At 37.5% G+C, this 72089-nt stretch overlaps 2 long non-coding RNA genes across 2 annotated transcripts; one reads left to right on the top strand and one right to left on the bottom strand.

The window, feature by feature from the left end:
• Positions 1-24096: 24096 nt before the first annotated feature.
• LOC140162331 (uncharacterized) lies at positions 24097-30472 on the top strand. The gene is made up of 3 exons (XR_011860238.1): positions 24097-24256; positions 28406-28609; positions 30104-30472. It is a non-coding gene; the product is annotated as an uncharacterized lncRNA (long non-coding RNA).
• Positions 30473-35390: 4918 nt separating this feature from the next.
• LOC140163087 (uncharacterized) lies at positions 35391-41397 on the bottom strand. Its single transcript, XR_011860402.1, has 3 exons — positions 41271-41397; positions 38409-38519; positions 35391-37802 (listed from the first exon to the last, which is right to left on the bottom strand). It is a non-coding gene; the product is annotated as an uncharacterized lncRNA (long non-coding RNA).
• Between the last annotated feature and the right edge of the window lie 30692 nt (positions 41398-72089).

Raw genomic sequence — 72089 nt, 5'->3', positions numbered from 1 at the left:
AAACTACATTGCACAAAACTAAGTCCATTATCTATCGTTAATTGAATGTTTATTGACTCTTGTAATAAACCTGTTTACTATATTTTCTGTTACGAAATAATAATTGGTGTTCATAATGATGATAAAAGCAGGGCTTATGAGACAAATATCCCTGACAAAAGCTAGCAAGACCAAGACTAGCTGTGTAATTTGTTTACTTTAGTGATAAGGCATCTTGCACCTGTATAGAACAAATTTAAAGACCCATTCAGTGATCCCATCGCAAGTGTAAAAAAAATTAAAATTGTTTATAAATTGCTTAAAAGTGAAGGATAAGTCATTCAAATTGTCATTTGGTATTTTTGAAATCACAAATTTGGCAAAAAACGAAGAAAACAGCAGTACTGACATGACTGACGAAGTTGAAGCCACTTTCAAATACATGTACTCGTATAGCTAATTTAGATACTGTCAGTATCTAAATTACATATTCGTGTAAAATGTCTTATTTTGTCTTAAATACACAATACACGGCTTTCGGCTGAATCACTCGCAGGCTATGTTAGCACATCTATGACAATGACAAAGTACCAAAATCTGAATTTTGATAATTTTTATGATCGCCCGGATGAGCAAATCACTGAATGGGCCTTTAAGATATTGCCAACATGCAAGTAGACTTCTCCGTAGTCCACTTGCCCATTTTGCATACTCTGGCTATTACATTAAGGGCTGGGGTATGAACGTTTGGACAGTATTTATTGTGGGACATTAGAGCACATCAGACATATCGAATTGCATTCTGAATACGAAGAATGTCATTCTGATATCAAATAATTTTGATTTTTGAAATTCGCAATTTAATACACATTTTATGGCAAATCATTAAAATTGATATTTTTGATATTTAACAGTACTTGAAGTAAACTTTATAAATCTGATGATTTATACTTAAAGTGTATGTAGGTGGGATAAAAAGCCGACGATCAATTGAAAATTTTGACCTTTCGTATTGAAGATATGGATTTTTTTTCCCAAAACACCAAAAAAAATTAGGTCTTTTGGGGGAAAAAATCCATATCTTCAATACGAAAGGTCAAAATTTTCAATTGATCGTCGGCTTTTCATCCCACCTACATACACTTTAAGAATATGTCATTAGATTTATATAATTTACTTCGAGGACTGTTATATATCACAAATTTGAAAAATATCAAATTTTTATAATTTGTCATAAAATTTGTATTATATTGTGATTTTCAAAAAATGAAAATTATTTGATATCAGAAAGACATGCTTCGTATTCAGAATGCAATTCGATAGGTCTGAGGTGCTCTCATGTCCCACAAAAAATACTGTCGAAACACAATAAACGCTCATTTTAGATCCCTTAAGCATAAAACGCTGATTTGTATTAATTTGTGTGCAATTGATAGATTTTCACATCTGATATTTTCAGTCACCATACTCCCTCTGTTTGTTAGCTTCCCAAGTGGATTTTTACTCGGGCTTTCGCGATCAATAAACTGGTAGATTCCAAAATCAGAATTGTTTATTGTTTAGTATTGAAGTGAGCCATTATAATTATGTAAGATATGTTGAATTCGATAACTTTTATTGTCACTAATCATCTAATTATATAAACTCTTTATGACAATTTTCCTACTGAAACATGTTTAAACATCAGTATAATTTTGAGTTCAACGGAATGCGTTCATCATGATTTTATAAATAATAACATATTTTTATCAAAATTCGACTATGGCATAGTCTAACATGCAAGTGGACATTTTGATACAATTTTCTTCGTAGTTATAGCCAAATTTGATATTGCCATCATGCAAGTGGACATTTTGATACAATTTTCTTCGTAGTTATAGCCACAATTGTTTCCTGTAGCCTATGTAGGTGGCTTAAAAACTTAATGCAAAATGAGGTTTAAAAAAAATTGTTTTCCAGAGTCAAGACGCAGATATCATTATTAAGCCTCATATATCACTGATTTATTGTCGTATTAAAGTGCAGAGTAGGTTAGATATGAATATTAAATGTTAGACCAAAGTAGCTCAAAGCACTATCTGAGACTATATAATAATAGACAGGTATAAGTCTCAGGTACTATTCACCTGATCCGTGACTTGTCTTTTTTAAAGACAACTTCTTGTTCATATTTTGATGTCAACATGGTCAAAGTACTGGCAGAATCGTCAATCAAAAAAGCAGGGTTTGGACCATCTTAATCAAAATGCATTCGATTTTAACCCGATATCATGAGAGTCTTTGAGCCTACGGGGGGGGACAACCATCACTCAGAAGAGCCACTACTTAGAGGGCCCACTATTCAGAAAACCCGTCAAATCCTGAATAGTGGACCCGCTAACCAGAAGACCCGCTAATCAGAAAACCCGTTAATCAGAAGGTCCGCTATACTTCTGAGTATAGCGGGTATTTTCTGAGTAGCGGGCCTTCTGATTAACGGGCCCTTTGCATGGTTAGGGTTAGGGTTTAGGGTTAGGGTTTAAGGTATAGGGTTGGATACAGCCCGCTAGTCAAAAATTCTGAGTAGCGGGACTCACATAAAATTCAATAAAAAGCCCACTATTCAGAAAGTTCGTTATTCAGAAGGACCGCTACTCAGAAAATTGGCTTGTTGGCTGCTGTGGAAATTGGGAAAACATATATAGGGCCTAGCTGCTATTTATTTTCAAACTCAAACTTGCATTATATATGTGATTTGAATGAAAACAATTATGGCTGCAGCACTTCAGATCAGATTCACTACACTATAACAGCCACAACTCAAATCACACCTCAGCATAATGTACAAAAGTGATGTTCAAGTTGCTCTTCAAGTTAAAAACAATTTTATGTTTACTACAACAGCAAAAGCTACGATTCAACTTATCACCCCAATATTACTCCACAATCAACATAACAGCTACAACTCGCAACCTACCCTCGCCCCATACCTCGCCCTAATACACAACTCGCCCATACACAACTCGCCCATACACAACTCGCCCATACACAACTCGCCCATACACAACTCGCCCATACACAACTCGCCCATACACAACTCGCCCATACACAACTCGCCCATACACAACTCGCCCATACACAACTCGCCCATACACAACTCGCCCATACACAACTCGCCCATACACAACTCGCCCATACACAACTCGCCCATACACAACTCGCCCATACACAACTAGCCCATACACAACTAGCCCATACACAACTCGCCATTCCCATCAAAATGCAGTGTCTATCTTATCATGCTTATTCAATGTGGGGACTAGGGAGTAGTTTTCGTTCTCTCACTGTGGACCACACCCGGGGACCACAATGGCCTCATACCAATGGCATAGTTCAATAACCTCAATTAAACAACCATAGTGCATAATTTAACCTCAAGTCGCAGAGTATGAGTTTGTGTACACGATTTTTCAAAGGTCATTCAATGAATGTGCAAATGTATTGGGATAGATGAGTATGTTGTGGATCCTAGTGGCTACTATAACTATACGGAAGTAACTAAGGGTCATGATGCTGTTACTGTACGAGTACATCATATACATGTATCACGATATCATGATTGCACAATACAAAATGGGTGGATTCACTGAACTTCAAGAAACCTTGGGACAAATTTAGCTAATTATGGTGATGGGTGGAATTTTAGGTATATTTTGACATATTCAGGGGATCGTTTGACCTTGGATGGAATGTATGCCGCTGAAGAAAGTTCCATTCGTTATTAGATTGACAGAATAACAATATGCTATCTTCAGTAGATGACTTGAGTGAATACAAGTGGACTGATTTGTCCTCATGGTTAAGGGCTCCATCACTTACACTTGCACAGTATTTTTTGTGGCACCTAGATTACATCAAACACACCAAATTGCATTCTGAATACGAGGAATGTCCTTCTCAAATAATTTAGATTTTTGAAATAGATATAATACATCTATTACAAATTGATATTTTTGACAGTCAACAGTCCTCAAAGTAAACTTAAATAAGTTTAATGATACTATACTTTAAGTGTATGTAGCTGTGATGAACATATGAACAGGTTTGACTACAAAACGAATCTCTTATAAATGCATCTACGCACAGTTTTCACCTCGATACACCCGAGCACACAAATGCCGGAGTCTAGCCTCTACGCAGTCTGTCTTTGTCCTACACGGTTGCGTGAATAGCATCATAAGAGCTGTGTGATCGGTGGAAAATAGGCATCTGTGATTGTTTTTTGTCAAAACCTCAAGTGTTCCCTTCATCCAATCAGATTTTTTTTAAATATCGAATTATGAAAGCTAACACTTCCCCCTTAAAAACACCTTTTTCATTACGTCAACAGATAACGCAATTCAATGTTTATAGCAGGGCGAATGGAATGGTAAATCTGTTGAAAACAACCTATCCAAGAACAATTTTTGACGAAAATGAAGTTTAAAAGTCAAAACCTCAAGTGTTCCTTACAATATTTTTCAAATTTTATGTCATTAAATGAAAGAGCACACTTAATAATTGTCCATATACTAGCTTCATTTCAATGAGCAATGGCCAATTCTCTTTATATTGCAAATCTTGTGCAAAGAGTTACTATTTCGCCTGATTTGTCATACGGTTGTAAATTCAATGAACATGATGAACTATGACTTTGCTAAAGAGCGCTTTATGCAAATATGAAGCCGGTCATCATATGAACATTTTGACCTTTCGAATTTAAGATCATACATGAAGTTTCCCAAAAGACCTAGGTCTTTTATGAGCAATTGGAGTATAAAAGATCGAAAACGCAATCAATGGTGGACTTTAAAGATGTTTGAACCCGGGACCCCGATGAATTGGAAGTGCTTGTATCGCCGTCTATGCAGAAGGGCGGAGGAAAGGGTTGCTGACTTCATTAAATGAAATATGATATTATGTACTTTAACTAGCATTGGGCTATACTTCCCTATATTTTGTTTTTGACAATGAGGTCATAATAATTTAGGTATACCATCTTTATTAATATGACTTGTGTAACTTTATGCTGTTATCATTTTACAATGTACTCTAAACATTTCTGTAAATATGAATGTCGTAAGCACTTAGTCTCTTCCATGAAACGCTTATTTGGAACTTAGTTTATTTTAATGTCGACATTAACCATAGCAACCTTTTTGTCACGTTAGTAATATCGCCGAAATTGTTTGATTAATAATATAAAAAAATGGGCTGTGATTTCAAACACACTTCACTTTGACAGAGGTCGTGAAGTGCGCTTTGTTTATATAGCTCTTAACATCAAGTGCCCTTAATGGGAAAACCCCGTGTATAATGCATCGCTTATTCATTCGTCAAGCGAATTATGATTTTCCTCCTCAAATTTCTACCGTCCTCTTCCGGGATTAGATCCCATCGTCATCATCATCATCGTCGCCATCGTCCTCATCGTCGTCGTCATCATCATTATCGGCGTCGCTGCAGCCGTCATTATATTTATCGTCATCAGTTAAACAGAAAACAATCATAGATATCGATTCACTGTAAAATAAGCACCTAAACGACGAAAATTTGAATAGGCCTATAGTAATATGATTTCAAACCTAATGGATTAGAATGGTTCATCTTTTTCAACATATTTCAACAAATCACATTCAAATCGTTACAGTATGAATAATTATTTTAAAAAAACCCTTCGAAATATAAACATAGCGTGAATCACAAATATCCGTAAATAATATTTACGCTCACAAAGATCTCATATGTTGGGGTATTGTGGTAACACCTCGTTTACCCCAGGTCACCAGGGTCATATAACAACCGTTTCCCCCGAATTGGTTTAATTGTATCAAAATGTTTTGACTAAATAATTTAAACACTCAAAAACTTGTTGATAAGTGTTTAATATATTCCCAGTGTGTGGAATAAATCAGATACCACGGCTTTGGTTTAGGCACTGGGGACAATTTAAACTGAAATCCCTTGGTGTGTGTGCAGGCAAACTGGGGACCATTTTGCATATTTTATGCTCACTAATATGTGTCAAAATTAAAATGAATACCGTAATGTGCTCGGAAATTGTTCGCCTAATGGTAAGATTCTGCACACTGCTGCTGGTTCCAACTTTGTCACCGACTTAAACAATATTTTAAAGGCTATTTAACTAAACCACTGCACTAATAGTATGCATGTTTGTGGCTATAGAATGCAATGTCATGAATATTTTTAAAAAGAGTTATGAACTTTAAAACTCCTATTTTTGTATGTAATTTTGGTTGAATATATGTTGACTGGTGCTTCGCGTAGGCAGGGTTATGTTTTAACAAGGCATGTTGGGTATCCAATTTGGCTTCTGTGAACACAATAACATCTTTTTTTACGGTAAGAGCAAAAAAATGATGACATCAATCCATCAAACTAGCGGGGCTGCGTCGTTACTGCGAACCAAATCAAGCTTTCTCGTTGTTTTCTTTCCATTTTGAAGTACCCATACACTAATATAGGACTGTCTATTTGTCCTGAAATAGTACGCCATATGGCGGGCCAATAGTGTACTAAGATCCACTCATGCATTGTAGATCGGTAGTGAGCCGGCGATCTGGAGTCGACTACGGCATGGGTTATTAGCGGGTTAGTCAATTTCAATTCAGCTTGGGTCGGAGCAGAAGGCTGTCTTGATATTAAAATTTATAAAAAAAACGCGCCTAGAAAAATTGGTATATTATGCAGAGTGAGCTACATTGAGCTTACTGCATTTGTTATGGTCAGACCACGCGCGTTGTAATGCCCAATGTATAAAGAACAAAAGAAGTCAAATGTTGAGATAAAACTATGACTTTAAACATCCTTAACATGTTATTCACGGGTATTTTCACGATATGAAAAATGAAGTTGAGTCCTTTTGTAATAATGAAGTGGTTGTCAAATTATGGTTTAATTGAAGCATAATTTGGCTTTGTTGATTTTCAATGTTCAATCTGATGTAGCGATGATTGGTGAAGATTTCAAGCACTCACTCGATTATAGTAGGCCTACTTTTGGACATACCGTAAATTTATTCGTAGCTGTAACAATTGATGCTGAAAAAGTTGAGTGTTTTTAAAACTTCACCGCGTATATATTGTTGATAAAAAAGAGAACGAAACATAGTACATTATATTTGTTTAATAATGTATTTTGAGTGGTTGTTTTGCAACATTGTCTACATAGAATGTAACATTTAAATGATTTGTTCCACGCTTATACTATTATATAGCGAAAATAAATAGTGCTATCTTCAGTAGATAGCAATGAGTATGAGGCTCAATAATTATGTTCTAGTACGATGTAAGTAGGCTTTCTCCACTTTAACAATGGTTATCTAAAGGCGTTGCTCTAGGACGTTGTTAGCTTATTCATGTGGTAAATAGCTAGACCCCGAAGTGTATGCCTTTAACTCGAAATTAAATCGAATAGGCACACTAAGTTCTTTTATTGATATTAAAGAAAAGGGAAAAAATGGTTTTCTTACGTTATGCAAATTAAATAATCATATTTAAATATCATAAATAACGCATCTTTAAAATCAAGGGGGCTTACTAAGAAAACGTTTTGAATTCTTACAATATACTACCGTTTGAATACCACCGTCACCGTGTAGACAGGCCATTACCACACAGCTATATATTACTATCTACGGTAGATAGCAGTCACTACTAAAACCACACCGCTGTGCCATGCGGGACGAAACATTCACACAGCTGAAGGCTGAGCAACGGTCTCTAGTGAAGCTTGCCACCAACGTTCACTAGAAGGTCACTGCTGCCTGCATGACTATCATGATGAGTGTGAAACGTGTCCCAGTAGACTCGGAACTGACCCATATTCAGTGATATAACGTTTGACCATTGATGTTACGTTGACCAATAATAAGCAATGTGATGGATAAAATATTGTACACGTCTTTCCGATAGGCTATCAACTAATTCTTAAATGGAGCAATGTTTTAGCTACATAAGTGAGGGTATAAATCTTGAAAACGGCCACATTGTGCAGTTAATGATCTTAACAAAATGTTAAATGTTATCTACTGAAGATAGCAACAGGTGTGGGTTCGTTTGTTTGTTTATTTTCTGATGTTTTACCGTATTTCAAACAATGCTACCAAAGTGAGGATATAAATCTTGAAAAATGCTACATTTAACAGTTCATGGTCTTAAATTTCTAAGCTATCTACTGAAGATATATTAATATGAGAGAGGCCTGAGTGACAACATATATCTTGTTTATCCTCAGCTCAATTGTCAGATCTATCCGTTGCAAATGACGCGTATTCGTTATGCAACACTAAACAACTATATCTGTCATAAATATTTGGATTTAGTTTATATGGATACTTAAACAATTCAAACTTGTAATTAATGTTAACTTTAACTTATAATAATTATCCAATGTTACAAACTAAATTTAATTATACGAGAATTATGATAAAGAAGGGGCGATGAAATTGTTTTGTTCCTGGTGATTTTTAATAATATCAGTAAAAAGAAATTTATTTCATTTTGTGTATATTATTAATAATTCGTTTTGCCTTGTTGTTGTTTTTTCTCTGTTATTTGTTTTGTATATAACACTGACCGGCCGCGTAATCTTACGCTATTTGGATCCGTGTCTTGTTTACTGAACATTATTAGTTGAATGTGTAATTTTTGTTAGCGTTTATTTTCAATTTTATCATTTAATTCTTGCTGATCAAAACGGTACATCGTGGGTCGCGGTGAACTTGACTCTTTTCTATATCACCCCATGCAATGTGTGTCAATCAAAATCAAAGTCAATATGTGCATTCACCCAGATATAAAATCCAAAGAATAAAAAGTGGCGGTTAATGCAGTTTTAATTCAGATTCAATGCGCAAATTATCTGACCACCGCTATGCTTAGTATAAAGCGATTGGTAATAATACTAATTACAACTTGTGATTATCGGAAATGAAAACCATAATGATGATCAACTTGTATTAATGACCGTGCGATGGAGCATTTATTGTGGGTCTTGTATTAATGACCGTGCGATGGAGCATTTATTGTGGGTCTTGTATTAATGACCGTGCGATGGAGCATTTATTGTGGGTCTTGTATTAATGACCGTGCGATGGAGCATTTATTGTGGGTCTTGTATTAATGACCGTGCGATGGAGCATTTATTGTGGGTCTTGTATTAATGACCGTGCGATGGAGCATTTATTGTGGGTCTTGTATTAATGACCGTGCGATGGAGCATTTATTGTGGGTCTTGTATTAATGACCGTGCGATAGAGCATTTATTGTGGGTCTTGGTGTTTAGTATTTGGACAATATGATGCTTTTATACAGTCTGTAGACCATCGGCGTTCTGTTTAGGAGACAGTGTTGAATTCGACAGCACTGTCGATAACGTATTAATGGATGTAGGAATTATACACAATGTCTTCTGAAAATGGAGATAAATTCATTTTAAAAGGTTTTTAACTTTGATAAACGCAATGGAGGAAAGAAAGAAAGAAAGCAATTGTTAGTTTTGCAGTTAAGATTAAATTTGTTGAATATCATTGGGCAAATGTTTGCTTCTAATTGGTTATTTGATGGCTACCCAGATAAGAGTAGTTGAGCTACTTATCATCCACTTCCACCCTAATTAACCTTCTTATAATGATCATTACAAGCTCCAGGACTTTCTCCTTCAAATAATATCCAGCAAACCCTCATCAACGGATACAAAAACATCTCTTGTAAAAGAGAAGCTCATGAAGTAGTTAGCAGTATAGGGCATATCATCTTCTTATCGGAGGGAGCCACTTTCAAGTACACCCGTTGGCTATCGGCCCATCTGCTCCACAATTCACACAACAAAACTTACAAAATATAGTACGTTGCACGCGCGATGATGTCATAAACTGTAAGCTTATCTCGGGGCTATATTTAAAGAACCACTGGACCAGAACCAGACTTATTTTTGCTCGTTGGAAATTGAAATGTATAACTAATATACATTTCATACACAATCAAGAACAAAGTAATGATTATTTTGGAAATATGTCAAGAGAAATGCGCTTTTCGGCTGTATTTTGCTACATCGGATTGGAGAGGGTTTACCAACTAGTCCGACATGTTATAATTCTTTTAGCGTGTGCCATAGGGCCATGGACACGTACATCATCATGATTATCCGTGCACCCGCCGCTTGAGATGCCATCTTAGCCGTCAAACGCCATAAAACGTAGCCTGTGTATCGTTTTATCTTAATTTGAATATCCTACATGTTGTTTTCATTGTTGCTTACAAATATGTCAAAGGTCCTGGACGGAGTTGGAAGACCCCCACGGGTGAAAAGTACTTGATCGGCGAGACGGGGCGTGACACGAGTCCACGCGATCCGATCTCTCAGTGCGTCTCTCTTGGCTATAGCTATAAGGAGACGCAGGGTTTTCGTCAACACCCTCTTTAGTTGCACTTCGTGCGTGCTACGGATTTCAAAACTTCCTATATTATTAAGAAAGAAGCAAAGTCAGTATTTTGCTGTCAAAGTCAAGATCGAGTGCCAGGCCCACTGGTCCCTACTAGAATTGGAGAGCTATAGCCATGTGTGCGAGACTCTAATACCAAACTGTGGTATATCAGTTCACGATAAGACGTCAAAAAGCTACTGTGTTGGTGCAATTATTATTAACACATCAACACATTGACATCTTTACTTGATAATCATGTACTGTAATTGTTTAATGCATGTTCGTGATAACAAACTTTAAATGTCTCCACTTATTTATGCAAGTGTAAAATTAACGGAATAGAAAAACAAATCTACTGAATACTGATAAAAATGCTCTTTTCTTTAAAGCAATGCTTGCATTTCCTTTTTCAAGCAATGCTATCTTTGTTATCTACTGAGGATAGCAACCATGGGGGAATTATACACAATATACTGAAGATATCAACCAAGACTGTATGCATACAATACCTTTGAAACAAACACTATAACAGCTTTAAAGACATTCACTAAAGACAGTGACGAGGCTCAGAAATAGTTTCTAAATGATGTCAACGTCACCTAAACTGATAAAAAGACGTTTTTAAACAGATTCTATAAAAACGTGATTCACAGTAGATGGTGCTATTTACTAAAGATATTACTTCTTTCATAGTTTACTGTCTTCTGAAGATACTATAGCAACCTTTTGAATTAACGAGATGTACAAAAAAGTATCTATCTTTTGAAGACAAATCCTCTTGCCTTATTAGTATTAGAATGCTATCTACTGAAGACATGAGCGATTGAAGTAATATTAAAAGATTAATTCTGTGTTTGTTATAAGGGTCTCAAAGAAAGATGAATTTAGGAGCCATAAGCTGTCGGTTGACATATTATATAAGTATGATTCATACATAATATGTATATTTGTACGCCTATCACTGCAAATATAAATTCGTCAACATTGTGGTCTAATTTGACAAACTATAAGTTGTCATTTTAAATGGCTGGTTAGTCATTAAAAAATAATCTGTTACACTGAAAATGTATTTATAATGACGAAAGAATGTTTATAAAATAATTTCAAATGTCTTTTCAGCACAATAAACTATTTTCTTGATTGATAAAAATTCCATTTGTAATGACAAACTAATGAATAGTCAATTTGACCTCATTTTTAACGAATACATTTTTACGTAGAAGACGACAAGTTTACTACAGATTCTAGAAAAATACAGCACTTATTTTGTCGGGGATTTAAAAAATCAAAAATATATAATCCTGTTTTACCAAACAAAACATAGTCCAATGCTAATCCTTTTGTATGAACTAACTGGCAATAAATGTCAAATTTTAATGACCAATTGTTTTGACATAAGGGCCAAAAACATGCGATTTTGCATGTTTTTGCAGTCACAAAATTAAAAGATTTGACACAAGTTTTTAAGCATTCCGAATCTTGAGTATAGGCTATATTATTACTCGTAATTATTATTTAATAATTGGTGTCAAATAGTATATAGAAAAAATGTTTGCTATAAATTAAGAAACTGGTATTAGACTTTGTACGAGTCTTTAGGCTTGATTCAAGGAGTTAAACGAAGGACCACCCGTTTTTTTTAGTGGAAAACACTCTACAATGAAAGAAATTATACATTTTCTTTAGGCAATATTCACTCTTTTGAGAGTATACAGACTACTTTTTTTCAATCTTATTAGACTGAAATTTTTCCACTCAAAAAGGGGTTGTCCTCCATTTCACTCTCTCAGTCTTTTTTTTTCACTAGTCTTTCCACTCGGTGTACATTTAGAGAAATACATCCTGACTTCAAATATAAAAATGTAAATAAAAACCGTATTTCTCATTTATGTTTGAGGCTACCTGCAGGAAAGTCACTTGGGTTTCAGCCTGAAGATTTCACACCAATACAATCTACTACATTCAATCCTATAATCAACTGAAGATAACATCCTTTGGTACATCACTGAATATCTTCTGCATAGTATCCAATGCTATCTACTGAAGATAGCCGCCTATAATGCTATACTTTCTGGAGATAGCTTCCTTAGATAGCAAGTTTAAAGCACAATAACATTAACAACATTGAAATCTTATCTAATGAAAAATATGGATTTTCAAATAAATGCTATCTCCTGAAGATAGCACCTTAATAACATTGATTAATGCTATCTACTGAAGGTAACACCTTAACCATATCGATTAATTCAAAGCAATGCTAAATATATTGCTACCGGCAACATTTAAGTCTACTGAAGACACGCATCTGCTGAAGATGGGATCCTTTGAAATATGCTTAAGATGGAAACCTCAAAGAAGGTAACACAAACCAGTGCACATGTGCACGAGGGAGGGGGAAGGTCTACAAGACTCGAGGAAATAAAAATGTGAATATTGGTTTCCTTCACTCATTTCAATGTATTAGTACATTGTAGTTTGTTTTAGTTAAATGGTTAAAACTGAAAAAAAAACCTGTGTTTCCTGCCATCGCACTCACCGACCGACGTCATAATTACGACAGATAACAACCTTAATGACTGCTATCTACTGAGCATGCTCAGGGAGGACACAGCATTACGACAGTAAACATCTATTGACGGTATTCAGAATGTGAGCTAGGCTATACCTGCTAAAGATGATATACAATGTTATCTACCGAAGATAGCAACCTTTAAAACGATGCTACCTATACTGAAGATAGCAACCGTTAAAGTGAAACAATAATACTTAATATAGAAACCGGTATATGAATGCTTTTACTGGAAATACCAACCGGTAAACTAAAGATAGCAACCCTTCAAAGCAATGTTATCTACTAGAAATAACGAATTTCAAACTCAAGATAACGAAATTCAAAGCAATATTGTAGCCATTCTTATAGTTATCTGTATAGGAGATAACGTTCTTACAACGGGTGCTATCTATATCATTCTTATTAAAGGTACCATCTATTATTACAACAGTAGATATATAGCATTCTTATATATAGAGAGTGCTATCTACAGTCATAGATAATTCTTTTTATTCTGGTACTAGCTACTGGATAGTAATCATCAACCAATACCATGTAGTACAGGTGACAGCGGCATATTAAAGCATGCTATCTACTGAAGATAGCAACTTTTAAAGCATTAACTTCTGACTATGCCGGTAGAGTTATTTGATACCTGCTATCAACCAAGCTCTATAGAGATAGTTATAACCCCTATACGAAAGAGAACAAAGTACGAGTTGTCAGGTTTTAAAGGGGCTTATTATTAAATGGTCAAATCGGTAAAAGTTACACGTGCTTTCAAAGCTTATGAAAACATGGACTATTTTTAAATTGTTAATTTTGTGTTGTTGATGCTTTTGAAAGTGTTCGAATCGTGCTATAATTTACGTTGAGGATGTCGAACGCCCCATATGTGCTCCTCAACTATAGTCCAAATTGATTTCCAACAAGTGAGTTTCCCTGCATCATCATGAAGTAGCATTACTTAAAACTCGTCTAGCCTCGAATGATTAAATGCACTCAACTGTGACCATTATTTGTTTCTTTAGCGACAAAATAAAGACAAAACTCATGAAAATAGTACAAATTTATGTATCAGGATGACCCAGTTATGCACACACATGTAATATCATATGCACGAGGTTAGCGTACGAGGGACACGGTGCATGCAATAAGGTCGCTAGCCGGCATCTACCGGGGCCATGAGGGACTTCACGCCACCTTTTTCTTCATGAACACCCCGCGGGTAGAAACTGAAAATAAGGTTAGATATAGAAGAGAGTGAACCTCTCCCGGGACCCGGTCGCGCTCACACAAGTTTGCATACATGCATACACAAGAAAATATATAAAACACCAGTATTGCGAGCTAGGTAAAGAATGCATTATAGACTCTTACTTACTACTGCTTGGCGTACGGATGAGTGGAATTAGCTAGGGACTTCCTGGTTGACACTTTTGGAAAGTGGCCGTTGGCTAAAACATGTGTCTTTTGCATATCAATATTACGTTGTTGTAGTATCTTCTAGTAGTAGATGAACCTTGAGTTAAGTACGTGAGGATCTGTAAGTGATGCCAGTTATATGCTTACTAATGATAATGATGCAGTGAAAGTAAGAAAAAGTTGAATAGATTAATTCAATCAACATGATCAAGAAGACACGACCAAGAATAGAGCCAGCAAGACAAGCATAACTTATGTTCATGTTCAGGGTGTCCCATTCAAGTGGCTCATGAAAAAAAGTAACACTTTTCTATTGACGAAAGATGGCCATTTTACCCCAAAATTTAATGTATTGAATTAATCGATGACTTTACATATTTCAAATATCCTTGAGACATGTGTTCTGTCTGTACACCCAATATAAAGTGTCTACTACATTTAGGTTTCAAGAAATAGCTATTGTTAAAATGTGCAATTTTTATAGGTAAAAAATAACTAAAATCCTTAAATAGCGTGACCATTGCCATGGAAACGGAATAGAACGCGCGGGTTACAAATTTGACGTCATGAAAAGATTCTCCAGACCCTGCTGAACATTTTTGAGACATGATTTGTCCATTTGAAACATCTGTCCAACGACTCGGATATTTCATAGGGATACTGATATCATACTGCTCAAAAAAGGTATCGTAAAACTGGAAAAAGTCGCCATGATTGAAAAACAAACAGTATGACCCCCTAGCTTACTGAACAAATAGTGTGGTTTTCCGAACTTTTCCGATCTTGATATGAAATGGTCCATTCATGCATTGAGCAAAATGATAAACTCGCTGAATGCAGCATTATAATTTATATACTGCGAATTTTGACACCTCATTTGTTGCTCTGCAATCTTGTTAAAAAAGTTACAAGCATTTCAAACCACTGGTAAAGGGTCGGATTTCAAAATTTGCAGAAGTCTCTATACAAAGGATTCTACATAGATTATTGGATGAGTATCCAATGCGATACATGATTTATTGTGCGCGCCATTTTCATTCAAATTTAAACCATTATGTTTGTCGCATGGTTGATTAATCGATGACAAATTACTGCTCGCTAGGCTCTTTGAATATCAACATAAAGCAATGTTCTCAGCATAACATGCAGAAGCGATACTAAGCGATATAATTTCATATCATTTCACTCCAATACAGATGGAGGAATATATTTAAGCGGGTGATAAAACGAAGAAATATCAATTTACTCAATTGCATTTGACAGCGGTGAGCAACAAATTGTTTATCAAATATTCATGAATAAACTTGAAAAGGTGCTTTACAGAGGTATAGGCCTACATGATATGACTTGTATCGTTTTCTCTATTATAGATCTCACCACATGGTAGGTTAACGGAACATGGCTCAAAAGTTCAACATATATTGGGGGATTTGTGAAAAAACGTGTTTCCTATGTCAAAGGTGGCAATTGTGACAATTTATAGTTCTCATTGCCTAATTAGTCATCGCAATGCTGTAAACCACATGCATCTCCGGGCAGTAAATATAATTGTGAAGGAGAGAGTTTAAATTGTCCGTTTGCTTGTGATTGGCTGACATTGGCCAGTGGATAGATTAGGTTACGTCACCTTTTAGTCTTTGTAATTAACAGTAAGCATAAATGGAACAAAACAACGAGATGTATAAATTGTCAACGTCTACTATATAATATGATGAGTTCTAACAAGTATCGGGTAACATGGCGGCATACCGATAACGTGGGTTGAGAGAGACAATCTTTCTTGATTGAATACATTCTTTCCTAATCGATCATAATAGACAAGAAATGCGTGATGAGATGATTAAAACGTTTCATAAGTCTCAATGCATATTTAGATATCATTCCAAGTTATACATGAGACATTAGTGTACTTTTTTACCCCTCACCATGCCGGTGACAAAAACGGAAAACACACAAAAACTATTAGAATTTTAAATTTTCATGGGCATTTCTGATAACAAATGGATGAGTAGGCTACAAGCATGCCTAGTATTGGGTCAGTGGTTCTTAAAGTACACCTTGATATTTTACGAAGAACCGTCGATTCAGTTGATACATTGAAAATCTACATGCTAATAATACATAATCCTACCACGATGAATGGCACCATAGTCACAGCTTTCCGGCGGCAAAGTTCAATAAATTCCACGCAACAATGATAGCTCAAAAGTGACCCCATGCTTTTTGAACACGCGTTTTGTACTCTATATACATAAAAGGCACTTTTATGAGTATACGAATACACAGGGGTCAATGAACTCTGCCCTGACCATTGCAGTGTTTACGTCTGAACGAGGATTATTTCATTGTCATTGCATATTATTATTTGCCAGCTTGATTTCAATGTTTCGTCTTTATATTGTATTGTCGGCATCACTTAATGATTTCCTGTAATGTCTATTATGATCAAGAAAAGCGAAGAGAAATAACAAAGAAATGTTAGATAACAAATAATGCAATTTATTTCCTACCAAGTGATCCTGAAGAGATCCTAAAATGATAATATTGAGGACATTGTACAACGCACTAAAGATTGCAGAAACCTCATATTGATACTTGAATATCTACTGAAGATAGCAGCCCTAATGAGCGATATATATTAGCCGAGCCGAAGATGACATGCATTAACACATGCTATCTACTGAAGATAGCAACCTTAATGCGTGATATCAGCCGATGATGGCATACATTAACACATGTTATCTGTTACCTAATGAAAATAGCAGCCTTAATGCGTAGGTGGGGCACGGTGGCTCAGTGGATACGGCCTTGACTCATAATCTGAGAGCTTGCTCGACGTGCGTGGGTTCGAGTCCCCGTCCCGCCACCGTGTTGTGCCCTTAGGCAAGGCAATTTGCCTCGCTTGCCTCACCCCACCCAGGTGCAATGGGAAGCTGTTAGGGGTAGTCACAGTCGTTGTACTGATGAACCCTGCATGCGCCATTTGTAGGCTGCAAACATGGTTCCGATTATTCTAATGACGGCGGAATAAATGTAAAGCGCTTTGAGGCTGTTTACGGCATAAAGCGCTATATAAATATCTACATATATTTTATTTATTTATTTATATCAGCCGAAGATGACATGCATTAACACATTAAAGGTCAAAGCTGGAAGTCCTGTCCGGGGGGGGGGGTGCTGGATTTCCTACTCCTCTATGGGTCTCGTTTTTAAGGAGCTCAATTGCTCCAGAGCTCCAACAGCTATCCTTAACAGCATCACAGGAGTGTGATTTGTAGAGCCCCTTAGAAATAAAGATCTGCTTAATATTACTTGAAAAGCATGTTGTACAGTAGGGGAAAAAACTGGAATTCCAGTCCATAATTATGTAAAAAAAAACCGGATTTCCGATATCCTCTATGGGTCCCACATTTGTTTATTGTGTGTTGACTTAAAATTAGCTGGAAATCCTGGTTCAGTAGGGGAAAAGACTGGAATTCCTGTCCATAATTTTGTAAAAAAAACCTGGAAATCCAATATCCTCTATAGCTCTCTATGGGTCCCACGGTTGGTAAATTGTGTAATGACTTAAAATTACCTGGAAATCCTGTGTACAGTAGGGAAAAAAACTGGAATTCCAGTCCATAATCATGTAAAAAAAACCTGGAAATCCGAGTTCCTCTATGGGGGGTGGGCAGGATTTATCTGGAATAGCCCAATATCAGCCGAAGATGACATGCATTAACATATATATCATATATATACTATCTACTGAAGATATCAACCTTGATGCGTGATATCAGCCGACGATGGCATGCATTAAGCCATGCTATCTACTGAAGATAGCAGCCTTAATGCATGATATAAACTGAAGATGGCATGCATTAACACATGCTATCTACTGAAGATAGCAACCTTAATGCATGATATAAACTGAAGATGGCATGCATTAACACATGCTATCTACTGAAGATAGCAACCTTAATGCATGATATAAACATGCTATCTATAAAAGATACCAGCCTTAATGCGTGATATCAGCCGATGATGGCATACATTAACACATACTATCTACTGAAGATAGCAACCTTAATGCATGATATAAACTGAAGATGGCATGCATTAACACATGCTATCTACTGAAGATAGCAACCTTAATGCATGATATAAACATGCTATCTATAAAAGATACCAGCCTTAATGCGTGATATCAGCCGATGATGGCATACATTAACACATACTATCTACTGAAGATAGCAACCTTAATGCATGATATAAACTGAAGATGGCATGCATTAACACATGCTATCTACTGAAGATAGCAACCTTAATGCATGATATAAACATGCTATCTATAAAAGATACCAGCCTTAATGCGTGATATCAGCCGATGATGGCATACATTAACACATACTATCTACTGAAGATAGCAACCTTAATGCATGATATAAACTGAAGATGGCATGCATTAACACATGCTATCTACTGAAGATAGCAACCTTAATGCATGATATAAACATGCTATCTATAAAAGATACCAGCCTTAATGCGTGATATCAGCCGATGATGGCATACATTAACACATACTATCTACTGAAGATAGCAACCTTAATGCATGATATAAACTGAAGATGGCATGCATTAACACATGCTATCTACTGAAGATAGCAACCTTAATGCATGATATAAACATGCTATCTATAAAAGATACCAGCCTTAATGCGTGATATCAGCCGATGATGGCATACATTAACACATACTATCTACTGAAGATAGCAACCTTAATGCATGATATAAACTGAAGATGGCATGCATTAACACATGCTATCTACTGAAGATAGCAACCTTAATGCATGATATAAACATGCTATCTATAAAAGATACCAGCCTTAATGCGTGATATCAGCCGATGATGGCATACATTAACACATACTATCTACTGAAGATAGCAACCTTAATGCATGATATAAACTGAAGATGGCATGCATTAACACATGCTATCTACTGAAGATAGCAACCTTAATGCATGATATAAACATGCTATCTATAAAAGATACCAGCCTTAATGCGTAATATCAGCCGATGATGGCATACATTAACACATGCTATCTACTGAAGATAGCAACCTTAATGCATGATATAAACTGAAGATGGCATGCATTAACACATGTTATCTACTGAAGATAGCAGCCTTAATGTGTGATATCAGCCGAAGATGACATGCATTAACACATGCTATCTACTGAAGATAGCAACCTTAATACGTGATATCAGCCGAAGACGGATTGCATTAACACATGCTATCTACTGAAGATAGCAGTCCTAGCAGATGAAATGGCAGATATTTAACACTGAAATCATGAAGTTTCCAACTTTCGAATTTGCATGTTTCACCACCATTGACAAAGACGTATTTTACTTTCTTGTTTATAGACCTTACCCCTCGTCTGTTAATGGTCTGAAAACTTCGCAATTCCTCATTGAGTTTGATAACTTTATCGAATGCATAAACACCATGACTAGCAAAATCATCATACTTGGTGATTTTAATCTGCATGTTAACACTCCTTCCAAATATGGAGTATCGCATTTTCTCACATCACTGGACAGTGCTGGTTTACACCAACACGTTGTTGGTCCCACACATAAAGACGCGAATACTTTAGATCTGATAATGTCTCGTCCCGAAGAAGATCTTGTTATCAATTGCACTGTGGACTTGCGACTAGGTTCAGACCATCATGTTGTTCTGTTCAATGTAAATCAACAGAAATGCAAACCGTCCAAGATCCAGGTTTCTTCGCGACTTTTAAATTCAGTTAATAGAGAGATTTTCCAAGCAGATCTTGAGAAAGAGTTCGTATTACCGACTCATTACCGTCACGTCGATGATCTGGTTTCTCACTATGAGACTGCTGTCACATTGACATTGGACAAGCATGCTCCAGTCAAAACTTCCTCACGCAGCTGTCGACGTAGACAACCATGGTACAATGATGAGATACATCAGGCTCGTCGTTTGCGTCGAAAACTAGAGCGTCGATGGCGAAAGTCACAGCTTGAAATAGATCGCCAAGCTTATGTTGAGCAGCGGAATGCCACAAACTTGCTGATTGAACATTCCAAGCAGGTGTACTATAAGCATGAATTTCAGAACGCGGACTGTAAAGCTATTTTCAAGAAGGTTGATGGCTTACTAAATAAAACTACAAAACAGCTTCCAGTCCATGATTCGGCAAAGGATCTCAGCAATGACTTTGCAACTTACTTCAATGATAAGATCAAAGCTATTTATCTCTCGCTTGAAGATGGGCTGACAGATCCTAACTCTGAAGGGTCTGTACCTAGCTCTCCTTCTCTTTCTAAGTTTGATCTGTTAAGTGAGACGGACGTTCGCCAGATGATAAGTAAAGCTGCTAAGAAGTCATGTTCGCTGGATCCTGTGCCTACATGGTTCCTTCATGAAAATATTGACTCTTTTGTACCAATCATAACTCAAATCATTAATGGTTCTCTATCGACAGGTATTTTTCCAAGTAGTTTAAAACATTCTATTGTTACCCCACTCATCAAAAAACCATCTCTTGACCAAAATGATTTCAAAAACTATAGACCAGTATCAAACCTCTCCTTTGTATCCAAACTGATCGAAAAACAAGCTTGTACCAATATAACCAACTATATTGAGAACTATCATCTGGGTGAAGAATTTCAATCAGCGTACAGGAAGGCACATAGCACTGAGACGGCACTCATGAGAGTTAAGGATGACATCATGAAAAATCTTGCTCAACGCCAATGTGTCTTTCTAGTGTTACTAGACTTAAGCAGTGCCTTCGACACTGTCAGCCATGAAATCCTCATTAACAGTGTGATGTGCCCTGAGTAATTTGATTTAATTTAATTATTTAACTTTGTTTACAAGCTGAAAGTATTTCATGAGATGGGAAACCCCTTGTATTTTGGAGTTCCCCAAATTATTGTAAACAAAGTCAGAGCTATGTTTGGAACTTGGAAAGCCCCAGTTCATTATCGCACCATCAGGAAAACCCCCCAGCAAGTGATGTAATGTGAATGTGTATAATTAATCTTGGGAAATCCCAAGATTGCAGCAATGTTGTGAAAATGTGATTGAAGTAATGGTTTATTAATAGATGATGGTTTTTTTTGCATGAGTACTGATATAAAAAGCTGGAGGTTTTTGTTGGGACTTTACAGAATGCCATGGGAGATTGAAAACTCCACATGTGTGTGATGGTCTTCGTGCTTCAAAAAGAAGTACATTTTAACCAGTTTATATAGCCAATAATTGAGCTAATTTTAATACAGCAACGAAGAAGACAGCGAGCACACAAAAGTGCTCTTCCTCATCAAAGGATTAAAAGTTCTTCTGTCAAATTGCTGGAGTTTGCTGGGTTTGTGAAGGCCACGCATCTGTCAAAAAACAGTGGAGCTGTGTTAAAGAAACCTGTTCCCAAGAGAAAGAGTGATTGGTGAAAGAAACAACACAAGGAGTAAAGAGATTTGGAGAAAGCAGCGCAAGGAGATATATATGTGGAGAAAGCAGCTCAAGGAGATATATTTGTGGAGATAGCAGCGCAAAGGAGATTGGAGAAAGCATCATCATTTTCGTATGAGGACTTTATACGCAAGGATTTATAAGTGCAAGTGTACAATGGACATCGCTGATTTTCGCAGGACAAGTGAATAAGGATATTACATCAGTCGTCCAGAACTTTGCAAGAACTCTAGAATCACCAACAAGAAGACCGCTGGTTAAGTACCTATAGTACTAAAACTGATTGAGTGATTTTATTGTAATTGTTGTTATAATGTACCAAGCATACTTTGTTTTCAATTAAAGACTTAGATTATGTTAGCTTAATCAAACAGTGTATTTGTGTTGTGCATTCGTGTGAGTTCGGGTAAAAGGTGATTTTGGCCTTGAGTCGAAGTACGACTCGTAACAAAAATTGGGGGCTCGTTGTCCGGGAAATACACTGTAAAAAAAGTTGACATTAAATTACTGAGTCTTAAAAGTGAAAGTACAGTATGGCAGAGTTCAAAGCAGAAGAGTTTCTTGAAACTATAGATTGGGAGAAGTTTGATAAGTTGAAGAAACCTGATTTATTAGCATTTGCAAAATACTATGAATTGGATGTAAAGCAAGCCAACAGAAAACAAATAATCAAAAATGCCTTAATTGACGTTTTGGTTGATGAAGAGTATTTTGAGGAATCCATTTGGACAAGAGAAAAGAGGTCAAAACTGAAATCGGGGATGCAGTAAAGTTGAAAGAACTAGAAGTTCAGGTGGAAATGGAAAAAATGAAAATGCAATTGCAGTTGGACATGCAAAAGCTAGATATGCAAAATAAAGAAAAACAAGAAAGATTAGATATGGAGAAACAGAAACTAGAAATGGAAGAAAAAGCACGCCAAGAAAAGATGGCGCTTGAGCACCACAAATTAGAAACAGAAGAAAAGGAAAAGGTAGCAAAATTGGAACTTGAAAAACAAAAGTTAGAAATGGAAGAAAAGGAAAAACTAGCTCAAGCACATTTGAAAGAAAAAGAAATTGAGTTTGAACAAGAGAAGTTGGCTAAGCTAGGTGACAAATACTCATCAAGTTTCTCCTCAAAGTCAAAGTCAGGTTTTGATGTTACAAAGTACGTAAAGCTTGTGCCTAAATTCAAAGAAAAAGAAGTTGACGAGTACTTTCAACATTTTGAAAAGGTAGCTACAAATTTGAAATGGCCTCCAGAGCATTGGACCCTACTGTTACAAAGTAGTTTTGTGGGGAAGGCCAGGAAACTTACTCAGCTCTACCAATAGAGAAGTGTAATGATTATGAAGAAGTTAAACAGGCAGTCCTTAAGGCCTATGAACTGGTGCCTGAAGCATACAGACAAAAGTTCAGAGATTCAAGAAAGCAAGCAGATCAAACCCATGTAGAATTTGCTAGAGTAAAAGAACAAATGTTTGACAGGTGGCTTGGGTCAAAAGAAGTCAAAGATGATTTCGGCCAACTTAAGCAATTAGTTCTTATAGAAGAGTTCAAGAAATGTGTCCACGTTGACATTAAAACCCATTTGGATGAAAGCGCTAGCAAAATTAAGACGCTAAACGAAGCGGCGACAATGGCGGACGACTATGGCTTAACTCACAAATTGAATGCGAGTAGATTTGGTCATAACAGAAGTTATTCAAACAGGTTCAGCCATAATCAACCTAGAGCAAATCAGGGTGGTACACAAGAAGTGAAACCTCAGTCTAATTCACAGCATAGTGTAGTGCTGGGGGTAGAGGGACGCCAGGGAGTTCAGGTAACAGAGCAAAATTTGGGACTGAATTTAAATCCAAATTAACTTGTACTCATTGTAAGAGACCAGGGCATACGATGACCCAGTGTTATTTCTTAAAAGGCAGACAAGACGCACAAAAACAGCAGCAAACCAAGCCAGTTAAGCGAGTGCCATGGTGCCGTGTTTAATTACCGCTCTACCATTGCTTAAGCACATGATCAGAAGAATCGGGAATCACCGTCAAAAAACTTGGCGCTTGGTGGCAAGTAATTTTCGCAGTCTCCTACGTCGAAGTTCACTTGTAGCAGAGAAGAGTGAACCATGTGTACTATTTATGATGTCTTTAAAGGTCACGACGTTCGCATCAACTTCCGGTTACAAATTCAACTGATTGCATGCGAGCTGATATGCGAGCCACTGTGATGCGAGCTGATCTTTTGATTATAATTCATTAAAAAGTAAACAAAGGCACGCCAGAATGGTGCAGAAATGTTCTGCTCCATTAGAGACTAAACGACAAGGAACATCAAGTCCACAAATTAAGTTTTCAGCGGTAAGTTTAAGCTTTAAGGGCCAGTCCGCGGCACGGTCACAGCGGCAGTCAACTCTGAACCGAGTCTGTATGCTCTGTACTATGCCGAACTGCCGACTATTTACTGCATGCACTGCACAGTGCCTTACTCGAGAACTCCAGCTTTGAATCTGCACATGACACAATCATGACAATAAAGTCTTATTCAGATTTCATTTGACAGCTTAACCATCGCGTATACGCGCGCGACGTCAAGCGTGTGCATTGGACCTTGTGCAAATAATACGCGCTGGACGGCTAGCATGTACGCTTAATCTGAATAAGACTTTAGTTATGCATGCGATGCTATAGATAGTCTGTATATCTACCTTGGGTCACCGGCAAAAGGTTTGAAGTCATGGAAGTTCAGCGTGAGCGTGCTGCGTTGGCTTAGTACAACAAGTCATACCTAGAATATTCTCAATTTGAATTTGATCCTTTCTAGGTATGACTGATTGTACGCGTAAAATTTGCGTCAATTCCCAATGCCATGATATATGCGCCACGTTTTGTAGGCTCTGATTGCCGATTCATCGTGGATTACATCTATAGACAAGTACAACTGGTAACCAGCCAAAAGCCAGTAGGGCCTACTGTGCAGTGCCGGTTTGCTATTCAATTGCGTGGTGCATTGGGTGACATGTATTTTCTACATCATTTGCCTATAATGATCCACCCAAAAATAAAAATCATCATATATATCCCTGTACTAGCGTTGGCTTAGCGTGGTTTCTTGCATGTATATTTCTGCGGCACATTGATTGCGCGCGTAAAAGTATAATGTACACGCACTGCAAGTAACGCTGTAAATGAAGAACACACTGAACTTCAAAGCTAGTGCCGGTGACTCGAGGTAGATATATAGAGTATGTTGCTATCGTTTTTCAGTCAGACATCATTGACATTTTTATTCTGTTAATGTTGAAATTTGGATTAAAGTTATTTCAATCCGTCAACTGTATTTTTTTAAATTTGCCTAATCATGTATTTTGAACAAGCAACATTTTTTATGCGATCGCCCATCGGCTGTGTTTACTTCTGAACTTCCATTGCTATTCGGTGTCATGCTTCAGCAAATCAGACTAGATTTTAAATGCAAAGGTCTCTAACCTCAAATGTGAAGCTATCGGTGAGCAAATTTGTGGCTAGGCTTATCGAGCAAGGCTCGCATGATATGTCGGCATACGGTAGGCCTACTTATTTTTATTCTCACAAAAGATGTGTTATGAAGTCAGTGCATTGATCGATTATCATAAATAATGATTTACACCGATTGCTTTGCTCAGTGGCATAGTTTCATAGGGGCATGGGGGCAATCGATCTGACCCAATCGATCTGAAAATTAAAAAAATTGCCGGAAAATGGCTTGTGCCCCCCAATCAGACTCAGTTCCCCCAATCATGGTCGGTGCCCCCCCCCCCAATGTGATGACCCACGCTACACCACTGGCTTGGCTTAGATTTAGAAGTACAACAATGTATTATTATTTTCCTCAAGAACGGGCTGTTGTTGACTTGGTAAACTTGTTTGGAACAAAATCACTTGCAATTTTGATTTTAATTAGGCCTACTCATTCCCATATTTTCTCGGTCATCTTTTGAACATTGCATTTAGCATGTACTTGCAGTCTAGCTCTATGCCGGGGCTCTATGACTACAGTGATTGTCAACATAGAAGTACAAACCAAATTTGTGGCACCTGGGGTCGATGCTTTGCGTCACACGCACTGCGTGTTTAAAAAAATGTGACGTGCGGTGCGCTCGGCAAGTACAAATCGTGCAACAGTTGGCGCGCCAAAGAAGCAGTTAGGCGCATTGCATTGAAGAATATATTCTCATACCTGCAGTTGCCGAGGTATATTTACTTTGTACTTCTAAGTGGACATGTGGGCGTGGACATCCGGGTGCTTAGCAACAAATTAAGCCAAATTCTCTAGTAACAAGTGAGTCAAAATAAAAATATTCCATGCACGCATTCAGCGTATGTATGACACACATGATGTGCAGTAGTCGACACAATGTGCAGTAGTTTTTATAATTGATTTGTGCATATCAGTACCGATTTACTGAACTTGAGGTGAACTACATATTAGAGTCTCATATCTAGGCCTTCTGGTGTATCATAGACCCACTATACATATGATTTGATTGTTTATGATTCAAAGCTTATGTTATTTTGAGCTATTTTGAGCCATATTGTATATTGTTTATGCATTTTCATGGGTAGGATTAGGCAAATGTTCACTGAATGGGCATGAAAACTGCCACTGCAGCCCTGATACATGTATATGGTCATGTTTTTTATGTTGGGCACCAGTTGCGTTGCATGTGTATTTTTCAAACAAATCACATGCTTTTACAGGTTTGTCACTATAACTTCAAAAGTTTACATTAGAACCCAATAAAAGTATATATTCTGAGAGCATATATATTCAGACGATTTCAGAAATAATACAATGGGAGTCATTATACAGGGTGACCCATATAATATACAGGGTGTAACAAGCAAAATAAGGATGACAATATTAATTCAGTTAGGGGTGTCACCCCTCGACGAACATTGATAATGTAAAGTTTTGACACATGTTTAATATAGTTAACTTAATTGCCCACCCAGCTATATGGAACATTTAGCGGTCAAGTACTTCAATTATGTAAATACAGGGTGGTCAAAAATATATCAATATTTATATAAATTTCTTCAAAACACCCTTATCTGGCACTGGAGATGCACATTTTCATGATTGAGGAATGTAACTAGATGTAAAATAAGCTCAACAATCCAGTTTTGAAAGTTAAAAGAGAATTCGACAAATCGTTTTCGTAAAAATGGACTTTTTGGATCAAAAGTGAGCATGAGGGCGCTCTTTCAGATTTGTCGCAAACTTTCTTTTTTTTTACTAGTTTTTAGTTTACTGAAGTAAAGAGGATCACAACCAATGTCTGCTTAAGAAATTTGAGTCTTTTATCATATTTCGTTTGTCCATAGCACCGTTTTGAATGTTGCCTACATTAAATCCCTATTCAAATACATAGAGGGCAACAAACTTTATTGATGTAGCAACAAGTAATTAGTAATTTTTAATTGTCTAATTAACACATACTGAGGCAATGAATGCTAAACATGATATCACTTAGCTGAGATCAAGTACAGATAAGTAGAAATCCATGAATAATGTTTGCTGAGGATCATGTGGCGGAGGATCACCATTGTACAGCATTGTGATCCTCCACCACATGATCCTCCACCACATGAGCCACCCCTGACTAATTAGACTTAACGAGTTACAGTAATTAGTACAAATGAAAATCATAAATTTTTGTTTCAGAAATTGAAAGACCAATTATTAAAGAAAAAATAGTACTAAACAAGCTCAAAATAAATATCAAATAAACAAGCTACATGCATGTAAACACGTCTTGATGAGTAAGAATGCAACAGAGCCACCCTTTTTAGGTGCCCAGTATAAAAAACATGACCATATATTGGTCGGGGGTACTCAGTACAAATGATTGACCATACAGGGACATGCTGCAAACATTGGTAGCATTTTCGGCCTTTTGGTATATCATCGGAAACCCTTTTTCTACGTCATGGATGGGTTCTTTTTTCAAAATTCTCTCAATTTCTTTTTTTATAAAAAAAATAGCCCAATTTTGTCAATATTTTTGAAATTTCGCCAAAAATTGAGGAAAAATTTGGCCGAAAATATTTTAAAATATTTAACTGCAAGGCCCATTCATCCATTATTTATTTGTATTATACACACCACCATGTTTAACAAGCGAGCTTGAATGCCAGTTGATGCTTGGAAAGCCATTTTAACACTTGAAAATGTGTTGCAAGTATGAAATAGGCATGGTGAAATATGTACAAATTATTATCTATTTTTAAATAGGCACTTCATGTACTACTGAAATTTTTTTTCTTGGAATCGTATTCTACTATATCATTACCAGTTGAGTTTTGTACCATCTGCTGTGTATTTTAGGTTAAACCTAAAACTGATTTTCAGGTTTTTAAACTCATCACAGATGATCATGCATTTATAATTATATGTCAACAAAGACAACAATGCAGTGTACTTCCATCATGTATTTAATATTTAATCTCCTAATTTCATGAATACAGGTAACTTAGTATCATCAACGCCAGGGGCAGAATCTTCAAAGTACAATCTTGATCAAGCAACATGATGACAGTTGTATATTGCATCTCAGCTGCACTTTTGAGAATGAACATCTGCAGGGACTTCTCAGAGATTCTGGCTATAAAACTATGAATGATGACTTCTGTTCAAAACCACAGAAGCAGAGGAAGAATACAATGTAACAGGTAATTTATTTATTTATGATTTTTTTTGAAGGGGAGCATGCAGGCATAACAGTTGTGTTCACATTGTTCGACGTACACCCAGCAGAACTGGTGTAAGTTTGACCTTTTGTTGATCAGAACTAAGACATTACATATTATCTGTAATTAGAAAGGGCGGCAAAAAGGTCACAGAAACACGGAAGTGGTAGCTGATGTTTACGCCGACCAGACGGAATGCTTGGTGGAACTGGTCGGCATAGTGCTCTGTGTAGGCTAGGTGTGAATATCACGGTAGGAGTAGGGAAAATATTGTGGAATTTTCATCAATGTTAGCGTAAGTTTACACGGGTGTAACTCAAAATGTGAACACAACTGTATTTGACTGTTTTAGAAAAGGCCTCAATGGGGACTTATTTGCTATGTTACCCCCCCAAGCGGTACCTCCAACTCCTTAGCATCACCCACTCTATTTAACTGTTTTTGAACCACCTTGTTTGTTACAAGTACTGGCAACATGTTGCAAAAAGATGCCCATGAATAGTCATTGAAAAAATTGAACAACTTTTTTAAGGGGTGTGAGTCCAGACCCTATTTTGTGGGCTCCAAACCATGCAATACATTCATATGTATGTCACTGCCCTTTTTGTTGTTCCTTATAGGTGTAGCTGAGATAGGTCAGTATTTGAAGTTATGGGAAGCTAGTTGTGAATCAGAAAATGCACTACTTGCATGGTCAGGGTTCGCAGGTTTATGCCGCAGTGAGTCGGTGTGAGTCCAGACCCAGCTCTTTTGTGGGCTCCAAACCATGCAATACATTCATGTATGTCACTGCCATTTTTGTTTTTGTTTTTTCCATATAGGTGTAGCTGAGATAGGTCAGTAAGTTATGGGAAGCTAGTTGTGAATCAGAAAATGCACTACTTGATGGTCAGGGTTCACAGGTTTTTGCCGAAGGTGGAAAAAGCCGCGGTTTTAACCACGGTTTTAACCGCTTGGCAAAAACGGTTTTTGCCGGCAAAAATGGCAAAAACTAAAAACGTGCTTTAAAGATCAGATTTTTGATCTCAAAATGAATTATTAAATTAAAAAATTATTTTTCGAGTGTAACAAGACCAGATTTTGTAATTAAAAATAACATGTTAAGAAATTAAAGGCATGCATTTTCATTGCTCACTTAGTGCATCTGGCATATCAAATTCAAAACTTTTTCATTTTAAGGACTTGATGAGACAAAAAATTTGTTGAATGATTCATTAAAAGTTGTATGTTTACTGTTTATGACCTTTCTGTGTACTTGTTAATATTTGAGTGATTATACATAAGTTTTTGCCATTTTGCGGTTTAAACCAGGCATGCCAGTTATTGCCACTTTGTCGGCAAAAACCGAACCCTGTTGATAGTCAACTTGTTTGTGCATGGTATGTTTTAACTGAAAATTTGAAAAAAAATTCAATACATTCTGCACATTGATTATAATTTTCTCTCTTGATCTCTTTCTCTCTCACTGTTTTTCAGAGCTCATAGATCTACCCGGATATCCATGTTCTGATTGAACACCTGAATGGTCAGCTCAAGAGAAGTTCCCCTGCTATGATGGTACTGGAGAAGTCCTGTGATACATTGTTGTTTGCTGCATTTTTTTGAACATCAGCCAGGATGACTTAAAATGCAGAGCCTATTGATCATGTTGACCATCAATGATTTGGAAGGAAGCTTCAGATGCTGATGAAGTAGACCTGTCCAGTCCTGATGTCACGGACCCTCCCTAGCACTAACCAATTGCCCTACCCCGCTCCAGGAACTGAGCCAGTGTTATTAGGAAAAACAGTGGAAACTTGTTAACACAAAATCTGTCAACCTAAAATTTGTGATTGAACACAAGTAACACTTTCGAATTTCATAGACTTTTGATGTTTTTGTATGATCTAGCTGTTGTGGGATGTATGCATGTGAAATGGATCCTGTTGGAATTACTCCCAATTCCAGAAAAACACATCACTAATCCTAATCCAGTGGCATAGCCAGAATTTTAGTGGGGGCAAAGCCCAATTTTTGACCACATTTGTCAATTTCATGTCCCATTTAGTCATTTTATTGACACTTTACTCTTTTCCATCCACAAGATATTCCTGAAAAATGTCTGTGGATTTGGCTCACCTCACAGAAATTCTAATATTTATTTCATTATTTTATTTTTATTGCCCCCCCCCCACACACACATATTTGGGGCTTATGATATCATCCAGATGGTTGCCTGTCTGCTTGCCTGGTTGTTTGTTTGTTTGGCTGGCTGTCTGGACAGAAGCAAATTCATAAATCCACTGTGCAGCTTCAGCGCAATAACCGATCAACTTCAAACTCTAGTCCAGGTTTCCAGGCACCATTTCGTGCTCAAATTTTTGGACAAAGGTGCCAGTGGGGTTAAAATTAACCATAAGAGTCTCGTCTTTCTGATTAACCCGGCAGGCATTTCTAAAAAGTGACGTGAGCTGAATTATTTGGTTTGAAAGTGTAGTTTTTGTGATTTTTTTCCCTTTTTTACCAAAAATGCCAATTACTAAAACAGAACTTTGAAAGTAAATGTGGCAGGGTAGCGTTAATCCCCAATCGGGGGTGAATGACCCCTAAATTTAAAAATATCAATTTTTCACCCTCTATATTGGGAATATGTGCAAGCTCGGGGGTGAACTCTGACCCTCTACTTTTGGACCTTACTCCTACCCCTGACTACACTGCAAAATATTTTTCACCCCCAAGATTTAACTTTCTCCCCATGTATTTGGATTTTCTGCAAGCTCGGGAGTGAAAAACACGGGAAAACAACCCCCGACTTTCGGGCCTTAACGCTACCCCTGAAATATGGTATGAACTTCATATTTGCTGTGGGGAATACATGTCACATGTGTATTCAATATTTGTTAACAAACAATTTTGTCTTTATATCTTCATGCAATATTTTGGGTGAAATGCATTATTTTCATGATTTTGTTCAATTTTGACCAAAAAAGTTAATTTTACATGGTAAAAAATTAAATTTTTAAAAAGAATTTAAAATATTTGAAATAAAAAGTATACCAATGCAGTGATATGAATGTGCACATCAAAAAAGTCAATCATGAGAGCTTCCTGAAACCAGACGTTTTTACCAAGGTGACCTCTTGAAAATCGAAGATCAACATAAAATGATCGTTTTTTGCAGTTTTGCCACCAAAATCGACTGAAAATGGTGGGAAATGTGGTTGCTATCGTAACTGACCAACCTGTGACTCCTGCAACTATCCTAAAATTGTGGTACTAGTTCATATAAATAATATTAGTTGCAATAAAAACTTGTGTATAGCAAGTAAACAATAAAATGTTTGGAAAATAATGACCATTTTTAGCTCAAAATTGCATTTTTAAAGCCAAAAACAAGCATTTTATGATTACCTTTGATTTTCAAGAGGTCAGATAGGTCAAAAACCTTTCTTTTTAGGAAGTTGCCATGATTCACTTCTTTGATGCACACATTCATATCAATACATTGGTATACTTTTTATTTCCAATATCTTAAATTTTAGTTTTTTTTCCATGAAAAATTCACCTGTTTTGGTCAAAATTAAACAAAATCACTGAACTAATGCATTTTCCCTCAATGTGTAATCGTGATAGTTCCACTAATGTAGCAAAAGAAAATCCCAAACCCAATATAGCACCTTGTACTATTTTGTTGGAGCTGATTATACAGTATATTGTGCTATCTACTGAAGGGCATGAAAACTGTTGATCATGCAGTGTAAAGTGCTACATTTTGTATCAATCGAACCGAACTGTCTGATATTTTCTCTCCTTTATTAGAGTGCCAGTTTGTCTGAGCTTCACTCTTTACAAACTTTATTTATCAAATAATATAAGAAATAAGTTGCTGAACAAGAATCTGGTTTTTGGTGTGAATTTATTTTGCCTCATACATGTAGATAAAGGCGGCAAAAAAACTTGTTCTACGGGTGGGCGTACCTTTTAAAGTTGGGCCTAAAATCAACAAAATCTGTAATATTTTGCAATTTACGGAAATACAAACAAACAATTTTTCCTGATATATTCGGCATTCATTTCATCATTTGTACAGGAAAAATTTGTTTCCCAAATTTTGGAAAATCAGGGTTGGTCGGGCGGTAGAACAGGTTTCTTTTTTAAATCACCTTAGGGTATAGCACTGTTTCCCTCCTTTTGCCAGCCATCACTAACCATGGCCAGAGAATTATCGGTCTTTGTTGCACAGCAGATATTTACCAAATTTCCTAAACCTCTGGCCTATGACAAAAAATTTTGACATAAAAAGTGGAAATTTCACACAGTATGTAATTTTGTGTGCTTTGCCAATTATCAACTACTGGTTCTTTTAATTTGTGAGTATTCTCGCAGTCCTAAACATGAAAGAATATAATTCTCAATTGAGCATTATTATTTTTGTGGTATCTGAGTTAAGCAGGAATTGTATTAATATTCTGTGAAAATATCCACTTTTACAGTATTCATGTGTCCTCGGGGAGGGTAAAATTGAGCAAGAATTAATTTCTCAGATTCTGGCACACAAAAAATATATGGGAGGCTATATTACAGGCTGCATCAAAGTGATTGATACACATTAGTTGTCAAAAAATTATATATTAATCCCCAAATTTAATATGTGATTTTGTGTTGCAGTCTTGTACATAATATTATATACTTGTACTGGAAACTGTTAGGTAACAATCATTTTGATACAGCCTTATAAGAAAAACCACTAAATACATCAAACAAAAGCACAGTTTCAAAACATAAGCAAATTTGGGGAGTCATTTTATTTATTGCATACACAACATTTTTACTTTTGCATACACACAATTAACATCTTCAAAATAATTTTAATATCCCAGGCTTTGACCTATCTACATGAAGGTTATTAATACTTACTATTGGTTATGTGCCAGCGAGATACAATTATTCTAATTTCAGTAGTCTTGGTGTTTAGTTCATGTGGTATTAGGTCAAATATCAAATACCTCATTGCATAGTGGTCAAATTTTCAAAATGCACCGATTCAATCGTGTTTTGTCTCAACTTACTCCTCTCTACAACCGAAATTGGAAAATAATTTGTTTGAGAAATATTTATAATCTCAGAATCGGATGAAATCATGGGTCAAAGGTTATGCATATACAGTACATATTTCTATATTGGACTTTGGCTACATTAACTCTCAAGGCCAAGGGGGACAGAACAATACAAATTACACCAAAATTGTTACTTAAGTACATGTTTGACTTTAGATTTCTTATGTTAAGGGGAGTAAAATGACACCAGTTTCGATGAAATCTGACCATTTTAAAAATTTGACCTCTGTGCCAGTCAGTGATGTCAAAAATCCTGAAATGGCAAAAAATATCCTGAAAATGTGCATTGCCTATACATTTGTACAGGATCACCCAAGTAAAATTTCCTGTAATCAGGAAATTTCCTGAAGACTAGCAACACTGAAAAAAGTTTTGACATTTGACCTATTTAACTCCTGAACTAAGCACTGTAGAAAAATATGACAATACAATTTTTTATTCCCCGTGATCATTGGTGATAAGAGGAACAATATGAGATACATTACAACATGATGGGACTGTTTTTCAGTTTTGGTCCCACTGTGACCTTCGACCACTCGTGGATACCACAGGGGGCATAGAAAACAAGGCGGTTCTCGAACCACGAGTCTCGCCTGCTTTCGCGTCCACCTGCCTTTGCGATTACTTTTGGTATTTGCCTGTTCAATTTGAGCTTGATTGGACCAATATTGAAATTTGACCTTTGACACCTAAATTTTGGTGGTTCTCAGTTGGGCACAATTACCTGGCTGATGGTGACTGTACCAACAAAGTCTCATGCCCATTTGACAGTTTTACTAATTTGACCACAGATGACCCCCAGTGACCCTGAAATGACCCTCTAAATGTTGACTGTACCCACCAAGTTTCATGCCCATGTGAGTTTTTGGTAATTTGACCTCAGATGACCCCTGGGTGACCTCAAATGATCCTGAAATGACCTTCTAAAATTTGACTCTAAATGTTGACTGTACCCACCAAGTTTCATGCCCATGCAACATTTTTTAATAATTTGACCTCAGATGACCTCTGGGTGACCTTGGATGACCTCGGAATGACCTTTTGAAAATTTTGCTCTAAATGTTGACTGTACCCACCAAGTTTCATGCCCATACAAGTTTTTAGTAATTTGACCTCAGATGACCCCTGGGTGACCTGGGATGGCCCTGAAATTACCTTAAAATATTTGACTATAAGGGACCATTCACAAACACTTGTAAGGGGGGCCTGATGCAAAAAAAATTAATCACAAAAATTTTTCAGGCCCCCCTTTACAGTCCTCAAAAATTTTCAGGGCCCCCCCTTTTTGACATGAAAATTATGGGTCAACCCTATAGAAAAGCATATAAACTCAATTTTTCCAGGAAAATTTGTGGTCATTTTTTTCAGGGCCCCCCTTTGGAGAGTTAAAATTTTCAGGGCCCCCCTTTTTGCATCAGGCCCCCCTTACAAGTGTTTGTGAATGCACGGTCCCTAAATGTTGACTACCCACCAAGTTTCGTGCCCATACGACAGTTTGTAGTAATTTGACCTCAGATGACCCCTGGGTGACCTCATTCACCTCAAATGACCCTGAAATGACCTTCCAAAATTTGACTCTAAATGTTGACTGTACCCACCAAGTTTCATGCCCATACAACATTTTTTAATAATTTGACCTCAGATGACCCATGGATGACCTTAAATGACCTTCCAAAAATTTGGCTCTAGATGTTGACTGAACCCACCAAGTTTCATGCCCATGATACAACAGTTTGTAGTAATTTGACCTCAGGTGACCCCTGGGTGACCTTGGATGACCTCGGAATGACCTTTTGAAAATTTTGCTCTAAATGTTGACTGTACCCACCAAGTTTCATGCCCATACAAGTTTTTAGTAATTTGACCTCAGATGACCCCTGGGTGACCTGGGATGACCCTGAAATTACCTTAAAAAAATTTGACTATAAGGGACCATTCACAAACCACTTGTAAGGGGGGCCTGATGCAAAAAAAAAATTCATCACGAAAATTTTTCAGGCCCCCTTTACAGGCCTCAAAAATTTCAGGGCCCCCCCCCCTTTTTGACATGAAAATTATGGGTCAACCCTATAGAAAAGCATATAAACTCAATTTTTCCAGGAAAATTTGTGGTCGTTTTTTCAGGGCCCCCTTAGGAGAGTCAAAATTTTCAGGGCCCCCTTTTTGCATCAGGCCCCCCTTACAAGTGTTTGTGAATGCACGGTCCCTAAATGTTGACTACCCACCAAGTTTAGTGCCCATACGACAGTTTTTAGTAATTTGACCTCGGATAACCCCTGGATGACCTTGACCCACTAACCAATACACACTTGTTCTGTCTGGGGTCAAGATGCACCCACCCACCAAGTTTGAAGAACGTGTTACACTTAGTCTCCGAGAAAATAGGTTTTTGCATTTTATGCATAAATTATGCTAATTAGGTACTTAATTACTATATTTTGCGCAGAAAACCGAATCAGGTCGAGATCCTCTGGTCATGCTACCCCCTACCAAGTTTCATCATCATAGCGCTTAGGGTTCTTACGGATCCCCAGATACAGCTCCACAAGGCGAATTTCTTCAGATTTCCTACCATATTTGTAAAAGCGTTCCGCATAAATTATGTAAATTAACAACTAAATGCGCATACTTTTAGACGAAAAACTAATCATGTGATTAGCAGGTGTGTATCATTTCTGTCACCAGGTTTCGTTACCCGACAGATCTTGAAGTAGTCTGTCCACAAACGCCGCTATCAATTTACGCTGATTTTCGCATAAATGATGCAAATTAGCTATGTTAATTTGCATATTTTTTACCGAAAACATATGTTACGGAGCAAACTCAGATATCCTTCCTCTCACCTAGTAGCGTCCCTGTAGGTCTTACGGTTCCCTAGATACAGCTCCGGACATACACACACATCCACCCCCCACATCCATCAATCCATCCACACTGACAGACAGAAATAGTGATTACTAAGTCCCATCCTGAAGTTCAGGCGATACAAAAATGGAACCAATCAACTGATGATAGGAGACAAATACACCACTAATCATGCAGTGTAAAGTACTATCTATTGAAAGTAACACTCAAATACTATACTGATTATGCAGTGCATAGTGCTATCTACTGAAGATAACAGATCCACTGATTACAGTGGATAGTGCTATCTACTGAAGATAACAGATCAAATTATTACAGTGCATAGTGCAATCTATTGAAGACAAGAAAATCATTACTGTAAACTCGCACAGCTGATCATACAGTGCATATTAGTGCCATCGACTGAAGATAACTGATTACAGTGCATAGTGCTATGAAGATAACTGATCTGCTGATTACAGTGTAATAGTACTATCTACTGTATTTAATAACTATCCATTCATGCATCAATGTGCAGTCGCTCTAATTGAATCAATTTCTATGGTGTATCTTGCATATTGAAGGTCTGAAGTGATTTTAAAAATCACTTCAGACCTTCAATATGCAAGACTGTGAAGTATTGATGTATCTTTCCACATGACCAATGTTCATTGCCTACAGGCCTATACAGTAGCGAGTCATTAAAAAAATAAATATATTTTTCCAACTGACCAACACACCGCAAAAGTCCCACTGGAGGGCAAGCAAACATTTTTTCTGGGCCTTATTCAGTGCATAGTGCTATCTACTGAAGATAATAGCTATATCATGTCTCGTCTCAAGTTTGAGAGATGTTGCAATTAGTGATGGGTCAAGCCCTTAGTTACCTTAATTTGACTGGGCTACCTCTTCCACAAGTAAGTTTTCAACACGACACATAAAGTGTCATTCGTATGTAAAGTCCATCTTAGTCCATCTTCAGATCTTTAAAGATAGTCTGATTAATGTCACTTACTACCAAAGGTGATTTAATTCAGCACAACTGATTTTTGCTGCATGCTGCTACGGTACTTTATAGAATTGTGTGACAAATGTGAAGGTTGAATAAACAACAAGAATATGTGCGCTCCATTCTAAAAGCATGGTTTTCCCTGTAACGATGGCAGCTCTCATGAAGTACATTGTAGATTGATGTCCCGAGGTGAGTGAGGTCCCTTTTGCAAATCATCATGCCCCTGTGAAACAAGACAATAAGAACATGTTTAAAAAGCTTGAAATAAAAAAACAATTTGATGTATGATCAATATGTTATTTTATGCAATGCACTGATGGATTTGTTGCAAGTGTCAAGTGTGACTGTATTCTGTGCCATGGGTCTAGGCTTTTCCTATATGTTTAAAATGTACGAAGCATTCATTTATGCTCCAAAATGTTCCAAAGGTCAGATTTCTTGAAGGATTTACCCTACTGTTTTAAAAGTTCAAAATCATTTAATGAAAATTTGATGAGAAAATTTGATGTAGGACATGAAGGAAAATTTTTTGATTGATAATGTCATAAAAATCGTAAAATGTATGACTTTTGAACACCCTGTATCTCAGTTAGACAACGCAACTTATCATAACAGGTTTGCTTTTTTGATCGGCTGCAATTTATTAGCACATCTGGAAAGGTTTTACCAGAAAAATTTTTAAGTTAGTAAATTAGAGAGGAATAAAACTATACTTTTTGAACCATGGTGATGCATGGCCATATGTATTTCTAATTTTGAGATGTAACATATTTTGCCCCCAATTCATAATGCATGACAACAGTTTTGTTGTTGTCATGACTCTACTTACCGAGTACCCAACATTCAACAGATCAATTGTGTCTTCAAAGACCCCGGTAACAGACTCTTCATAGATTTAATCAATCCATTTACATCTCCATACATTGATAAGCTGGTTCAACTGCAAACCAAACACACACAAAAAACATAATTAGCATCATCATGACTAATATTAACTTTTTTTCGTTTAAAATTGAACAAAATCACCAAAATACCTAATTTCCTCCTTTATATTTCACCAAGATATAACGATTCAATTTTTTGATTTTAAAACAAATATTGAATGTACATACATGTGACATGTATTCTCCATAGCAAATCAGGGTCAGAAATTAGCAACCAAGTGCGAGAATCCTTTTGGATTCTCCGGTGGAATTTTGCAAGAATCCATGGATTCTCGCCAATTTACTTTGTATGATAAATTTAAATATTTACGAGAATCCATTTAGATTCTTGCAATTTTGTTGACGAGAATCTTTGCGAGAATGGATTCTCGCCGAATTTCTGACCCTGCAAATAAGAATTTCGTACTTAAAGATAGGTGACCTGATCGAAAGTATCATCCCCCACTTTTTCCTATCATTTTGATATCCTAGATTTTGGTATCAGAAGAAAGCTCACATTTTTTTTTAATCCCAGTGAAATTTTAGGCCAGAAATATATTCCGTTTAGATGTTATGAAAAGTGATAGCCTCATCCCCAATTGTGGTATACTACCAGCTACTACCACACATACCATTCTATGGGCTGTTGTGAAACATATTTTAACTTCTAACTACACAAATTCCCTTTACTCAGGGGTGTGTCAGTCCGAAAAATGAAAAACACTGTGCTAGTCTGAAAAAAGCATGTGCTAGTCCGAAAATGAGAACCACTACAACAGTGCGACACTCCGCTAGTCCGAATCTAAGAACACTTTTTTCAGTCCGACCGCGCCAGTCTGAATCCGAAATACACTGCGCTAGTCCGAATCTGGACAACACTGCGCTAGTCTGAAAATGAAAACCACTGCAACAGTGTAGAACTGGCTCCGTTCCTCTGACCGCGGTGCCCCAATTGCGAGCGCGAAGCGCTCTGACCGCGGTGCCCCAATTGCGAGCGCGAGGGAGCGGTGGTTTAGGGAGTTGGATTGTCATTTAATGAGCACGTAACCAGTGCTACAACAGTGCAACACTCTGCTAGTCCGACTCTAAAAACACTTATTTACGTCCACCACGCCCAAAGTCTGAATCCGAAATACACTGCGCTAGTCCGAAAATATGGAAAACACATTGCGCTAATCCAAAACTGAAAACCACAGCGCTAGTCCGAATCTGAAAAAATACTGCACTAGTCCGAATCTGAAAAACACTGCGCTAGTCCGAATATCGGACTAGCACAGTGTTTCCAAAATCCATGCAGATCATACGGACTAGTGCAGTAGTGTTTTTCAAACTCGAACTAGCGCAATGGTTTTTAGTTTCAGACTAGCGCAGTATTTTTTAGATTCGGACTAGCGCAATGTCAGACTGAAGGAGTGTTTTCCAGATTCAGACTAGCGCAGTGGTTTTCATTTTCGGACTAGCAGCGTGTCGGCGTAGCGGCATGTCGGACTAACGCCCTGCACCCATGCAATAGCGAAATGATTAATTAGCATATATTTGAAAGTGTGGAGCATTTTTTATTGCAATGCAAATCCATGTTGTAAATTCAACGCTGGTACCAGAAGGCTTTTGCAAAGTGTACGCGGTGACACGCGTGAGGCACACACACAGCACATACTTTGTGGGTAGAAAATTGTTTTGAGATGAAAGTGCGATCGGATATCGGCGAAAAGGCAATTGACTTATTTGGGTTGTTGTACTGCAGGAGTCAATGTTAACTTACGCCCATGAAAATTCATAAAATTGCACGTCACAATGATGTCCGTCTGTCAATACGCAGCACATTTCACATCTATAGGTGTATGTGCTGCACCCAGTCCCAGCTGTGTGTAAACTGTGTAGGCCATATTAATGCGATTCTGTTACGAGCTGGCAGATATCACTGTAATGTATTACAGGCCTACATGAACATCACTACCATGACTATCGGTACCAAACTTTAGGTGAATACATCAAGATTTTGGGACCGTTCCATGAGTCGAGTGACACACATTCGATGGCTGTAAACAGTCTAGGCTAGCTTCGAATGCGCCACTTTCGTGTGCAAATACAAACAAAGACTACCTACAGGGCTGTCAACTTTTTGCAATTGCTTGGCGTGAGACAGAGGCGTACTGGGATTTGCCGACTCCAATGTTCATTTTGTACCATGATTATTTGAGCCACGGCGCTCGAGAATGTGAAAAGCAGGGGGGGTAGGAGCAACAAATTATTCATGATGATGCGTGAGATTTTACTCATTTTCCAGCTTTTTGCGTGAGAATTACTACCTAGGCGTGAGATTATACTACCTTGGCGTGAGACCGTGTGAAAGTGACCCAATGCGTGAGACTCACGGGCCACGGCCAATGCGTGAGAGTTGACAGCCCTGCTACCTAATTCCAATGAATTCACATGAATTGTACTGCCACTCACTGACTGCACTGCCGATACCAAAAAAGAAGCAATTTTTGTTCCTTTTTTTCCCTCACCCAGCCACTACTAAAACCAACTGAAACGAGCCTGACCGGGGAGCCTGACAATGAAATTCATCATCGTTAGGCTATTAACTGACACAATTTACTTCTGCTTCTGTTTATAAGCTTGAATATATTCAAGCTATTACATGTCTAGGCGAACTCATGTTCGGAATGCTAGCACTAAACATTTATGAACATGATAAACATGATAAAACAAATACTAAAATCATAAGGGCAAGGCTGATAAGCTTATCGACGTGAGATACTCACCGGCGGCGCATCGGCGTTGCATTGGCCGTGACGGTGGAGTTGCCATTCGATTTGATATTCATGCATTCTGCAATATTGTCTGCAGTTTTTTAGTGAAAGTTACAAGGAATATTATTGGTTTTAAATAATACAGGATAAAAGTTTGAAGTGTCAATTGATCTCGCGCCATCTCCATCTGCTGAGCTGGTGGCTGGTAATTATGGCATCTGTTGCGCGTGCGCGATGACCTTACAGCCGCCATTCCGCCAGCTAGCTCGTCGAAGTCTAACGCTTGAGGGCAGTCTAGATCTTTTAACGTCTGTGCAGCAAACTGCTAGTAATACTGTGGGATGTGCAGTGTCACTTGAGTCAAAGAAAAAAGTCAGTCAAATCAAGAAACAAGAATTCCCACAAAAGGGAGGTGAGACAGACAAGGTGTGTGAAGAATTTGAACCATTTGTGTTAGAGGGAGTAGTATCACTTGGTGAGAATGGTAGTCCAAAGCCCATCAAGATTGTGCGAGATACGTGTTGTGCACGGTCTATGATTCTGGAAGGAACTTTGCCCTTTAATGAGGATAGTTCAGCAGGTAATGCTTTGATCCAGGGTATTGGGATGGAAATAATTAGTGTACCTCTCCACAAGATTAACTTGACATCTGACTTGGTTTCTGGTCCTGTAACCATAGGAGTTAGACATGAATTGCCAGTCAAAGGAGTGTCCATGTTGCTTGGAAATGATTTGGCAGGGGGGAAGGTTTTTCCTGACCCAATAGTCACAGATAAGCCCTGTATACAGGATGATAATAGTGAGGAAGAGGAGATATTTCCTGCATGTGCAGTGACACGGGCAATGAGTAAGAAGGCCTCATTAGAAACAATTGAGGACAACCAAATTGATGACTTAGGCTACAATTTGGAAGACACATTTGTGTCAAAGTTGAATGAGAAAGAAGATCAACTTCCTTCTCCTGGGGATAAAAACACCCCTAAAAATGACACAGCCTCTGAGCATGAACAAATTGGGGAAACCATGAAAGACCCATTAAGTCATGACAAGCTGATTCTGGAGCAACAAAATGACCCAGAACTCAAAGAGATCAATCAAAGGGCATTGACCCTAGAAGAAGCAGAACAAAATTCTGTCTGTTTTACAAACAAGATGGTGTGCTAATGAGAAAATGGCGCCCCCTTTATGCACCTGCCGATGAAGGGTGGATGGTAGTGCACCAAATTGTGGTACCAAAAGTCTACCACACTGAAGTTATTAACATAGCACATGATAGTCCCATGGCAGGGCATTTGGGTGTTAAGAAAACTCATGAAAGAATTCTGAGACATTTCTGGTGGCCCACTCTCAGAAAAGATGTTTCTGAATATTGCAAAACATGTCACATATGCCAAGTAGTAGGGAAGCCAAATCAGAAAATACTTTGCTCCATTAAAGCCAATTCCAGCCTTTGATGAACCATTTAGTAGGGTTATTATTGATTGTGTAGGCCCCCTACCAAAGACTAAGTCAGGTAATCAATACCTTCTGACAATTATGTGCGCGTCAACACGCTTTCCTGAAGCCATACCCTTGAGAAATATTAAAGCAGTGACTATAGTGAAAGCTCTAACTAAGTTCTTCACATTTGTGGGGCTCCCGAAGTCCATACAGTCAGACCAAGGATCAAACTTTACTTCTGGAGTATTTCAGCAGGTCATGTATCAATTAGGTATAGAACAGTATACCTCAAGTGCTTACCATCCAGAATCACAAGGTGCACTAGAAAGGTTCCACCAAACATTGAAAAACATGATCAGAACATACTGTTTGGAATTTCAGAGGGACTGGGATGAGGGAGTACACTTGTTGTTGTTTGCTGCTAGGGAAGCTGTTCAGGAAACTTTAGGATTTAGTCCTTTTGAGTTAGTGTTTGGACACACAGTGCGCAGGCCCTTAAAGTTGTTGAAAGAAAAGTGGCTCAATGAGAAATCAGATATCAATTTGTTGGATTATGTCTCCAATTTTAAGCATAGGCTTAACAGAGTAACTGATATCGCCAAAGAAAACTTGAAACAGGGTCAGGCCAAAATGAAACAATGGTATGATAAACATGCCAAAGAGAGAGTGTTCAAACCAGGTGACAAAGTTCTAGTACTGTTTCCAATTCCAGGACACCCATTGCAAGCCAGATATCATGGCCCATGTGAAGTAGAGTCAAAAGTGGGTGAAGTAGATTATATTATCAAGACTCCTGGTAGACGCAAGAGCAGGCAGTTATGCCACATAAATATGCTCAAAGAGTATGTTGAAAGAAGTGACAGTGGCATTCCAAAACCTGTGTGTACAGTAAAACATGCTGATAATGTAGACAAACATGCCGATGTAGACAAAATCGCCAATGTAGACAAGAGTAAAGATGACAATTCTGATGTCATATTTGACCAGGATAAAGAGCTGGAGCACAAAGAGTATAATGTAAAATTGAACAATTCTGATGTGCTCACTAATTTGGACTCAAAGTTAGGTCATCTTTCTCAAGATCAACAAAGTCAAATTGCAAATTTGATTCACAAATTTGACAATATATTTCCTGATACGCCAAGTAGAACAAATGCTGCATTTCATGATGTAGATGTTGGTGATACAAAACCAATCAAGCAGCATCCTTACAGAGTCAATCCATTGAAAATGGAACATCTCAAAAATGAGATCAATTATATGCTAGACAATGATATCATAGAACCAAGTAGTAGTGAATGGAGTTCACCGTGTATACTTGTTCCCAAGCCTGATGGTTCATACCGATTGGTCGCAGACATGAGAGCTGCAAATGTTCATTCAAAGACAGACTCGTACCCAATTCCAAGAATTGATGATTGCATAGACAAAATTGGGAATGCAAAATTTGTTAGCAAATTTGATCTTTTGAAAGGGTACTGACAGGTTCCACTCACAGACCGTGCCAAAGAGATTTCTGCTTTTTGTACACCATTTGGTCTTTACCAATACAAAGTTATGCCATTTGGGTTGAAAAATGCACCCGCAACCTTTCAGAGAATGGTAAATCAAATTGTGGCAGACATAGAGGGATGTGAAGCATATGTAGATGATTTGATTGTTTACAGTCAAACTTGGGAACAACACATGGAACAACTCCATCAGTTGTTTAAGAAGCTGTCAGAAGTACAATTGACAGTCAATCTGGTAAAAAGTGAGTTTTGCCATGCCACAGTCACATACTTAGGATATGTTGTAGGTCAAGGTCAGGTGAAACCTATCAAAGCCAAAGTTGAAGCAATTGAGCAATACCCCACACCTGTAAACAAGAAGGCACTCATGAGATTTCTAGGAATGGTTGGCTATTATAGAAAGTTCTGTCCAAACTTTTCAGAGATAGCAAGTCCTTTGACTGATTTGTTGAAGAAAGATGCAAAATTCATTTGGTCAGAACAGTGTGAAAATGCTTTTCACAAAGTCAAATCAATACTCATGAGTTCACCAGTACTTACTGCACCTGATTTTCAGAAGCAGTTCAAGTTGACTGTTGATGCCAGTGACATAGGCTGTGGAGGTGTTGTGATGCAAGAGGGTGAAGATCAAATAGATCACCCCATTTGTTACTTTTCAAGGAAATTCAACAAGCACCAGAGAAATTACTCCACAATTGAGAAGGAGTGTCTAGCATTGCTATTAGCACTGCTACATTTTGATGTGTATTTGGGTACCACAGTATACCCTGTGCTTGTTTTCACAGATCACAATCCCCTCACCTTCATCAACAGGATGAAGAACAAAAACCAAAGACTGGTGAGGTGGAGTTTGACCTTGCAAGAGTACAATCTGGACATCAAACATATTAAGGGAAAAGACAATGTAATGGCTGATGCCTTGTCCAGAATTGCATAAAGACTGATAAACAAAAATTCCTTTAAAAGGAACTTGTGTGACAAGTAGTCACTGTGTATGATGAGTTAAATACTCAAAGTTGATAATATGTTGAAGTTGATGTAAAAGAAGTAAGCATTTAAGAAAGTTTTCATTACATTCGAACTTTCTTCTTTTAAGGGGAGGGTGATGTGCCCTGAGTAATTTGATTTAATTTAATTATTTAACTTTGTTTACAAGCTGAAAGTATTTCATGAGATGGAAACCCCTTGTATTTTGGAGTTCCCCAAATTATTGTAAACAAAGTCAGAGCTATGTTTGGAACTTGGAAAGCCCCAGTTCATTATTGCACCATCAGGAAAACCCCAGGAAGTGATGTAATGTGAATGTGTATAATTAATCTTGGGAAATCCCAAGATTGCAGCAATGTTGTGAAAATGTGATTGAAGTAATGGTTTATTAATAGATGATGGGTTTTTTGCATGAGTACTGATATAAAAAGCTGGAGGTTTTGTTGGGACTTTACAGAATGCCATGGGAGATTGAAAACTCCACATGTGTGTGATGGTCTTCGTGCTTCAAAAAAGAAGTACATTTTAACCAGTTTATATAGCCAATAATTGAGCTAATTTTAATACAGCAACGAAGAAGACAGCGAGCACACAAAGTGCTCTTCCTCATCAAAGGATTAAAAGTTCTTCTGTCAAATTGCTGGAGTTTGCTGGGTTTGTGAAGGCCACGCATCTGTCAAAAAACAGTGGAGCTGTGTTAAAGAAACCTGTTCCCTGGAGAAATAGTGATTGGTGAAAGAAACACCATTTTTGGAGAAAGCAGCGCAAGGAGATATATATGTGGAGAAAGCAGCTCAAGGAGATATATTTGTGGAGATAGCAGCGCAAAGGAGATTGGAGAAAGCATCATCATTTTCGTATGAGGACTTTATACGCAAGGATTTATAAGTGCAAGTGTACAATGGACATCGCTGATTTTCGCAGGACAAGTGAATAAGGATATTACATCAGTCGTCCAGAACTTTGCAAGAACTCTAGAATCACCAACAAGAAGACCGCTGCATGGTTAAGTACCTATAGTACTAAAACTGATTGAGTGATTTTATTGTAATTGTTGTTATAATGTACCAAGCATACTTTGTTTTCAATTAAAGACTTAGATTATGTTAGCTTAATCAAACAGTGTATTTGTGTTGTGCATTCGTGTGAGTTCGGGTAAAAGGTGATTTTGGCCTTGAGTCGAAGTACGACTCGTAACAACAGGCTTGAATTTGATCTTGGTATAAAGGGTACTGTTCTTCAGTGGGTCAGGTCATACCTTTCAAATAGATCAAGCAGTGTGTTAATAAATGGTGTGCTTTCAGACCCTATGTCTTTAGAGTTTGGTTTACCGCAAGGGTCTATTTTAGGACCACTTGGCTTTACTTTGTATGTTCTGCCACTTGGTCGTATAGTTAGATCATTTGATTTGAATTTTCACATGTATGCAGATGACATACAATTGTACACAAATTTTAACCCAAAGGACCCTTCTTCCATTGTGGTTGCTCTGAATAACCTGTCTTGCTGTGTTGATGCGCTCAGAAAATGGATGCGGAGGAATATGCTTAAGCTCAATGACAGCAAGACAGAGTTCTTTGTAGCCACTCCGTCCCACCTGAAACATATTGTGGGTCCTGTGTCATTGTGTGTTGGTAATATGTTAATCAATCCATCTGATAACATCCGCAATTTAGGTATTATATTTGATTCTTCCATGTCATTGTCTGCTCATATTACAAACCTTTGCTGTAGCTTGACATATCATCTTCGAAACCTTTCTAGGATTCGTAGGTATGGTGTTTTCATGTAATTTTATATGGTTTTTTTTATGTCTTTTAATGTAAACATTGCAAATGTAATATTTCATGTAATTTGGCCGACGGGCCACGAATTTGAAATAAATTTAATCTGAATCTGAATCTGAATCTGAATCTGGTATCTTGATCGTAATACTTGCCATCTTGTCATCCGTGCCCTCATCTTGTCTAAAATCGACTATGGCAATGGTCTGCTCCTTGGGTCTAACAAAACTGACATTCAGCGTATTCAACGCATCCAGAACTGGGCTTCGAAGATGATATGTCAAGTCCGTAAACAAGATTATGCAACTCCATGTTTGGAAGAACTGCATTGGTTGCCTGTGGAAAAAAGAATTGTGTTTAAAGTAGTTTTATTTGTTTACAAATGCCTGAATCATATGGCTCCCAATTACATCTCCTCTTGTATCACTCTCAATCAACCTGGTAGAGCTGGACTGCGCTCAGCATCTGACACCACACGACTGACAGAGCACAATACATCTAAATTACTGAAGTCTGCTGAGCGTGGGGCCTTCTACTATAATGCTCCCAGAATGTGGAATCTTTTACCCATCAATATCCGTGAATCTGCATCACTTGCTGTTTTTAAGAAGTCTCTTAAGACACATTTGTATAATTCTTCCTAATTGTTCTGTTGCTCTGTATATATTTTGCTTTTGTATATATTATGGCCTTTTGCCACCTTCAATATTGTATGTAGCGCTACGCTCTTAATGTAGCAGCGCTTTATAAATGCTCAATGTATGTATACGGTATGTATGTATGTAATGCGTGATATCAGCCGAAGATGACATGCATGATCACATGCTATCTACTGAAGATAGCACCCTTAATACGTGATATCAGCCGATGATGGCATGCATTAACACATGCTATCTACTGAAGATAGCAACCTTAATACGTGATATCAACCGAAGATAACAGCCTTAAGGGTGGTCTTAACCCTGGAATTATAGAAATTTTTTTGGGCTTCAAATATAAAAGTGTACATATTTGGAATGACAAAAAAAACCCGTTTTGTTGGCCCAATTTTTTTCGGACCACATAACAAAAACTTGTTTTAAAATTAATTTTTTTAAACTGGATAAAAATAAATAGGACCCGTTTTTTTTTTTTTTTTTAATTTTTAATTTTGACCAACTTCTACAAATATATTTGTAATTTGGGCGAAAATCGGACTATTTTATGATTTGTTTTTAAAATTTGGCCTTTTTTGACCATTTTTAGTGCCACGTTATAAATGTTTTTTTATTAAATTTTTATGTTTACCCAAGAATTTTGGGCCCAAAAAACGCTTTTTGAAATTTTCTCCAAAAATAATATTTTTTTGCGCAAATTTGACCTCACAGATGAATTCATCAAGACTTTGCCATTCTATGTGTACTTTTATATACTTTAGACCAACAATTCAGCAGTTATGTGGCCCAAAAGTTTCCATAGACCACCTTTAATGCGTGATATCAGCCGAATATGACATACATTAACACTTGCTATCTACTGAAGATAGCAACCTTAATACGTGATATCAGTCGAAGATGACATGTATGTTAAAACATATGCTATCTACTGAAGATAGCGCTATCTACTGAAGATAGCATTTTTAATGCGTGATATCTACCGACGATGGCATGCAGGGTGGTCTTAACCCTGGAATTATGGAAACTCTTGGGCCTCATTTATAAAAGTATACATATTTGGAATGGCAAAGAATTGATGAATTCATCTGTGAGGTCAAATTTTGGTAAAAAATTGTCATTTTTGGTCATTACTGAAGATATCAACCTTAATACGTGATATCAGCCGACGATAGCATGCATTTACACATGTTATTTACTGAAGATAGCAACCTTAATGCGTGATATCAGCCGACGATGGCATGCATTAACACATGCTATCTACTGAAGATAGCAACCTTAATGCGTAATATCTACCGACGATGGCATGCATTAACACATGCTATCTACTGAAGATAGCAGCCTTAAGGGTGGTATTATCCCCGGAATTATGGAAACCTTTGGGCCTTATATATGAAAGTATACATATTTGGAATGGCAAAGACCTGATGAATTCATCTGTGAGGTCAAATTTCTTTTTTTGGGGGGGTGGGGGGATGCTCATTTTTGGAGAAAATAAAAAAAAAAACCGTTTTTGTTGTTGTTTTTTTGCCCCAATTATTTTCGGCCCACATGAACAAAGAAATTCCTGAGTCAATTTATTTTATTAATTTTAAAAAACTAGATAAAAATATTAATATTTTTGAATTTTGACCAACTTCACCAAAAATATTTGAAATTTTTTGTTAATTTTGGTGCAAATTTATTAAATTTGGTCAAAATTCAAACAAAATCAAAATACGGAACCTAGATATCTTTTCTAGTTTTAAAAATTAAAATTAAATTTTTAGTCAAGAATTTTTTTGTTATGTGGTTCGAAAAAATTTGAGCCAAAAAATGCTTTTTGGAATTTTCTCCAAAAATAAACATTTTTGCCCAAATTTGACCTCACATATGAATTCATCAAGTCTTTGCCATTCTAAAAATGTATACTTTTTACATTCTAAAAATGTATACTTTTTTACATTCTAAAATGTATACTTTTTTACATTCTAAAAATGTATACTTTTTTACATCCTAAAAATGTATACTTTTTTACATTCTAAAAATGTATACTTTTTTTATACTTTAGACCAACAAATTAGCAGTTATGAGATGTGATGAGGCCCAAAAATTTCCACAATTCCAGGGTTAAGACCACCCTTAATGCGTTCATTAACACATGCTATCTACTGAAGATAGCAGCCTTAATACGTGATATCAGCCGAAGATGACATTCATTAACACATGCTATCTATCTATCTATCCTAAAAGAGACATATGACAAAATTAATCAAGAAATCCTGGAGCAAAAGATCAGCCAGGTAGAGAAAGCAGATCAAAACTGCCAGCACAAAACTGCATGGGATCTGATAAATGAGATCAGTGGAAGGAGAACTGCCAAAAAAGGTCAGATCAAAGGGGACACAGAGAGTGAGAGACTGCATTCTTGGTTTTCCCATTTCCAGCAGCTACTTGGGAATCCACCAAGCATTACCAATGAGGATGAGCCCATAGAGCAGGTGCATCGGGAATTTGACATGCGAACAGATGCTTTCGATCAGGAAGAGTACGAGGCAGCAAAGAAGGTCATCAATGAAGGAAAAAGTGCAGGTGATGATGAAATCACACCAGAAGTTTGAAAGAGATGCAACTTGATGACATCATACTCTATTTCTGTTTTGAGGCATTACTGCATGGTAGGAAACCCGAGCAGTGGTCAATTCTCAATCTCATCCCAATTCCAAAAAGCGGTGATCTCAGAGAGGGAAGGAATTACAGAGGCATCTGTTTATCATCCATAGTGGCAAAGACCTACAACAGACTACTACTCAACAGAATTCGTCCCTTCTTGGATCCTGTACTACGAATGAACCAAAATGGCTTCCGCCCTGGAAGGTCAACAGTGTCACAAATACTGGCCTTGAGAAGAATTATTGAAGAGATAAACAACAACAATCTGCAAGCAGCACTGGTCTTCATCGATTTTAAAAAGGCATTTGACACCATCCATCGAAGGAAAATGCTAGACATTCTAAGAGCATATGGAGTACCAGAGAAACTTGTGGCGGCTATTGGAAACACATATGAGAACACTGTTGCCCATGTAACCACACCAGATGGAATCACCAACGACTTCATAATTCAGGCTGGAGTATTGCAGGGGGACACACTTGCACCATTTCTATTTGTAACAGTCCTCGACTATGCTCTCAGGAAAGCACTACATATATATACATGAGAATGAAGATCGACTAGGGCTCACACTGAAAACAAGGAAAAGTCGGAGGATAGGCCCGCAAACAATTACAGATCTCGACTTCGCTGACGACATAGCACTATTGGCCGACAGTCTCAGTGACGCTGAAGAACTACTCCATCTTGTTGAGACTGCAGCACTAACAGTCGGTCTCAGCATGAACGCCAAGAAAACCAAGGCAATGGTTTGTAATATGGCTGCATCCCCAATCCGAACACTTGATGGATGCGATCTTGAAGTAGTTGACGATTTCAAATACCTTGGGGCTTGGATTGGCAGTGGTGAAAAGGATTTTAACATCAGGAAAGCCCAGGCATGGAGGGCCTGCAACAGCATGAACAGGATATGGAAGAGCAGCCTGCCTAGAAATCTTAAAACCAAGCTTTTCACCACCACAGTCGAATCAGTTCTGATGTATGGTGCAGAAACCTGGACAATTACATCAAAGTTTAGGAAGGCGCTTGATGGTTGTTATACAAGACTACTGAGAAAAGCACTTAATGTTATCTGGCATTCGCACACCACCAATAAGGAGCTGTACGGCAAGCGTAATTTCTTTCTGCAACCATAATGGGCCGCAATGCGATAACACATAGTACATACATGTAATTATAGGCCTATAAGGCTAGATATAACACGAGTTTATTACCATTATTATTTCCTTTTACTTAATAAAATAAAAAGAAATCGATAGAATTAAAATTCTACAACGGTTTACCTGGGGGTCGAACCCACAATCTATGTACCCATAGTCTAATGCCTACATGACTGTGCTATGATTCGTTGTGCCAGAAAGGTGTTTGTTTATGATACTTATTGATTACGGAATAAAGTGCATACACACAATATACTATTACTAGTATATTAGTACTAATAAATACGAATATAATCCTAACCCTAACCCTAACCCTAACCCTTACCCTAACACTAACCCTAACCCCTAACCCTAACCCTAAACCATAACCTTAACCCTAACCCTAACCCTAACCCTAACCCTAACCCTAACCCCTAACCCCTAACCCCTAACCCTAACCATAAGACCCTAACCCTAAGACCCCAACCCTGACAATAATGAACCTTGCCTCGGACTATTGCGGCCCATTATGGTTGCAGAAAGAAATTTAAGCGTACGGCAATCTCTCCCCAATCTCCGAAAGGCTGAAAACAAAAAGGTTGAGATTTGCTGGACACTGTGCCAGAAGTGAAACAGAGGCAGCTTCCAGAGTTTTCCTGTGGCAACCTACGCATGGTAAAAGATCAAGAGGACAACCAAGAAAGGACTACATTAAGCAACTAATCGAGGATACTGGACTAGAGAGACAAGACATTAGGAACTGCATGCAGAACAGAGTTGTGTAGAGAGCCATCAGCGGAGTCATAAGCAAGCAAGTAAGCAATCTATCTATACTGAAGATAGCAGCCTTAATGTGTTATATCAGCCGAAGATGCATGCATTAACACATGCTATCTACTGAAGATAGCAACCTTAATGCGTGATATCAGCCGATGATGGCATGCATTAACATATCTACTGAAGATAGCAACCTTAATACGTAATATCAGCCGAAGATGACATTCATTAACACATGCTATCTATTGAAGATAGCAGCCTTAATGTGTTATATCAACCGAAGATGACATGCATTAACACATGCTATCTACTGAAGATAGCAACCTTAATGCTTGATATCAGCCGAAGATGGCATACATTAACACATGCTATCTACTGAAGATAGCAACCTTAATACGTGATATCAGCCGAAGATGACATGCATTAACACATGCTATCTACTGAAGATAGCAACCCTAAAGGCCCATTCAGTGATTTGCTCATCCGGACGATCGTAAAAATCATCAAAATTCAGATTTTGGTACCTTTGTTATTGTCATTGTTGTGCTAACATAGCTTGCGAGTGGTTCAGCCGAAACCCGTGTATTTATGACAAAATAAGACATTTTACACGAATCTGTAATTTAGATACAGAGAGTATCTAAATTAGCTACATGTATTTGAATGGGGCTTCAACTTCGTCAGTACTGCTGTTTTCTTTGTTTTTGCCAAATTTGATTTCAAAAATACCAAATGACAATTTGAATGACTTATCCTTCACTAAGCAATTTATAAATTTTATTTTTTTTACACTTGCGCTGGGATCACTGAATGGTCTTTAATGCGTGATATCAGCCGATAATGGCAGGCATCAACACACATGCTATCTACTGGAGATAGCAGCCTTAATGCGTGATATCAGCCGACGGTGGCATGCATTAACACACGCTATCTACTGGAGATAGCAACCTTAATACGTGATATCAGCCGAAGATGACATGCATTAACACATGCTATCTACTGAAGATAGCAGCCTTAATGCGTGATGTCAGCCGACGATGGCATGCATTAACACATGCTATCTACTAAAGATAGCAGCCTTAATGCGTGATATCAGCCGAAGATGACATGGATTAATACATGCTATCTACTGAAGATAGCAGCCTTAATGCGTGATATCAGCCGAAGATGGCATACATTAACACATGCTATCTACTGAAGATAGCAGCCTTAATACGTGATATCAGCCGAAGATGACACGCATTAACACATGCTATCTACTGAAGATAGCAGCCTTAATACGTGATATCAGCCGAACATGACATGCACTAACACATGCTATCTACTGAAGATAGCAGCCTTAATGCGTGATATCAGCCGAAGATGGCATGTATCAACACATGCTATCTACTGAAGATAGCAGCCTTAATGCGTGACGTCAGCCGAACATGACATGCACTAACACATGCTATCTACTGAAGATAGCAACCTTAATACGTGATATCAGCCGAAGATGACATGCATTAACACATGCTACCTACGGTACTGAAGATAGCAGCCTTAATGCGTGATATCAGCCGAAGATGACATGCATTAACACAAGCTATCTACTGAAGATAACAACCTTAATGCGTGATATCAGCCGAAGATGACATGCATTAACACATGCTATCTACTGAAGATAACAACCTTAATGCGTGATATCAGCCGAAGATGACATGCATTAACACATGCTATCTACTGAAGATAGCAGCCTTAATACGTGATATCAGCCGAAGATGACATGCATTAACACATGCTATCTACTGAAGATAACAACCTTAATGCGTGATATCAGCCGACGATGGCATGCATTAACACATGCTATCTACTGAAGATAGCAGCCTTAATACGTGATATCAGCCGAAGATGACATGCATTAACACATGCTATCTACTGAAGATAGCAACCTTAATGCGCGATATAAACGGACGATGGCCTGCATTAACACATGCTATCTACTGACGATAGCAACCTTAATATGAACTGACGATGGCATGTATTAAAATTACTAGACTATCGTCTATCGTCTTCTTTTTCGCATCTATTGTAACATAATTTCCTTTAAAAAAATCGGGCTTGTAAAATTTCTGTTGGGCGTGTAACTCTTTAGAGTTACACGCCCGACTGGCTAGTACCAAAATAAGTTAAGGTCGAGCCCTGGATATTAGCCGAAGATGGCATGCATTTACATCCCAGCAAACACAAAAACGTTTTAAAAACGTTTTTAAATAAGTTATATTTTGGTTTCTGGTTTAGGTAAATACGTTTTAATAACATTAAAATGTCGGGTTATATAAAGGTCATGATAACGTTTTAAAACGTTTTGTATGAAAACACACTACAACAATATTTTTAAATGTTTTCAAATAATCTTATTGTAAAATATTTTTGCAAACATTTTTGCCAAATATTGTGTCAATACTTAAATAACATTATGTTAAAATATTTGAACCCAGCAAACACAGAAATGATCTTAAAATGTTTTTTCAAAACCTTTTAATAACATTTAAATGTCGGGTTATATAAAGGTCATGAAAACGTTTTTAAAACGTTATTGAAAATATTTTGGGCAAACATTTTTCGCAAAATATTTTTTCAACTAAAAATAACATTCTGTTTAGAATGTTTTGTATCAAGTTTTCAAGAATGTTTTTGGAATGTTATTAAAACATTTTTATACCCTTTATATAACCCGACATTTAAACGTTTTCTGTAAAACATTTTTGTTTCCTGAGCAGTAGATTATCAAAAATGTTTTTTAAGGTTATACAAACGTTTTATACTCTTAATATACCCTTTATATAACCCGACATTTAAACGTTTTCTGACAACCTTTTATAACCTTTTGCGAATGATGTCGAAAACGTTTTGTGTTTGCTGGGATATGCTCTCTAATACTGAAGATAGCAGCCTTAATGTGTGATATCAGCCGCAGTTGGCATGCATTTACAGATGCTATCTACTGAATTAAACAGGATTACAGTTCCTTTAAAAAATAAAAACAAGTTGTTTTGAACTTTTAACATCGATTTTGGTAAAAAAAATTAAGGTTCAGAAAAAATGTAAAATTGCTTCCCAAACTATGACGATCGGTCCGTGTAGTTGGCATCAAGAATTAATGCACCATCGATCATGTCCATAATTATTAAAACAATGGAATATACCTTACTAGTATAGACATGCTTTTGTACATGTTGGGATGCGCCATATGGGGTTCTATAATATAGCCGTAGTCTATATACCATGAAGTTGCAGAGAAAACTGATATCTTAAAGCTGGTATAAGAAGCTGTTGGTTCCTGCATGGGTACAATCATGTTATGACTCGTCTTATTTATACGGGTTGAGGCCGGTCATTGGCTTCCATAATATGCTATCTATATCGGGGGTGGGGGGGATGCGATATCATAAATTTTGACGTCACCATTGGATTAACACGTATAGGCTAATCATGAAAACTTCGCCAACAATTTATTGTGTTATGTGTTGTCAAAGAAAAATTATGTTATTCTAAAACCGTTGTACAACGAACTCCATTGTTTATGTTGTTTTTCAATTTGTAATTGATATTCTTGTCAGATTGATGCGCGGTACTTTTGAAATTGAATGCTGGTAATATTGATAATTGTTGAAAATATACTGTTTTTGTACGGCACAAAATATCTTCTTTCACCAAGTCAGTGTGTCAATGTTTAACATCATAGGCTTATGAGTACGAACAATCTATTAATATAGTCACCATTGTAAAGTTATATTACTATTATGTGTAAACATCACGAGTGTAATCATGGTCACAGGTTGGTAAACCCCGATAAAATTTTAAGCATTAAGCCTTACCCTAAGCCTATACCCTTCACCCTATTGACGATAACATATTTAAAGCTTTGAGCAATGTGGAATAATGATTTATGTACCGTTACAAGTTACGTATTTACCATCAGTTACATACACAGAAGCGAGTAATTGCTATTTACTGATGGTAGCAAGTATATATAAAATGAATAGGCCTATAAATCCGTCTGCTATACCGTTCCATGCATACCATAACTCATTGCTATAGAATTAGGTTTGTCACAATTGTCAGACCAGTTGATGAACATTTCAATTTCTGAAAATGTGGTCAACTTGGTGCAGTGTGGAAGTGCTGTCTATATACTGAAGATAGTAGTTTGCTATATTAATTACTTGTTAAGTTATCATCCGTGACTTAATACGTATCCAAGTTAATTGATGATAGCAAGTTTCTAGTTTTTAAATTTATAATAGATATTGAAGATATCGGTTTGCTATACATGTAAAGTAAATCCGCCTGCTTTATTCCATGCATGCGTAACTCTGTGTGTCAGACCGGTATGCCACTTCTAAACTTGTAATTTCTTCATGAATTGTTGTCTATAGCCCAAGGAAACCCTTCGACCCTCCCCATCCAAACCTTTGGTCGGAGTACACAGATGGTCATTCAAATATTTGACATTGAAGGAGGACCGGGCCGATTATAAACATTTTTCTTTTGAATACTTAAATGTCCATCACTTCCTTCTTTATTGGCTTGGTCCATTTCGAAGAAGACTAATTTTTTGCCGTTCGTTTTAATGTACAGATGGTGCGTACAAACCCATAGTACTCATTGAAGGAGTGTTAGCCCTTAAGCAAGGATTACCTAATTCACACATTACAAGCTAATTTACCCAATCCTTTGTAATAATCATATCAGATTTCGTTTCTGTAAGACTATGATTGAAAATAGAAGTTTAATGATTTGTTGAGCTTCAATCCATGTGCAGGGGACATGCAATTTGAAATTGATATTTAATGACACTAAAAACTAAGAATTTAATGACAATAAAAACTAATAATATTTCGAAGTTGATATAAAATGATACTAAACACATTAATTCTTACTAGTACTACAAATGAGTATTGTTACAGTTTTTAAATGGCTGTTTTAATTCCATTACATTTCCCTCCAATGTCCTATAATAATGATTCATAATGCTGGTTTTTTTTTAATTCGCGAGATCAAAGTTTCAGAAAACTACAGCTCGCGCGGAATAAATCCTCCCCAGCTCAATTCATGCATGCGCGAAGTATTTAATTAGTAACAAAAAAAAAACCCGCATTTTTAACCGTTCCCTTTTCATTCATTATTTTATCACCATTGTTTAAAAAATAGAAGAAAAGAAAGAGTTTATCATGTTGAAGGCAACTCGAGTAATGGCGGAATAGAATCCCTGGATCCAGTAAAGTTTCCCGTCTTAATTCGACCCAGCGATATATTCAATAAACTCAATAGAACCACACCAAATTTAACCCCGCTTTTTTCATTCAGTCGTAATTTTGCCACACTATTTTCATTTTACTTTGAATTGCAATTGACGTTAATGAAGCCTCGTCTCCTTGATAAGAATGGCCACTTTACTAGGGGATGACGGGAGAACTAAGCGAATGACTGCCGTGTTTAACGGCACCAATTTCCTGTCAATGGAGTACGCTTCCGATCGCTGTTTCCGCGCTGTGTTTCACCACTTGTCAGTCAGTTTATGAAAGATGAGGATGAATATGGGCGAAGAACTGAAACAAGCAGATTGACTGACTGCTATGGACGTGAAACATAACACTCACGTCAATGTAGGGTGCTTTTTATTTAGCTCAGCCGATAATACAAAAATGTGGGTGTAACTGTACCAATATATAATATACAAAATATTGGTTCATTTTTAAGATTTAGGCTAGTCTCAAAAACAAGTGACCTGATAATTATAAACTTCATTGCACACGTTTTTAACGAGTAATATGTCAATCATGGCTATAAACTTCAAGTGTTTGGGCAGTTTTTGAAACTTTATTCTAAATCTTGAAACCTGTTGACGGCACTTATATTTGATTCGTATTTGAATATTTAATTAAACAGAAAATAATCTTAAATACTGGTTTAAAATTAGCCGTAGCCCTCGCCTTAGCCTACTCATTATCCTTTCGACGAAATGACTGAATTTGGAATATTATGTTACTATGGGACTGACAGATCTTATTTATTTGATCATTTGGTTATTTTACCTGGAGTGAGTCGCCTATCGTCCGGCCTCAGCATTTCCCGAAATGTGCTATTCCAGACGAAATTCATACACCCTGTGGAAGACATGATCCAATCTCCCAGGGTGCAGATTATGGAGCCACCATTCACGTAAACCCCATTCGAAAACCCTCTGTTGGAGATTAAGGTCATGTCTTCCATATCGGGGTGTATGGAGTTCAACTGGAATAGCCCATTTATATACTCACAGACAAGAATCTTTGCCCGAACTACTTGGACCACATCTCTGATCTACAACTAACATGTCACTAGTATTTCAGAAATGATATTTTTGTCTGTGAATACAGAATGATTTATTGTTTGTTTGCTTTCCTTATCTTTAGATCAGTCTTTAGATATTCTTCTGGATTATATTGTTTAATATACCCAATTCTTCTGCTTAAATAAATTGATAAATATTCCAATTGATGTATATACCATTTAATCATGTTGTTAATCGGAAGAAGAAGAACAGGCTTATTACATTTTGTTCCAGAAAATGAGACAGATACCGAAGTCGTCATGCTCAAAGTTTATATTATGACGGCTGATGTTTAAAACGTTTTTTTAGTTTGTCAAAACTGTTTTCGTTTCTTTTTCATAAGCTCTTTACCTGCATGTTAAAGGGGCATTTCGTGATCCACAGCCTCATCCCCCCACTTTTCCCAAAAAAAAGTTGAGATTTTACACCACTGGATACCTCTGGCTACATAATGTTTATGTACCAAATATTTCTCGCAGATTAATTCGCTTAGCAAAAATATCGCCAAATTTGAATTTCGTTCTGGCGCACCAGAACGAAATTACAACACATTGTCTATGGAGCAGTGTAATACACATAATCATGCATAACTCGCAAACGCAAAATCGGAATCAACTGAAATTTTGGAAATAAGCTTTTTCGTGGATATCTACTGAAAAATGTCATAAAAAGAGGATGCTAGGATCACGAAATCCTCCTTTAAGTTAGTTCACCAGACATAATTGAAATCATGACTGGCGACTAAAATAGATACAATAATGAGGGCGCTATGCATAGCAAGCAACTGAAGTGTATAAAATCAAATCCCAGCTGAGCTCTCTGTAACGAAATGAAACCGCCAATAAACCCGCTCTGTGTAAATTAAACCTGTCGCAAATGAGCACAGGGAATCAGGCAATAAATGTGTCAAATTTGAAATTAAATGTATACTTGATGATTACTTAGATTTATCTATAAGAATACTTCAACCAAAAGTGATTATTGAATGCGCATATGAGGCTGGGTGCTGAGAGAAGATTGAACTCAATGTTTGATCAATTACATTAAATTGTCATCCATATTATTGAATTGCAGTTATTTTTCCTATAGAGATGGACGTATAATTACAAAAACAAATAAAAATGCCTTGTCTGTAACCAATTAAAGCCGTAATGATACCAGGTCCAATCATCTCCTCGTTTTCGTGCAGCTTTTGATATAACAAAGAGATGTTTTAATATACAAATTTCGTTTATTCACTCAGTAAAACTTTAGTTGTTTAGAATTAAAATTTCAACCAAATTGTTAATGCTTATCACAATTATTTTATTTATCCACTTAGCAATGTTATGGATATTAATCCACTTAGCAATGCCATGAAAATACACGAAATACAGAAATGGTTTCATGTTTTTTGTGTCCCATGAAAATCTTGAAAACGTGGTTTACCGTTTTTAAGCCGCAAGTGCTACCAATTAAAAAGGGTGTATAGGTTAAACAGACGTCATCAACTAAAATTAAAATGACAATAAAGCTACTATCAACTATAGCCATATAATAAATGCTTTCCTGAAATAATAATAAAGATGTAATGATAGCTACAGAATATGAAATAATAACAATTGTGCTATATACATTGCTACCTACTGCAGATAACACTGACAAAACTGTAGGCCTAATTGCTATCTACCAAAGATCAACTACATGTACAAACTATAATAGCTCAGCATGTACTGAAGATATTGATATACAGGCCTAGCTATACTATGTACTGAAGATAACACTCATAGTACATCATGGCGCTATTGGGTGATTTTTGAGTTATAGCATACAGTTTAGCTACACAACAATGTTTTTGGCATCCTTACACCTCAAATGATAAACTAGAATTGGTCCCATTTTTTCCATGCTCCTTATGCTAAGAAGAAGAAGAAGAAGAAGAAGAAGAACTAGAAACCACAGTTGTGTTTGACCAAACACGAATATCTATGCCCGTGGCCCACACTCTCTCTAACACCCCACCAGACCATCAGTCTCTTATACTCCACCAGACACTCACTCGCTCTAAAACACCACCAGACTGGACCACACTCTCTCTAATACCCCACCAGACCCTCACTCTGTCTTATACTCCACCAGACACTCACTCGCTCTAAAACACCATCAGACTGACCCATACTCTCTCTAATGCCCCACCAGACCCCCACTCTCTCTTATACTCCACCAGACACTCACACGCTCTAAAACACCAACAGGCTGACCCATACTCTCTCTAATACCCCACTAAGCCTTCACTCTCTTATACTCCACTATACACTCACTCTCTCTAAAACACCACCAGGCTGACCCATACTCTCTAATACCCTACCAAGCCTTCACTCTCTCTTATACCTCATCAGACCATCAATCTCTCTAAAACACCACCAGACTGGACCACATTCTCTCTAATACCCCACCAGACCCTCTCTCTTATACTCCACCAGACACTCACTCGCTCTAAAACACCACCAGGCTGACCCAAACTCTCTCTAATACCCCACCAAGCCAACACTCTCTCTTATACTCCACCAGACACTCACTAGCTCTAAAACACCACCAGACTGGCACACACTCTTTCTAATACCCCACCAGACCCTCACTCTCTCTTATACGCCACCAGACACTCACTCGCTCTAAAACACCACCAGGCTGACCCAAACTCTCTCTAATACCCCACCCAGCCATCACTCTCTCTTATACTCCACCAGACACTCACTCGCTCTAAAACACCAACAGGCTGACCCATACTCTCTCTAATACCCCACCAAGCCTTCACTCTCTCTTATACTCCACCAGACACTCACTCGCTCTAAAACACCAACAGGCTGACCCATACTCTCTCTAATACCCCACCAAGCCTTCACTCTCTCGTATACTCCACCAGACACTCACTCGCTCTAAAACACCACCAGGCTGACCCCAACTCTCTCTAATACCCCACCCAGCCATCACTCTCTCTTATACTCCACCAGACACTCACTAGCTCTAAAACACCCTCATATTGGCGCACACTCTCTCTAATACCTCACCAGACCCTCACTCTCTCTTATAATCCACCAGACACTCACTCGCTTTAAAACACCACCAGGCTGGCCCAAACTCTCTCTAATACCCCACCAAGCCTTCACTCTCTCTTATACTCCACCAGACACTCACTCGCTCTAAAACACCACCAGGCTGACCCCAACTCTCTCTAATACCCCAGGCACTCACTAGCTCTAAAACACCCCCAGATTGGCGCACACTCTCTCTAATACCTCACCAGACCCTCACTCTCTCTTATAATCCACCAGACACTCACTCGCTCTAAAACACCACCAGGCTGGCCCAAACTCTCTCTAATACCCCACCAAGCCTTCACTCTCTCTTATACTCCACCAGACACTCACTCGCTCTAAAACACCACCAGGCTGACCCCAACTCTCTCTAATACCCCACCCAGCCATCACTCTCTCTTGTACTCCACCAGACACTCACTAGCTCTAAAACACCCCCAGATTGGCGCACACTCTCTCTAATACCTCACCAGACCCTCACTCTCTCTTATAATCCACCAGACACTCACTCGCTCTAAAACACCACCAGGTTGGCCCAAACTCTCTCTAAAACCCCACCAAGCCATCACTCTCTCTTATACTCCATCAGACCCTCACTCTCTCTGAAACACCACCAGACTGGAGAATACCCCTTTAATCCCAAAACATTGTGTCCCTTTAAGCGGTTAACCTCTTAACCCCATTGTACGTCTTGACGTATATTTGAAGCCTTCATTATTGCAAATACAGGTAGCTACCAAAATGCTACCTATTGAGATACACTGTGTTAACCGGTCGTACTTATTTTGCTTTTTAAAGCATATGAACTTTGACCTCTGGGGTTGCGGCTAGCATAGCATACTTCTAGTGTCATAGGCCATCATTGTTCCAAGTATGAACCCTGAGGGCGCTATAGTAGTTGAGCTAGAGCTGTTTGAAATTTTACACATATTGCCCCCTGTAGCCCATGACCTTTGACCTTTGGGGTCGGGGGTACCCTAGGATGTATCAAGGGGTCATGGGCCATCATTGTTCCAAGTATGGGCCCAGGGGCTACTTTAGTTCCTGAGCTAGAGGAGTGCAAAGGACTGATCTTGAGAAGGAGAAGGAGAAGGAGGAGAACTAGAAACCACTTGTGTTTGAGCAAACACGAATATCTATGCCCGTGACCCCACCCCTTAACCAAGCACTCCCCATGCAAAAGTTACTGACCAACATGTGAAAGCCCTTGTTATAAACTTTAATTGATATCAGTATCAATCATCCTCATAGCACCTAAAATTAAAAAGCGCCCAATTGGGCGCCAAAACCAAAAGTTGGTAACCACCATGTGGAAGCCCTTGTTATAAACTTTAATTGATATAAGTATTATCCCCATAGCACCTTAAATATAAAAGCGCCCAATTGGGCGCCAAATCAAAAGTTGGTGACCATTATATGGAAGCCCTTTTTATAAGCTTTAATTGATATAAGAATCATCCTCATAGCACTTAAAATATTTAAAAAGCGCCCAATTGGGCGCCAAATCTAAAAAACTGGTGACCACCCCTTGGTCACCCCTTACAAACCGTGACAACCCTTAACCCTCCTAACACCCATTAACCAACCATACTCCATGTCCCACAATGACAGCCTTTTGAGGTGGTCCAAGGCACCAATATCAAAATGCCTACACATTCCCTTGTAAGGATATTTTTGTTAAGTGATCAATTTCCTTGACGTACGATTCGGGCCGTTATCATTGCAAACACAGGTAGCTAACAAAACGCTACCTATTGCGTTACACTGTGTTAATAGGTTGTACCTAGTTTGCTTTTTAAAGCCTTTGAACTTTGACCTCTGGGGTTGTGGCTACCATAGAATACATCTAGGGTCATGGGCCATCATTGTACCAAATATGAACCCTGAGGGCGCTGTAGTTCTTGAGCTAGAGCTGTTTGAAATTTTACACATATTGCTCCCTGTAGCCCATGACCTTTGACCTCTGGGGTCGATGTTAATTCAGGAAATATCTAAGGGTCATGGGCCATCATTGTACCAAGCATGAACCCTGAGGGTGCTATAGTTCTTTAGCTAAAGCGGTTTTTAAAAATTACACATATTGCTCCCTGTAGCCTGTGACCTTTGACCTCTGGGGTCGTGGCTACCATAAGTTACTTCTAGAGGTCATGGGCCATCATTATACTAAGTATGAACCCTGAGGGCGCTGTAGTTCTTGGGCTAGAGCTGTTTGAAATTTTACACATATTGCCCCCTGTAGCCCATGACCTTTGACCTCTGGGGTCGAGGTACTCTAGGATGATGCTAAGGGCCATGGGCCATCAGTATACCAAGTTTGGGCCCAGAGGCTGCTTTGGTTCTTGAGCTAGAGGGGTGCAAAAGTGATCTTGAGAAGAAGAAGAAGAAGAAGAAGAAGGAGAAGGAGAAGACTAAACAGAACAAAGACAATATCTATGCCACCGTTCCACGGGCATAGATAAGGAGAAGGAGAAGGAGAATCCGAAGACTAAACAGAACAAATACAATATCTATGCCCCGTTGCACGGGCATAGATAAAAAGAAGAAGAAGAAGAAGAAGAAACAACAACAACAAAACAAACAGATGATTTCTTATATTCTGGGTCTGTGGGGAAAAGGAAAACAACCATTTTTGCCAAATACAGAATGCTATACTGACGATGACATACTGATAAAGTTATAAATGCTATCTACTGAAGATGGCATACTGATAAGGTTATAAATGCTATCTACTGACGAAGGCATACTGATAAGGTTATAAATAGTATCTACTGAAGATAACACTACGCTACAAATGCTATCTACTGAAGATAACACTAATAACGCTACAAATGCTATCTACTGACTATGGCATACTGATAAGGTTATAAATGCTACCGGTATCTACTGACGACGGCATACTGACAAGGTTATAAATGCTCTCTACTGAAGATGGCATACTGATAAGGTTATAAATGCTCTCTACTGAAGATGGCATACTGATAAGGTTATAAATGCTATCTACTGAAGATAACACTAATAACGCTACAAATGCTACCTACTGACAATGGCATACTGAAGGTTACAAATGCTATCTACTGAAGATGACATACTGATACGGTTACAAATGCTATCTTCTGAAGATAACACTAATAATGCTACAAATGCTACCTACTGACGATGACATACTGATAAGGTTATAAATGCTATCTACTGAAGATAACACTAATAACGCTACAAATGCTATCTACTGAAGATGGCATACTGATAAGGTTATAAATGCTATCTACTGAAGATAACACTAATAACGCTACAAATGCTACCTACTGACAATGGCATACTGAAGGTTATAAATGCTATCTACTGAAGATAACACTAATAACGCTACAAATGCTATCTACTGAAGATGGCATACTGATAAGGTTATAAATGCTATCTACTGAAGATAACACTAATAACGCTACAAATGCTATCTACTGACGATGGCATACTGAAGGTTATAAATGCTATCTACTGAAGATAACACTAATAACGCTACAAATGCTACCTACTGACAATGGCATACTGAAGGTTACAAATGCTATCTACTGACGATGACATACTGATAAGGTTATAAATGCTATCTACTGAAGATGACATACTGATACGGTTACAAATGCTATCTACTGAAGATAACACTAATAACGCTACAAATGCTATCTACTGACAATGGCATACTGAAGGTTATAAATGCTATCTACTGAAGATGACATACTGATACAGTTACAAATGCTATCTACTGACAATGGCATACTGAAGGTTATAAATGCTATCTACTAAAGATGGCATACTGATATGGTTATAAATGCTATCTACTGACGAAAGCATACTGATAAGGTTATAAATGCTATCTAATGAAGACAACACTAATAACGCTACAAATGCTATCTACTGACTATGGCATACTGATAAGGTTATAAATGCTACCGGTATCTACTGACGACGGCATACTGATAAGGTTATAAATGCTATCTACTGAAGATGGCATACTGAGGTTATAAATGCTATCTACTGACGAAGGCATACTGATAAGGTTATAAATGCTATCTATGGATAACACTAATAACGCTACAAATGCTATCTACTGACAATGGCATACTGAAGGTTATAAATGCTATCTACTGAAGATAACACTAATAACGCTACAAATGCTATCTACTGAAGATGACATACTGATAACGCTACAAATGCTATCTACTGACAATGGCATACTGAAGGTTATAAATGCTATCTACTGAAGACAACACTAATAACGCTACAAATGCTATCTACTGAAGATGACATACTGATAACGCTACAAATGCTATCTACTGACGATGGCATACTGAAGGTTATAAATGCTATCTACTGACGATGGCATACTGAAGGTTATAAATGCTATCTACTGAAGATGACATACTGATACTGTTACAAATGCTATCTACTGAAGATAACACTAATAACGCTACAAATGCTATCTACTGACAATGGCATACTGAAGGTTATAAATGCTATCTACTGAAGATGACATACTGATACGGTTACAAATGCTATCTACTGACGATGACATACTGATAAGGTTATAAATGCTATCTACTGAAGATAACACTAATAACGCTACAAATGCTATCTACTGACAATGGCATACTGAAGGTTGTAAATGCTATCTACTGAAGATGGCATACTGATACGGTTATAAATGCTATCTACTGAAGATAACACTAATAACGCTACAAATGCTATCTACTGACGATGGCATACTGAAGGTTATAAATGCTATCTACTGAAGATGACATACTGATAAGGTTATAAATGCTATCTACTGACAATGGCATACTGAAGGTTATAAATGCTATCTACTGACGATGGCATACTGAAGGTTATAAATGCTATCTACTGAAGATAACACTAATAACGCTACAAATGCTATCTACTGAAGATGGCATACTGAAGGTTATAAATGCTATCTACTGAAGATGACATACTGATAAGGTTATAAATGCTATCTTCTGAAGATAACACTAATAATGCTACAAATGCTATCTACTGACGATGGCATACTGAAGGTTATAAATGCTATCTACTGACGAAGGCATACTGAAGGTTATAAATGCTATCTACTGAAGATAACACTAATAACGCTACAAATGCTATCTACTGACGATGGCATACTGAAGGTTATAAATGCTATCTACTGAAGATAACACTAATAACGCTACAAATGCTATCTACTGAAGATGGCATACTGAAGGTTATAAATGCTATCTACTGAAGATGACATACTGATAAGGTTATAAATGCTATCTTCTGAAGATAACACTAATATAACGCTACAAATGCTGTCTACAGCAAATACCATACTGATGATATAGTTATAGAAATACAATGTTTACTAAAGATTAAACGATGTTATATGAATAAATAATATTCTATCAATATTGAAGAAGACTTTCTATAGTAGCCCTATATATTCAACCTTACACAACGATTATGAAATCTATATTGTATATTATGGGTACCAAACGGATACCAAACGGGTGCGAATGTTTTCAAATTATCAACTTCTAACTATTAGTATTTTATTTTCAGTACATAGCATTTTTTAAACTTGATTTTTTTCTGTAATATTTACACATGTCCCAACGTTTGTAGGACAACAGCAATTTTGAATTAATGTTAGACAAAAAATTAGACATCAAAAGGATGGAAAATTCAATAAAAACATACGAAGTATAACACAAAATTAAATGTTTGAAAATTATTATTACCCCAATTTTCACTATTTGACAGAATATGTAGGTGATATTGAGTAGCCTTTTCGTCACGACCACACGTCAAAACATTTTCACCTCTTTTGTTTCACAAATCTTTACTCTTTTGTATGACACATGACCTGCCTGTATACCCTGGCATGTACTCATCTATCTTCAGGGGACCAGTTCGTGCCCTATCAAGTCCGGTCTTGGCCGAATACTACACTCATAAAAGTGGACTTTTCCTGTGTATCTACATGCTCACCCATGTTCACCGGACAACGCTTAGCCGGACAAATTAATGCCTTCTTCTCCTTCAAAATCACCAAAGCTTGGCTTTCCTACCAAAATACTAGAGTGTTGCAAGAAACCCACTGCAGACCGAATGCTGTGCATGTGCACACAGCTGAATGGTTTTTTTAAGATTTAAATTATGACTAAGAATATGGTCCTAAATTGTTGATCTGATGTTTTTTTTACCATTGAATGACAATTAAAATGTACACGCACTGACAAGACTAAAATAGTAATAAGTCATCAATTCCGGACACTTTTAGTTCTTAGTTCTAGGAATAAAAACTAAAAGTAATTTCCAAATAATGGAATAATAGCTTGGAGGGTGGGATTAACTGCACACATAGCGAGTTAGGTTGTATTGTGGTGAGCTCATCTTTAATTGCCTCTTAATTGGTTGCTAATTAACAGATAACCCTTCTCAACGAGATGTAATATGGCACATCACTAGTGGTGGCTACTCACTGTGTGGGATAGAGAGTATGATGAAACAACTGTTAAACTAATTGAAAATAGATTGCATGGAAATATTAGTACACAAATAAAAATATAGGCCTAAATATATAAATGACATAAAGACACGGATTAAAAAACTAGAGCGATTACCGCACCACAGCTGAACCATGTGGCTTCTGCACTATATTGTGGTATACCACTGTCACCCGGGGGTCACACCTTCTTATTTTTCACGCATTTCGAGATATAGGCCCTAGACCCAAAATAGGAATATTTACCAGTCTTATGAGGAGTAGCACCCCCGGTGGGGAAATTATTTTATTATATTCTGTACTTTTTATCTTTTTCATTTGACCCCGCTTGGGGTCATATCTTCTTGGAATTTCAAGATATGAAACAGACCCACAATATGAATATTGACCCAGGTCTAACGAGGAGTGTCCCCCGGTAGGAAAATTACTTTTATACTATTCTTTACTTGTTTCTCTTACATTTGACACCACTTGGGGTGTCATAGCGTCTTAGATTTCGAGATATGGAAAAGGATCCAAAATAGGAATATTGACCCGGGTCTTACGAGGCGTGTCAGTCACCCCGGTGAGGAAAATAATTTTAATACATTCTTTGCTTCTTTCTCTTTCGATTTGTAAACATATTTGAATGCTAAACATGATTAGGAATTTGATGCCTTCTGTTTAGATATTAAACACATGATGTTGTGAAATTTGCCATTGGTGCTTACTGCTTAGGTTTTAAACGTGTTAACAAATCGAGGACAAAAAGTGTTAAATCACTAGCCACTGTTTTTGCAGTAAACGCTATCTTCAGTAGACATACCCAGCAAACACAAAACATTTTCGACATCATTCGCAAAAGGTTAGAAAAGGTTGCCAGTTTAACGTTTAAATGTCGGGTTATATAAAGAGTATATAAATGGTATAAAATGTTTTCATAACATTTAAAAACGTTTTTGATAACTTACTGCAAATATTCTAACATAATTTTATTTTTAAATAACTTAAAAAAGTGTTGAAAAAATATTTGGCAAAAATGTTTAGAAAAAGTATTTAACAATAAGATTTAAAAACATTTAAAAAATATTGTTGTAGTGTGTTTTGATACAAAATGTTTTAAAACATTTTCATGACCTTTACATAACTCGACATTTAAGGTTATTAAAACAATTTTACCAAAACCAAGAATCCAAAATATAACCTGTTTAAAAGGTTTTGGGTTTGCTGTGTATTATCATCATCAGTAGATAGCAAATGCGTTGCAATTGCTATCTTCAGTAGATATAGCTCATATTCCGGTGTCCTAGCATGATATAGGAACCCCCATCCACAGTGATTTGCTATATAGGTATCGTATGATATTGGAACCCCCATCCACAGTGATTTGCTATATAGGTATCGTATGATATAGGAACCCCCATCCACAGTGATTTGCTATATAGGTATCGTATGATATAGGAACCCCCATCCACAGTGATTTGCTATATAGGTATCGTATGATATAGGAACCCCCATCCACAGTGATTTGCTATATAGGTATCGTATGATATAGGAACCCCCATCCACAGTGATTTGCTATATAGGTGTCGTATGATATAGGAACCCCCATCCACAGTGATTTGCTATATAGGTATCGTATGATATAGGAACCCCCATCCACAGTGATTTGCTATATAGGTATCGTATGATATAGGAACCCCGTCCACAGTGATTTGCTATATAGGTATCGTATGATATAGGAACCCCCATCCACAGTGATTTGCTATATAGGTATCGTATGATATAGGAACCCCCGTCCACAGTGATTTGCTATATAGGTATCGTATGATATAGGAACCCCCGTCCACAGTGATTTGCTATATAGGTATCGTATGATATAGGAACCCCCGTCCACAGTGATTTGCTATATAGGTATCGTATGATATAGGAACCCCCATCCACAGTGATTTGCTATATAGGTATCGTATGATATAGGAACCCCCATCCACAGTGATTTGCTATATAGGTATCGTATGATATAGGAACCCCCGTCCACAGTGATTTGCTATATAGGTATCGTATGATATAGGAACCCCCGTCCACAGTGATTTGCTATATAGGTATCGTATGATATAGGAACCCCCATCCACAGTGATTTGCTATATAGGTATCGTATGATATAGGAACCCCCATCCACAGTGATTTGCTATATAGGTATCGTATGATATAGGAACCCCGTCCACAGTGATTTGCTATATAGGTATCGTATGATATAGGAACCCCCATCCACAGTGATTTGCTATATAGGTATCGTATGATATAGGAACCCCCATCCACAGTGATTTGCTATATAGGTATCGTATGATATAGGAACCCCCATCCACAGTGATTTGCTATATAGGTATCGTATGATATAGGAACCCCCATCCACAGTGATTTGCTATATAGGTATCGTATGATATAGGAACCCCCGTCCACAGTGATTTGCTATATAGGTATCGTATGATATAGGAACCCCCATCCACAGTGATTTGCTATATAGGTATCGTATGATATAGGAACCCCCATCCACAGTGATTTGCTATATAGGTATCGTATGATATAGGAACCCCCCGTCCACAGTGATTTACTATATAGGTATCGTATGATATAGGAACCCCCGTCCACAGTGATTTGCTATATAGGTATCGTATGATATAGGAACCCCCATCCACAGTGATTTGCTATATAGGTATCGTATGATATAGGAACCCCCATCCACAGTGATTTGCTATATAGGTATCGTATGATATAGGAACCCCCGTCCACAGTGATTTGCTATATAGGTATCGTATGATATAGGAACCCCCATCCACAGTGATTTGCTATATAGGTATCGTATGATATAGGAACCCCGTCCACAGTGATTTGCTATATAGGTATCGTATGATATAGGAACCCCCGTCCACAGTGATTTACTATATAGGTATCGTATGATATAGGAACCCCCGTCCACAGTGATTTGCTATATAGGTATCGTATGATATAGGAACCCCCATCCACAGTGATTTGCTATATAGGTATCGTATGATATAGGAACCCCGTCCACAGTGATTTGCTATATAGGTATCGTATGATATAGGAACCCCCATCCACAGTGATTTGCTATATAGGTATCGTATGATATAGGAACCCCCGTCCACAGTGATTTGCTATATAGGTATCGTATGATATAGGAACCCCCGTCCACAGCGATTTGCTATATAGGTATCGTATGATATTGGAACCCCCGTCCACAGTGATTTGCTATATAGGTATCGTATGATATAGGAACCCCCGTCCACAGTGATTTGCTATATAGGTATCGTATGATATAGGAACCCCCGTCCACAGTGATTTGCTATATAGGTATCGTATGATATAGGAACCCCCATCCACAGTGATTTGCTATATAGGTATCGTATGATATAGGAACCCCCATCCACAGTGATTTGCTATATAGGTATCGTATGATATAGGAACCCCCGTCCACAGTGATTTACTATATAGGTATCGTATGATATAGGAACCCCCATCCACAGTGATTTGCTATATAGGTATCGTATGATATAGGAACCCCCGTCCACAGTGATTTACTATATAGGTATCGTATGATATAGGAACCCCCATCCACAGTGATTTGCTATATAGGTATCGTATGATATAGGAACCCCCGTCCACAGTGATTTACTATATAGGTATCGTATGATATAGGAACCCCCATCCACAGTGATTTGCTATATAGGTATCGTATGATATAGGAACCCCCGTCCACAGTGATTTGCTATATAGGTATCGTATGATATAGGAACCCCCATCCACAGTGATTTGCTATATAGGTATCGTATGATATAGGAACCCCCGTCCACAGTGATTTGCTATATAGGTATCGTATGATATAGGAACCCCCGTCCACAGTGATTTGCTATATAGGTATCGTATGATATAGGA

The sequence above is a fragment of the Amphiura filiformis genome, chromosome 10 (genome assembly GCF_039555335.1).
Source record: "Amphiura filiformis chromosome 10, Afil_fr2py, whole genome shotgun sequence".
Lineage (NCBI taxonomy): Eukaryota > Metazoa > Echinodermata > Ophiuroidea > Amphilepidida > Amphiuridae > Amphiura > Amphiura filiformis.
This window is presented reverse-complemented; position numbering and strand designations above follow the sequence as displayed.